General features: G+C 43.4%; 1 protein-coding gene across 2 annotated transcripts; it reads left to right on the plus strand.

The window, feature by feature from the left end:
• The first annotated feature begins 12,747 nt into the window (after positions 1 to 12,747).
• On the plus strand, positions 12,748 to 37,053 carry PABPC1 (poly(A) binding protein cytoplasmic 1). 2 transcript variants are annotated; one of them, XM_084619478.1, is made up of 15 exons: positions 12,748 to 13,376; positions 19,576 to 19,769; positions 19,867 to 19,982; positions 21,836 to 21,966; positions 24,460 to 24,554; positions 26,602 to 26,739; positions 26,831 to 26,926; positions 27,927 to 28,199; positions 28,512 to 28,602; positions 29,027 to 29,137; positions 30,640 to 30,794; positions 32,049 to 32,133; positions 32,876 to 33,006; positions 33,142 to 33,237; positions 36,616 to 37,053. In XM_084619478.1, the coding sequence occupies exons 1-14, from the start codon at positions 13,184 to 13,186 to the stop codon at positions 33,232 to 33,234; spliced, it is 1,902 nt and encodes a 633-aa protein (XP_084475604.1). In that variant the 5' UTR covers positions 12,748 to 13,183; the 3' UTR covers positions 33,235 to 33,237; positions 36,616 to 37,053. The 2 variants fall into 2 exon arrangements, with proteins under 2 accessions (XP_084475604.1, XP_084475603.1); XM_084619477.1 differs by having other exon boundaries at positions 12,749 to 13,376; positions 21,836 to 21,975.
• Positions 37,054 to 60,948: the final 23,895 nt, after the last annotated feature.

Genomic DNA, 60,948 nt, shown 5'->3' on the forward strand with positions numbered 1-60,948 from the left:
TTGGAGGAGTAGAGTTATCCTGGGAACTTGACATCAGAGTGGGGAGGGCACACAGGAAAACAGACATCTCTAAGTCACTCTGCAAAGCAATGTGAGATAACTGTTGGAAGCACAGTTATGCAGATGAAACTACACAGGATCTTTTCAGGGGACAAGACAAGATGTCACGTTTATTATAATAACACGATTTGATTTATGACCAATAACTAATACCTATGTATGTACACACACACACACAATATTCTGCAGCTGACAGATAGTTACCAGTCCTGAATGTACCTTGAGTTTGTGGCTTGGGTTCGTAGCTTGCGGCAGCTAACTGGCCAGAAAAGCCGGGCTCGAGGAAGAGCTGGGTCTCTGTTGGGCATGCACCGATGCCCTTCCATGTTGGCAGCAGAATGTTACCCTCCAAAGTCTTCCATCTCACCAATCCTTTTTGTAGGCTTTAGTTTGAATCCAGAGTCTATAGGTCTTGCTGTGTCAGGCTGTGATTGATCACCCGTCAATTGCAGACATGACTTTCAGCCTAGGACCTGGCTTTGATGTTTCTTCAATTGTACTTTTGTTCTTTTCTTTTTGGGGTGGACTCTTCCTGCTTTGTCAGGGCTGTTGTCTGCATCTTCAGCCGTTGGTATTTACACTTTATTTCAACAGAACAGGCTGGTGCTGAAGGTTGATTCCATCATCCATACATACCTCATTCACACATCTAAACTACACTACATCAGGGTTTTGCAAAATGAAGGTTGCAGCAGGGTTTACAAAATGGACTGAGCATTTTAAAATGGAGTTTGGGACAAGTTAAATTGGAGTTTGAGTTACAATATGGACAAGTATAATGAATGGCAAACAGTGAGCAGAAGTTACGATGTTGAAAGAGTATAAGTTTCAGCGATTTAAGCAGCAACTGGATTGAAAGTGAAACCCAATTAGCCAGTTATTGGGGTAACCGGTTTTAAGAATGAATGTTGTTTCATTCATAGAACTTCGCTAATGAAGTTATATTAATAAAGTGAACAATTAAAAATAATTTCATTGATCAGATCACTACAGCATGCAAAAAGTGATGCGCAGCAGTTATGTCCACACAAACAACAGACCAAACTAATTCAATTCGAAGCAATCCAAGTCCAATTTGTAAGAGTACTCCAGAAAAATACAGTGTTAATGCTCAGTGATGGACTGGGTCATGTCTATACAAGCATTTTCAAACCAGATAAACTCAATTTGATCTGGTTTAAAACCACCATGTAGACAAACAGTTAGTCATCAAAGCAACCTTAATTCTTCACCTGTCAACAGCAACCAGAAACAATACTACAGGAGCCACAGAGTGAAACACAGGGTTACTTTATCAGTGACCACCAAAATTAACACCACAGTTTACTAGGCTCTCTTTTTCATAATCCTACAAGTGACTGAATAGGACCATCTAGCAAAAAATATATTGCATCTCTGTTTTCATGGCAAATCAACATGGCTCCTGGCTTCTGTGACAGATCAACCTTCACCTATCAACAATTTATATTTGATATAGAGAAGAAATAATTCTTCAGAGAAAATTATTAGAAAATAGGAGCACTGTATCTTTGTTGAAGGGTGTGTGAGGGAACAAAACACCATTTTCACCTCCCACCCCTCAGGCATCTCCATCTTTCCTGGCTGAAATCCTTCTGGATACTAATTAGGCTTCCATTGACTTGACTGAGGGCGTTGCATGACCATTTGTTTTAATTAGTTTCAGCTGGAACAAGTACAAATGATCTTTATAGAAAAATGAAACTAAACATTATTTTGCCCAGGCCAAAAGGAACCAGTTTTTTTTCCTCCAAGACAAGTGCACCTGTGAACTACACATCAATATGATAATGTAGTCTCATTCCAAAGTTCTGTCTATAGGGGACATCTGCCTAAGACAAGGGGGCATTGCTGCAGCTTAGCAGAGTGACACTCAAGTGACTGACACAGTACCATAAAGTTGCAAGCAGGTAATTTTCAAATTTATCATTTCTTACCTATACATCAGACCCTGTTTAGATTAACTTTACCAAGTTAAGGCTACATAGACATTCATACCATTGTATTGTTTTGATATGACTTTCTCTACTTCCAGTAAATCATGTTTTAATGAAATCTATGAAGTTAGCCTATATTATGTGGGAAATTCAGTCTGTCTGCAAAGTAGCAAACACAGACAACCACTCCATAATCGAAAAGCACACAGAGGAAAATTGTTCTATGCTGATCACCAAAGGTACATCTTCCTCTGAATCTGAAAGTATTGCTAGACACATAAATTATAACCATCTTGTTTACAGTATTTACAGATACTTAAATACCATGCCCTGAATTACATAAGTTACTTGGTGAGAACAGAAGGTAGTGTAGTGGTGAAAAATCACGTGTAGGATTGAAGACACGTGTATGTATAAAAACACGTGCTTCACATTTATTACAATCTATATGCAAGCTTTACCAAACTAATTATCTTTTCCAGTTTTGAGATAACTGCTGATTTTTGAAAGCTCATTAAACTTTCAAAATGCATTTATTTTTTCTTGTATTTATTTACAAGCATTTATTTGGCACTCAACATGGCAATACCTGAATACCTCACAAATGTGAATGAACTTAGAAGCCTGAGAAGCAAGGAATAATTACTATTTTTCAGACAGAGAAAATGATGAACAGAGGTCAAGTGACTTGACCAAAGCCGCAAAGAAAGCCCTATGACCGTACCAGGAATGGAACTCAGGGCACAAGATTAAGCTGAGCTCTAACCACAAGACCATTCCTTGCCTTCTCCCCCAAAGCGACTGACCTAGACCACATCTTACAAAGTAAGTTTAAAGGTATGCTGAATAGGATCCTTTAATGTGGTACAAGGACACGACTGATGTTGTTTGGGTAACACTAACTGCCTATTTATACACTTCCTAAAGGTTAGTTTTTCCTTTTTAAAGAAGAAGCTAAAAGTTGCTTGTCCAGTTTAATATTTTGTAGTGGTGGTATATGATAAAACAGTGTTAATACAGGTTCCCTCCCCTCTTTTTCTTTATTTTTACATTAGAGCAAAAATGGTTCAGCTCTTTCTGTGCACTAGAAGAAAATAAATTGTTTTGATGAGGATTAAAATTCTTACAACTATTTAATTGAGAAGCTCTAGCATATCCATGCTTTGGAGCAAGGATTTGAAATGTGGAGGAGGATCACCCCGTGGCCAGAGAGGTTCCTTTATATTGCCCCTGTGAAAATCAACTCAAACTTCTGAGTTGAAAACCTATACAAATCACTGTGTGCATATTCTCAGTAGAGGTTTGTTAAAGGCTGGCAGCCAAATGCTGTGAACATTCCATTTCTACTGAGCACTGCTCAGCTCTGGGGTGAAACAGACATTTTTTGCAATTTTTTCTGACTGCCAAGCCATTACTGTGCTCGGTGATGAAACTAAGAATGGGGAAGGTAAGTCTTACATTACAAGCACTGAAGCCGCACAGCTACAGTGACACCACTGTAACATAGACATGTTAGAGTGACAGAAGGAGTTTTTCCCTTTATGACCAAAAGGTCACTGTAGTAAATCTGTAGTAAATTCACCCCCTTGAGAGGTGGTACCTAGGTTGACTCAAAAATTTACTGTCAACCTAGTGGTGCCTTCAGTGTTGCTTAGGTTCGCTTCACTTTTTCATACCTCTGAAGAACGTGGCTAGGTCAACTTCAGTTTTAGGTTTAGACCAGGCCAGAGTGTGTCTCCTGTGTTCCCAGTACTCCCCTGCTGATGCCAAGGCAGCATGGAGGAAGAGAAAGCAAGTTGACTCAGAGACAGAGGGGTAAGAAGCAGGAACTGGCTAGGGGGGATAGAACAGGGTGGGATAGACGCAGGGGAACAGAGAAAAGGAGACACTGGAGAACAGGGAAGAAAGGGGAGGCTAGTGGGGACACAAACAGAAGGGTCTGTAGCACACAATTGAACATACTCATCTTCAAAACTTAGAATGAAACTCAAGATTCTTGAGTTACATTATTTCTCTGCTATCAGTAAATATCTCTGAAAACCACTGGCAAAAACTGGCAGTAAGAAATATGGTTGCCCATGCAACATTAATTTGTATTCCTTGTATATAGGTATTAGGATAGCCCTCAATTACATGACCACATTTTTCCACAGGATGCTTGCCTCATACACAGGATGGGTCGTACTTAGGGTAATCAGGGTTGTGTAGTAAAGAAGGCTGTTGTCTGTAAGATCCTTGCTTCGTTTGTTGCAAAAGCTGGAAGATATGAACTGAATGAGGCAGGGAACTGCAGAAAGAGAGAGGATGGTCTTGTGGTTAAGGCAGTGAATGCTACCAATGAGAATTAGATTTTATCCCTGCCTCTATCCGAGTCCCCAGGCGATGCTGGGTAAGTCACACAAACTGAATTTTCACAGCTGGCAACTGTATTCCTCATTTTCTGGGTATCCTATTTGAGAAAACTTGGGCCAGGTTTGCACAAGTGGTGAACACTTATAGTTACAACTAAAGTCAGTAGGAGCCATGCTTCAGAGTGCTATTAAATGCTAAGTACTCTGAAAAGTCAGGTCATGGCTTCTCAAATTGGGCACCCAAAATTTTTCCTTTCTTATCTCGTTGCCTAAGTTCCACATGTCTAAAATGAGGATAACAACACCACTTCAATTCACTGGTGTGTATAATTAATGTCTTTTATGATTATGAAATGCTCATGCTACAGTGAGCCCCAACAAGACTCCTTGAGGAAATTACTAAGGCCACGTCTACAATTACAAGCTTACAGTGGCACAACTGTACCGATACAGCTTTGATGCTGTAAGAGCACTCATGTAGCCATGTTATGCTGACAGGAGAGAGCTCTCCTGTCAACATAATAACAGCAGCTCAATGAGCGGGAGAATCTATGTTAGCAGGAGAGCGTCTCCCACCGACATAGCACTGTGCACACGAGCGCTTGTGCCAGCAAAACTTATGTCACTCGGGGCGGGAGGTTCACACCCCTTAGCGACAAAAGTTTTGCTGATATAAGTGCTAGTACAGACATGGCCTAATTCTGTACTCAATACAGAGCTTGAATGGTATGTAATAAGTAAGGAATTGGACCACATACAGAATGATGAGGATAAAAAAAATTAAATAGTTACTAGAGCTGGCGAAACTCACAATTTTTGGTTCATAAGAATTTAAATCTGGGTTCATTTTGCACTGGAACAAACCCAAATTTGCCAAAATTTCTCAATGAATCAAGAATTTTGTTTTGGAAACACTGAATTATAATGTTTCCTTCATGAAGGTAAATGAATTAATTTCTGCTGGAACATTTCCAACCAGCAACACATTCAGTGAGAATAGTCTCTCCTCTGCACTTGATGAGGCTAGGGTTCTGTGGAAAAAATAGCATATGATTATGTACCAAGACTTCGTCAAAGTCTACACACAAGGATGGCTAAATTAAGGTTGCATGGGCAACTTTAAAATTTGGCATTTCCTAATTTAAATGCTTGACTTTGCAACTTTAGCATTCTTAGATTTGTATAGTGTATGCATATACATACACTATACTTTCATCACTAGGCCTTTACTTTAGAATGAAAGATTAAAAACAGCAAAAAATTACTATAATGTAAATTAGCATGTAAACATAATTGGATTGTATCTGTTTTAATACATCTGACTATCTTATTTCTTCCAAATACATTTGTAAACAAGATTGTACTTAAGTCTGTTCTGTTGTAAAATAAAACCAGAAATCTTTGTTTATTCTTAAATCTGGATTAAAACAATTTCATTGACAAATTATCACTATTAACATTCAATAAGAGGTTATCACGTTACACTGTTTGAATACCCAGTTCCCTAGATTATAATTTCTCCATTGCAAAATTCAGTGTCTTCACAAGAGGACTAACTCCCTCCTCCCCACCTCCAGATACAATTCTTTTGGTGGGTTAAGGATTCTCACCCTCGCAAAATCACTCTTAACATGTGACAGCAAAGACCACAAATAATCACTCCAGCAGCTCTGTTTAGGGCTCAGGATGACAGATGTTGGTGAAAGGAAATGAAAACAAGATTTCAAATCCTGGGCTCTTTCTCTTTCCCCTGAAACTACGTAAAGAAGCCTCAGAAGGGGGAGGGAATGAAGCAATCTAACAAAGATAAAAAAACAAGTAGTATATCTAACACTACTGTGAAGCAAATGCCTCTTAGCCTATGATATTTTAGGTCTGTGTGCTGTAATGAACACAGAAGCAGCCCATTTAAGCAGTTTTTCTTTACCGAGAATCTGAAATTTTATTTAATTATCTTAACAGAGTACAAAAGACAAGACTATACAATTCTAAACGAATGCTAGATCCTCCACTTCTAAAATGGAGGATGTTTATAAAGAGGAAGTTTGTATTTTTTATGAGGAGTACTGTCACACAGCCTTTCTAAACTGCATCCATAGTGTTTGCACCAGTTATTTCTTCCCATAATTAATTTCTTATGTGTTGAAGATCATGAGGTGGTTTGTGATAGGCTCCTAATTAAAAAGTTAGAGAAAAACGGAGCTGTTTATCATCCAAAAATGCCCAGATATGGAATTAAGTCTTCAGTACCTATTTCAGAAACACAGCAAATTGTGATAATAGAAATTCTGTGGAACAGTCTAACTTAACTAATCAAAATTTGAATTTGTAGGTTACGTAAACTCAATAGACTAATCATATAGAGCAACTGGAGCAGAAACGGATGTCTTGCCTACACTAGAAAGTGTTTGCCAGTACTGCTATGCACACATCTTATTCTGCCAGAGTTCTTTTGCTCGTATAGCTTATACCAATCCACAAAAGGACTTTTTGCCAATATAACTGCATCTACATAGGGCTTTTGCTGGCATAGGTATGTCAGTCAGAAGTGTCATTTCCGCCCCCCTCCCCCCCACACACAGAGTTAACCAACGTAGCTGTGACAGCAAAACTTAAGTGTTAACCAAGCCTTACACCAGAATGATAAAGTCCAGCAGTAAAACTAAAAGCCTCAATAATATGAAAGCCAACCTGCTTGGAACACAAATTCTCAACCAGTAAAACTGATTTCTAGAGACTGAGGCAAAAGCCCATAATTTGAGGATTAAAAACCAATCTATCTTTAAATTTTTAAAACAATAGCTACTAGCACTATTAAAATAGAATCCAAAATAAAATTCAATTTATTTTGAACAGATTTAGTAGGTACCAAGATGAGGGCAAAATAGTTTGGCAAAACCAGCTAATATTTATTCTCCGCTTTTAGACGCGAAGACATTATCAATAATCTGCTAGCATTAGGATATTACATAAAACAACTATCTTGATCTGTAGGCCCATGCAAAAGGAAAAGAACTCCTCCTCCTAAAGCAGGCATTTATGAAGAAAAATCATGAGGTAGGCTGCTGTATCCTGCAAATCTTTGAACATGATGCAGTGGAGAACTGTAAATCCGAAGGACAAAATGCTCCACACTTGGGTCTAGATCCACAGAAGGACTTAGGCACCTAAAATAGCAGTTCAGTGCCTAAGTTCAACATCTTGGCACCACTGAGATCCTCAAAATCCCTACTCAGCTGCCATCTAACTCTGCAGGTGCTAAAGATTCTGCCAGTGAACATGAGTACGGTAACTCCCCACTTAACGTCCTCTCGCTTAACGTTGTTTCAATCTTACGTCCCTGCTCAATTACAGAACATGCTCCATTTAAAGTCGTGCAATGCTTCGCTATAACGTTGTTTGGCTGCCTAATTTGTCCACAGCTGGCAGCCCCACCACAGCACCTTCCGCCCACCGGCAGACCCCGTGGATCAGCATCTTCCCCCTCTTCCCCCTGCCTCCTCCTGTGGCAATCAGCTGGCTTGCGGTGTTCAGGAGGGAGGGGGGAGGAGCAAGGACTCAGTGCGCAGGCTCCCCCTCCCTCCCGAATGCTGCAAACCAGCTGATTGCCACGGGCAGGAGAGGGAGGGGGGAGGCTGCACACACAGTCCTCACTCCTCCCCCGTCCCTCCTGCCCCCTGAAAGCCACAAGCCAGCTGATTGCCGTGGGCAGGAGGGAGGACTCGGCGCACAGCCTCCCCCCTCCCTCCCCTGCCTCCTGCCCGCAGCAATCAGCTGGCTGGCGGTGTTGAGGAGGCAGGGGAGGGGAGCGAAGACACAGTGTGCGGAGTAAAGGGATGGAGTGGGCGGGCCGAGGGTTGAGCCCCTGCCCCTGGTGCTTGCAAAGTAGGGGAAGTTACCACTGCTTCTGCTGCGCAACATGCTTCTCCTAGCCTACAGCACCTTCAGCCTCCTTGCCTACCTCATGGTCTCCAGTGCCAGTGGGCTGTGCCTGTGTGGAGTAGGGCGGGGGCACCTCCCAACTATGGTACTCTATGGCAAAAAAAACATGTCCCTGGAACCTAACCCTCACATTTACATTCATTCTTATGGGGAAACTGGATTCACTTAACATTGTTTCACTTAAAGTCACATTTTTCAGGAACATAACTACAATGTTAAGTGAGGAGTTCCTGTACAGCCACCTTGGTCCAGGTACCAAGCTCAAGCCTAAGCCTCAGTGGAAGTCCTCAAACTGGCCCTTTCCCTGCCTATCTTACCTGTAGAACCCAATCTGGTTGGCACTCAGAATATAACCTAACCCCACACAAAATGGCGAGGGCAGGAGGTGCCACCTCCCCCCACACACTTTTTTTTTAAAATCTAGTAGTTGCAGCACTCACGTGGGATGTAGAAGACTCAGGTTCAATTCCCCCCTATGCCTAATGTGGAGCAGGGATTTGCCCTTGGGTCTCCCGCTTCTCAGAAGTGTGCTCTAACCACTGGGCTATTGGATATTCTGAGGAGGCATCTCTCAATCTCTCCTGTTAAGATATTCCACTGTGTATAAATAATTAAATATGCACTGGAACAGGGAGGAATATAGGCCTCCCAAATTCCAGGTGAGTGCTCTAACCACTGAGCTAAAAGTTATGAGGAGGCATCACAACCTCTTCTAGTATTTCTTGAAAAATAAAAAACAGCTCAGGCACCTAACTCCAGGGGAGGTTTAATGACTATAAATCCAGGTGGAAGTAGGTGTCTAACCCCCTCCGATGGGCAGAGCTTAGGTCCCAACCCTTTCCTCACCATTTCCTATTGGCTGGCTGAAGCAGCTCCCTGCTCAGCTTGCTGACTGTAGTGGAAAACTTTTTTAGAGGCCTCTCTCCCCATGCATTATATCAAGAGCCTGGGTGCTTAATTCAGGCCAGTGGATTTCACTAGGTAGCAAAGTACTACAACGGTGAGTGTTACAATGCCTAAGTCACCAGCTCTAGCCCTGCGTACATGAAGTTAGACACCTAAAGAAGTGGTCTATTTTTTAGTGCTGGGAGCCGCAAATGCCTTTAAAAAAAATCAGACCACCTAGTTAAGGGCCCAACTTGAAGCACTTTAAATTGAAGAAAAATTGCCTAAGGATGTAGCAGTTTCCAATTTTCACATGGTAAATAAGCACCCCAACTTTCACAATAAGCCAAAAATCAATCCCATTTCAAAAAAAGGCCAAAACAAGCCAATCCCTAAGAACCATAACACTCTGTGACTAGATCCATCCGGCGTGAAGTCTGGGACTGTGGTGGGCCCACTGTGCACCCCTGACTCTCTCCCACCCTTTCCCCGGCTTGCCGGGAGCTGATTAAAAAAAAAAAAGCAACAAGCTACAAGCCCAACAAGCCAAAAACTAGCCAACAAGCAACTCACAAGCCAATTAAGCCAAGAACAAGCCCAATTTCTGCATTTTTTTCAGAGGTTTGGCATGTCTGGGCTGTAGATGAACACAGGGTACATATGCGCTACAGCAGCACTGCAACTATGAATTCTTCCATTCACCTATCAGGGTCTACACTGGGGCTTAGATCACCTTAACCACGTCTCAGGGGTGTGAATTTTTTACGCTCCCTCAGTAACGCAGATAGGTGGACCTAAGTTTTAGGTGTAGACCCAACCAAAGGAAAAACTTGAGATGTAGGCCACTCAGACCCTTACAAAAATTTAAGTAACATTAAGGCACGGGTGGCCAACCTGTGGCTCCAGAGCCACATGCGGCTCTTCAGAAGTTAATATGCAGCTCCTTGTGTAGGCACCAACTCTGGGGCTCGAGCTACAGGCGCCAACTTTCCAGCGTGCCAGGGGTGCTCACTGCTAAACCCCTGGCTCTGCCACAGGCCCTGCCCTCACTCCACCCCTTCCCACCGCCTCCCCTGAGCCTGCAGTGCCCTCGCTTCTCTCTTCTCCCCCCCAGAGCCTCCTGCACAAAACAGCTGATCAGAAGGTGCGGGGAAGGAGGAGGAGGTGCTGATCAGCAGGGCTGCTGGTGGTGGGATTCACTAAGAGTGGGGTGGGGGAGCTGATGGGGGGCTGCTGACATATTACTGTGGCTCTTTGGCAATGTACATTGTTAAATTCTGGCTCCTTCTCAGGCTCAGGTTGGCCACCCCTGCATTAAGGTGTCTATTCTCCAACTAATTTAATTAGTCCTAAATAATTCAGCTGACTGTGCTAAGACCTCCTTGCTCCCCTCAACAAAAAGTTGAAGGAACTGGTGGGTTTAGCTTTTTTATGAACCCTTGCATAACTATTGCAGTTAAAGTTACAGAGACTTAGGTCTGTTCTACATTAGGAAACTAGGTTTCAGAGTAGCAGCAGTGTTAGTCTGTATCCGCAAAAAGAAAAGGAGTACTTGTGGCACCTTAGAGACTTAACAAATTTATTAGGAAACTAGGTCAGTGTAACTATGTTGCACAGGGGTGTGAAAAATCCATACACACCTCTGAACTGACCTAACCTCCGCTTTAGACAGCATTAGGTGGACAGGAGAATTCTTCTGTCAACCTAGCTACAGCCTTTCAGGGAGGTAGGTTGCCTATGTCAATGGGAGATGCACACCCATTGGCACAGGTAGGGTCTTCACCAGGAGCGTGCACAATGGGGGACAAGCAGGGGCTGGGGCCCCCCAGTAATCAGTGGAGGCACAGAATTCCTCCAACGGTGGGGCCACAGCGGGGAGAGCAAGGACCTCTGGCCCCCTGAGCCATGGCAGGGTCACAGAGCTCCCCCAGCCCCTTGGGCCATGGCAGAAAGTGACAGCTCCTCCAGCCCAGGCTGGGGCTAGGCACAGAATGTGCCCACCCAAAAGCAGTCAAATTTAGATTATTGTGCACACCCCTGGTCTTCACAGAAGCCTACCAGTGCCCCATTAGCATTTTAAGTGTAGACAAGCCCCAGCCATAGTGTTCATACTGCATATGAGTAGGTCTTATATTAAAGCAAACGATCATCAGCAGACAGCTGGCTGGTCACATAATTCTAAATCTCTTCGCTGTTTCCACCTGTTACTGTGTTTTTAGCTGCTTTTGAATGTAATTTATTTTCCTACTCTGACTTTTCAGGGCCATTTAAGGAACTGAGGCAAAAATTGGGGATTGGTCCTGCTTTGAGCAGGGGGTTGGACTAGATGACCTCCTGGGCTCCCTTCCAACCCTGATATTCTATGAGGAGTCTGAGAACTGCTGCCTGGCATGTTGAATGTGGGCAGAAGCTGGGCATGGCCAAACTCTAGCCCAGGGTGGGTCGGGGAGGGGGCAGTTTACAGATGGAAAGGAGGATACGGATTACCGGTCTCTGCCTGCAATGGGCCAGTTGGATCCCAACGGCCCCGCAAGGCGTTATCTCCCCGGCCTCATGGCGCCATGGGAACATACGCAGGCAGGGCAGCGGCTGCTGCAGGTGAACGTCGCCGGCCAGGCAGCACCTTGTACTGCAGGCGGGGGAGCGGAAGTCGACGGAGCCCCGCCGGTCAGCCCTGTCCTACGGCGCACGGCGATGTAGCGCAGCCCGTTCCCGCGCCCCAGAGCAGGGCGGGGACAGAGAGGCGGCCGAGCAGCAAAGGCCGCGACTAGGTCACCCAAGCGCTGCCCCAGCGGAACCGCCTCAGCCGCGCGTAAAGCCCCCCCCTCCCGCCTCGGCGACTCAGGAAACAACAGCCCCCCTGTGACCCCTCCCCTCACGAAACGGGCTCCCTCGGGGGACGCGCGCGGGAGGCACGCAACGCTGGCGAAGGGCACGAGCCGCAGCGCAGCAGAAGCCTCCTACCCACGCTGAGCGGAGACAGATCCCCGCACACGCGCCCTAGGGCCTTCCGCCTCACACCCCCTGTGACACGAGCGCTCAGTCCTGTCACAGCGCGTGCGCGCTCAGTATCTTCCTGGCCTCCCCTGCTGGGGACGGACAGACGGACACACACAGTTCTTTAGCGTATGCGCGCTCTTGAGATCCTAAGCCATCATCCCTAGCTAGACTGCTTGGCTTTCAGCGGCGCACGCACTTTATGTCTCATCAGAGACGTCACACATCTCTACTGCGCATGCGCTCTCGAGCGAGTTCGTTCTCCTCCCTTTGCACGTGTACAGTCGTCCCCGCTGCTGTCACGTAGCACATGCGCTCTCGTCCACTTCCCCTTTCCCCCCTTTTCTGCTGCGTGTAATCTGTCGTCCGCTCCGTCTTCGGCGCATGCGGCTTTCCCTCGCTCTCCTTGTTGCGCTCAGGCGTTCTGCGCGTCCCCTCAGTCCCCTGGGCTGGCGCCTGCGCGCTGCGTGCGGTCGGTGCGTGGCGTGCAGTGCGGTGGGGGCGGGCGGGGGCGGGGCGGGTATATATAGTGCGCGGCCGGGGCGGCGGCCTCCCCCTTGTCCCCCGGCCGCTGTCGGTGCTGTGTGCGCAGTGCGTGTGCTCCGGCCCCCCGGACACGCCGGCCCGGCCCCGCCGCACCATTTATTACTAAAAATACTAAAAAAAAAAAAATAAAAAAAAATCCAAAAACCCTGAAAAACCCATAAAAATCCCCCCCCCCGAAACCGGCCGGTTTGATATAAAATAACCCGGTGAAGCGAAGCCCCGGACCCGGCACAGCCGAGAGGAGACACCGAGCGACCCCCGCCTAGACCAGGAGCAGCCGAGACCTCCGCCAGGGCCGGCCCTGAGCGAGCCGGGCCCTCCCCGCCGAGAATCCGCCTCCCGGAGCCGTTAAGTTTCGAATCTTCCACTCGCCCCTCACGGAACCCGGGGCCGCCGCGGCCTCCTCGCGCCAGTGTGACCCCTTCCCCTGCTGGAGACGGCGGCAGGATGAACCCCAGCGCCCCCAGCTACCCCATGGCTTCCCTGTACGTGGGGGACCTGCACCCCGACGTCACCGAGGCCATGCTCTACGAGAAGTTCAGCCCCGCCGGGCCCATCCTCTCCATCCGCGTCTGCCGGGACATGATCACCCGCAGGTCTCTGGGCTACGCCTATGTCAACTTCCAGCAACCCGCCGACGGTGAGCACCTGTGGGGGGCAGTGGGGCAGACCCACACCCTGAGACGGGAGGGTCGGAACCGGGGAGAGTGCTCCCTCCCCCCAGCCGCAGCGTTCCTCACCCCTGCGAGGGCTCAGTCTGCCTACCCCACCCCCTTGGGTGGTTGGTGCTCCCTTTGCACAGCTGTGAAGCCCCTCTCCGGTCTCCTCTTTTCCCGGTATTTTCCCAGCTGGAATTTGGGGGGGGGGGCGGGGGGTGTTGGGACACGAGCAAAACTTGGCGCGGTGCTTGCGGAAGTTTGTGCGTTGGAGCCCCTGCTGCTGCTCGGTGACATGCGGCCTGGGGCTGTGTCTGCGCCTCGTGGCGTGGGGGAGGCGCTTGCTCGGGAACCGAAAGCAATTGCGAGCCCATCAAACTCGAGAGACGGGCCTCGCCTCCCAAAGGCCTCCTGGCTCCGGGACGAGCGTTCGGTAGCTCGCCGAGTTGTAACCGCCGGCCCAGCCGGCTCTGCTCAAAGCTAGTTTCAACCTCACTGCAGCGACTCCCTGGTTTCCCTGGGCTCGTGAAAGTATCGGTGGTCACCAGGAAGGGTGTGTCCAGGTAATTCTTCCGAGGTTAACACGCTGCGCACACGGAGGGAATTAAAGCCTGTTCGAAGGAAATGCCACAGTAATTAGCACCTTCGCTGTTGCCCTAGGAATTTCTGGGCGTGTAGGCATGATGTGGTGAAGTGGTAAGAGGTGGAAGTGTCAAGCCATTGTGAAATAACCTAGTAGTCAGATATGAAGTCACATACAGTCCATGGAAATGGATAGGTGTAAAAAAAAAATAGTTAAGCATTATATAGCAGGTTTGTGGAGCAAAATGTAGGGTTTTACTTTTGAAATAATGTGTTGAATATCTACAATCTGTTTGTGTCATCTAACAGGTTTGCTTTTGGTACTTAATTTGTCTACAGTAAATTCCTCAATGTGTACTGTTGAGTTGTAAAAGCTTGCATTACAATGTTGGTACAGCTATAAGTTAGGTTAAAGCAAAGCAAGACAAATTATTTTTATGCAGTTCACAAATGATCTGTGAAGAGAGCTTCAAGGTGAACCTTGGCATACAAGGCCTTCCTTTGGAATTATAGTTTGTAGACTCTATCTGACCAATTTGAAATGGAATGACTCGTCTGATTATGAAATGTCATTATCTCAGATGGCTTTGAGTAAAACACAATTTGACAAATATCAAAATGCGTATTTTTAGAAATGTTAAAAAAACCACTTGGTTTCCCAACTGTTCAGGCATGTGGATTAACTGGTGTTTGAAATTAATTTTCCTATGTACTGGTATATGCTATGGCCAGATTCCTGGGTCAGATTTGCTGGCATCTATATGTATTAACTGTCTATATTTACAGGATGGTAGATATGGTCTCTTCAGCCTATTTAACAATTCTCTCACACTTTAGAGAGCTTTTAATTTTATTTGATGAATACTTCAAAATGAGAGGATTTAAATGCTTATTTTATCAATTAAATTTTTCTGGTTTTAAATTGACAAAGGCCTACAATCATTACCCTTGTGTTGTGATCCAGACATCTCTCACAAGGAAAAAGGGTGGGGTTGGGACTGAACCAGTCAGTACTTTGATGTGGTAACTTCATGGCATGTGTAAATGCTTTAGGAAGTTGTAGGTAATTCAACATATGCCACTCTTCTTTCTGATTTTGTATTGAAACATGCCCTTGTATATTACAAGGGTTAATCTTACCACTTTAGTCACTCAATTGAATAGGTAATTTCATTGTGCTTTATGCCTAAATTTTATCTGCAGTTTCAATTGGATAAGATGAACTTTGAATTATCTGCCTTTTCTCAATCTAGGCTTAATTTTTATCTATACTTTAACATAGCTTTTATTTTTGTTAACTATTAGTAATTAGTTAAGAGGTCTTTGAAATTCTTGTTTCACATATAATCCAGGACTCTCAAAGCTCTTTTCAAACACTAATTATGTCTGATGACATCCTTGTGAGGTATGCAAGTATTTCTACTTCATTCTGTGGTTTATCTGATGAGAATGAGTCAGTGTCAATCAGGGCTAGAACACAGGTATATTGTCTAATCCCTGTATACTAGAGATAATTATGGGCAAATACTCAAACAGCAGCTTTTTTCAGAAGATTTCTAGATTAAATAATGTTCGCAGCATTTTGCTTAGTGTACTAAAATATATTTCTGTATATGTGTAGCAGAACCATTCCTGTTTTTATAGGATATATTCCATGCAGAGTCTATATAAAGTGATAAAGTGCAGTCACTTCTGAAGCGGACTGTCTGGTTCCCAACTAAAATGGGAACTAGTGACTCATTCAATAGACGCTTAAGCAGAATCAGCAAAAGTATAACATGGGTAAACTCAGTAGGTGTGGCCATTTTGTACTAAGTTAATTATTTAATCTATTTGTCTCTTACAAACTAATGCACAGTCCTTTATGGAAAAGAAGCTAAAATATATTAGATGCAGTCAGTTTTATTAGTTATAACTTTACAGGTGTGGGAAAAGGCCAGTGACTGACTCTGATATCTAGTTTGAGGTTAAAGCATATTCAGCTCTCATTTTATGCTAAGTGACTAGAGCTTTACAGATGGAAAAGGAATTTAAACTTTTTCTCTATACAAAGGTTATTGTTTAAGAATTGCTGTGAATTCAATGTTCAGGAAAGGTGCCAAATTGGCAGTCATAGAAGCTGATGACATCATCTGTTTATCCAGACCAGGTATATCATGGGCAACAGCTGTTCAGACTTTTTGCGCTGGCCTTGTCTACATGGGAAGGTTGCGCCAATCTTAAAATATGGTCACTAACTTACTATAGTTAATGTTTGTAAAAGGGTAGTCTGGACTTGCCCTAAAACAAATGTTCAGGGAATGTGTCCTGGAACAACACTAACCTTTACAAACAAAGTGTATGCACAAGTGCATAAGTATTACTGGAAACAAATAATGAACTCATTTTTGGCCCCTCTTCTAAGACTGCCAACAATGATTCTAATGATCTCCAGTTGTGGTACCAGAGAGAATTTTACTGAATCCTCCAATTAATTTCACTTGGCCACCAACTGGTTTGATGGTAACAACTTCTGATTTCTATTAGCCTCAGATGAGACTCCATTTCTCACTACTAATAACCCAAATTGTCCATTCTCCCCAACTCCATGTTCATAATTAAATTTGTGTGTACATTGTATTAGCTTATTCAGTGGAAGAATAAACTTCCATTTTGTACAGTTTTAATTTTTATCCAGTTTAACAATTTTAATGAAGTGTTTTATGCAACCTGATATTTTCTCCAGAGCAAATACTAGTCTCATTTTATTCTTCCACTTTATAACTAATACTGTTATATGTGAATATAGGGATATGTGGTCTGTTTGGCTGAGAGTTTAACTGGAACCAATTTTCCATCAATTTCTTTCAAGTAGTAGACCCCATCAGTAGTATGTACCTACTTACTTTCTGCAGAGAAAATAATCTTTCAACACAAACAGATCTCTAGATTTATGTGAAAATCTGAAAATTAGGTAGAAGTAACAGAGGCATGTGCATTATCAAAAAAAGGCAGTGATCAGGATATAAAGATTTTCTTTGGGCTAGGATATGCACCTGTTTGGATAGCAATGAGATGGCAATTCAAAAATGCATAAAATATTAGTAATTTAGGCAGCATTCATCTTGTTAGAAATAATTTTTAAGTAGATTTTGAAATAGAAATTGGCAATAAATTCTACAACTCATGTTTGACCCTTCCACTTAGAAAAAATGGTTAAATGACATGACTATTTTTAAAAGAACGGCTTACTAATACAGTACAGTATTTTGATTTTCCATTAACATTTTCCTACTATATCACTAAAATTATTCAAAGTTTCCTTTTGTTGTGAAAAGGACAGGCTCTAACCATTTTGCTTATAATTTGTCAATTTTGTTCTTTTCATAGAAGTCATGTTATCTTTTTGGATGACTACAACAGTAAAGAATGCTTTGTAAAAAGAATGGTGCTTAAGGGCTCATAGGCTAAAAGGGATAATTCCATAGAGTTGATATGTTTTTCTTTTGAAAGTGAACAACATTTTAGTCCTGATAATTACAGCTTTTTATTTGTATCAAAGGTTTTTCTGATTTGGTTGCTGCTTACCTACATCGCATCGCTTTCTCTGAATGCAGGTAGCAGTTCAACAGGCTATATAGTACTATTGGTTGAGACTTCACGCATCTACTGGGGCTCTGTTTTAAACTCCCCCTCCAGACTTATATGAAAGAGATTAACTCTGAAAGAAGCTAGTCCAGGAGACCATAAATATGTCCACCATAATTTAGTACCATCACTACTTCTTGCTTAAATAACTTTTCTCACTCTTTTCATATGTGCCTGCGATTTTTAGTCATGTTACTGCTAGGAATTAGCATCCCATGGACACGGAGGATTACTTTTAAAAGATGGAAATGTCAAATACAGTGACATCAGAAATCCTACTCTTCCTTCCAAAGAAATTGGCTGTGGACCTCTACTGGATAAGCTACTCCATGGGAGTGTTTAAAAACTAACTTACATTATTTCATGTTATATGTAGTGTTGTAGCTGTGTTGGTCCCAAGATATTAGACCAGAGGTGGCCAACCTGTGGCACCGGAGCCACATGCAGCTCTTCAGAAGTTAATATGCAGCTCCTTGTATAGGCACCGACTCCAGGGCTGGACCTACAGGCACCAACTTTCTAATGTGCCGGGGGTGCTCACTGCTCAACCCCTGCCTCTGCCCCCACTCCACCCCATCCCTGAGCCTTCTATGCTCTTGCTCCTCTCCTGGAGGCTTGCCAAGAAACAGCTGATCAGGAGGTGCAGGGAGGGATGGGGAGGTGCTGCTGGTGCGTGGGAGGCGCTGCAGGGGGAAGAGCTGATTGGGGGCTGAAGATGTATTATTGTGGCTCTTTGGCAATGTACATTGGTAAATTTTGGCTCCTTCTCAGGCTCAGGTTGGCCACCCCTGTATTAGACAGACAAGGTGGGTGGGTAGTATCTTGTTTGGATCAACTTCTGTTGGTGTGTGAGACAAGCTCTTGCATTTACACAGAGTTGTTCAGGTCTGGGAGATGTAGTACATTTGTGTAAACTATAAGCTTGAAAGCTTGTCTGTCTCCTAGCAGAAGTTGGTCCAGTGAAAGATATTATGTACCCACCTTCTCTTCATTATTTCATATTGCTGTTTTAATATTTAATACTTTATACATCTTGCAGATTTTCTAAAAAAAAATTGCTTTATCTGTAGAAACAGTTTGTATATGAAAAGTACGGCAAAGCGTTTCCTTAAATCCCTTGTTTAGAAGTACAAATAGCATTTCTGTGCTAATGAGTTAAATGCTTGTCACATGCATTGTTCACTCTGTTCACGTCTTTCTTTGAATATTTGAAAACAGTATAAACTTGGTTAAACTAATATGTCCTAGCCTTACTTTTTCATCCTTTTCGCTCTTGGATCCCTCTTCTACGCATCACACCATCTTAGTAAACATGTTGCTCTAAGGGTTGTATTGGACTTATTCAGGAACTAGGCTTAGGTCAGGTCTACACAAAAATTGCTGGTAATGTTAGAGGTACAATTTTTTGCAACTTTTTATACCAATAAGAACCCATATGTAGATGTAGTTGTATCAGCATAAAAGTGCTTTTGCTGTTGTAACTTATTTCATGCAGAACTGATATCAGTTATATTGGCAAAAGCGCTTTTTTGGTGTAAGCTATATCTGCACAAGGAGGGTTTGCTGGTGTAAGTATACCAGCAAACTTTTTCTAGGGTGGAAAGAGTTGCCACCAATTGATACATTGTGATCCTTGCTCTTCCATACTGTATCTTGAGCACAGGGTGTCCACAGTGATCACAGCTCTTGTTAACCCAGGAATAGAGAAAAACCTACCAATTGGCAATCCAATCTATATATTTTTCTTTGGTAGAATGGAGTTAATTATGTCTAATGTTCATTCAATATCCGTACGTAGTGTTTTGTTCAGAGATTTAAGTTATTTTGGTCATTGAGATGGGAGTATGAAAGTCATTATCAAAACACCTCTAATGGCTACAAGTTAACCAAGAATTAATGAACTTCAAGTGGGGTTAGTGTGTTGATAAAGATAAATGGTTTAGTACTTCTCACTAACTTTAGTGTCTCTTTCAGCTGAACGAGCTTTGGATACCATGAACTTTGACGTCATTAAAGGCAAGCCAGTGCGCATCATGTGGTCTCAGCGTGATCCATCTCTGCGCAAAAGTGGTGTCGGAAACATCTTCATCAAGAACTTAGACAAATCAATTGATAATAAAGCTTTGTATGATACATTTTCTGCTTTTGGAAACATCCTCTCCTGTAAGGTAAGTGGAAAGTAATAAATGTGCCCAGTGATTTGATATTAGAAGCTACAAAACTATACTGGGGCTGTTTGACAAGTTGAAATTTTTTCTTTAATAGGTAGTATGTGATGAAAATGGGTCTAAGGGCTATGGATTTGTACATTTTGAGACACAGGAAGCAGCGGAAAGAGCTATTGAAAAAATGAACGGTATGCTGCTTAATGACCGCAAAGTGTAAGTACATAAATATATATTCTGGGGCTCTCAACAGACTGTAATTCAACCTAAAGTAGATTACTTCCTGAATTTTATCTAGAAAAGGCAGATTTTTCTAAATATGTTGCTAATTTTGAAGTCTAGTGCAGTTGCTCCGTAAAAATATTGATTACATATGCTGAAGGTAAGAGGAATGTGAATAAAAATTGACATTTTAAAGTCTTTAAAGCCCAATTTGTGGTGTTAAAATAATGTTGCAGCTAATGTGTTTACAGCTGAATGTCATACAGTTGGAAACTGGGACCTGTTACTGGTCTTCAAGCCAGAATAAAATCCTTTTAATCAGGCTAGAATAAAATTGAATCCATCAAGTATTCAAAACAATACTTATTTCCCACTGCAGGTGTTATCAAAAACTGTGACACGAAAGCTCTTGTTTGACCTTTGGATTCCTGTTTCCTAGTCTAATGGAGGTTTGAATGTGTTACACAAAAGATTTTTAGGACATAGTAATGATCCCTGTTCCAAACCACGGTACTGCTAAAACTTAGCATGTGCGACACAAGCATGGCTTTGTAACAGTCTTTTGGAGGGCAGACTAAGGATGGTAGTGGCTTGGTAAAATGGGAATAATAGAAAATCAGCATTCTTTTTTTCCTGTTATCTTCATTTATACATAGAGAAGTAGTAGTGAGGCAGCAGCCAGGGAGAGTCCATATCTTAGAGGTATGAGGCCCTGCTCTGTAAAAGGTTACTATGGGAGGTTCTTCCAAGTAGTTTTATACCATGATTTTAGCTGAATTGAGGCACTTTATAGGTGGTGGTTGTTTTGTAACTAGCCCAATAGTTCCAGCAAGTTAATCACTGAAAAAGCCTGTAGTTTAAATAACTAAACATGATTTAGTGTACCATGAAAGTTACATTTGCTTCAGGCTTCTATTTAGATCATAGAGTAGTAGGACTGAAAGGGACCTCGAGAAGTCATCTAGCCCAGTCCCCTGAAGAACATTTTAAAGTAGATTAACCATTTTCCTGACTATCAAAATCTGCAGAGTACCAGGCATCATCAACATTAAAGTCCAAATGTAGCTACAAACCAAGTCAAGGCAATGTTAACTTTAGACTGCTGAGCCATATTGATTGGGATGTGGGTTTGCAAGTGGGGTAATTTTAAAATATAATTGGAGAGACGAGAAGACTGGTGCAAAAATTGAGTCGTTCATGTAGGTGTAGCATTTGTGATTGTACTGAAGTGGTTCTGTGGGCCAACAAAGGCTGTGCTAAAAGCACATTCCTCCCCTGGTGATAGGAACTGACCTCACTGTTATCAATCAGCTTTTGGCATTGGCCAATTCAAGAGCAAGCCAGATCCATACCTCCTTACTAGTAAGGAGGAACACTATGATATGAGGCTTCTGTAGGTAAGAGGAAAGTTGGGGGTTTAGTGAGAGTCCCTTGCCTAAAAGTCAGATGGGCAATAGAAACAATATTTGAAGGTTACAAAAAACTTTAGTGTAGCAAAAACCACTATGCTAGAGTTTCTCCGTTGTCTGATTACTGATGCTGAAAAGTAAGCTTTACACTAATGAAAATTAGTCCTATCAAGTCTTTGGTAAGATTGCTATCGCAATTACTATGATAAAAAGTATTTAAATGGTAAATAGTAGTCTAATTGTCTCTTGTAAAGTGGTATCTTAAGTATTTTATCTGTTGGGGATTTCATATCGTTATATTGATCAATACCGCATTTAAGAAATAATCCATGGTTGAATATTTGTCTAGCCATGTGCTGATGTATGTAGTCTAGGAAAGACCTTGGACCTGGATAGATTCATTTTAACCCTATAGTCACCTTGGTTTCCTGTAACTAGATTTGTTGGAAGGTTTAAATCCCGTAAAGAACGAGAAGCAGAACTTGGAGCTAGAGCAAAGGAGTTCACCAATGTTTACATCAAGAATTTTGGAGAAGACATGGATGATGAAAGACTTAAGGAACTCTTTGGCAAGTTTGGTAATGTCTTAATTTTCCACATTGTTATATAACAACAAATAGACAAGCTTCAGTTTGCTTGTTAAAACCTTTTTAACATTAGGGTTCAGGCCATTGTGTAGAGACAATTAAAATGCATGCATGCTGAACAGTTAGTTGTCAGTTCAGCATTCAGATCGAAAGAAGTGATTGACTAATACCCACTAAAGAACTTTAATTGTCCAGAGTAGCACACACGAAAACCTGGCCATCAGAAATGTCCTCATCTAGTTAAAAACAGGGGGGCATTACATTTGAATAATACATATAAATTGTTCTGAGGATCTTGGAGTTACAAATGAAATGAGGAAGTGAGTGTTTTAGGTTTGGTATGGCCATTGAGTAGTGGATCTTTGAAAGACGTGTAAATGAATGATGCCTTTGTTACATCTCCATTGCCATGCGGGTACACCTGTGCATTCTTCCCTCTGTTGAAGGTCTTCTGCTGTTTCACGCAGTTGTTTGCTTGGTTTCTGAATTAAGGATGGAAATATAGAAAATTAAGCTATTGACAATATCCGTGTCAAGAGGTTTAAATTTAATCTTGCATAACAATTTTGTTTAATGCCTGAAGTCTCTATTGGTGTGGTCATTCATGGCCTAAAGAAAAGGAGTACTTGTGGCACCTTAGAGACTAACCAATTTATTTGAGCATAAGCTTTCGTGAGTTACAGCTCACTTCATCGGATGTAGCTGTAGCTCACGAAAGCTTATGCTCAAATAAATTGGTTAGTCTCTAAGGTGCCACAAGTACTCCTTTTCTTTTTGCGAATACAGACTAACACGGCTGTTGTTCTGAAACCTGTCATTCATGGCCTAGTAATTCATACTATGACACATCACTATTGAACTTAGTGACGTTAAAATCTTTGTAAATGGTTTTTTCAAACATGTTAATACCACCTGCCAAGCCATCTTCTAGTTACTGACATGGGTGGTGATATAGGACATTTAGCAAATTATATGGAGGAAATAGTTTAGTGTACAAAACTTGAAATTCTCGTTCTGATTTATTTGGGTCATTATGTACTGTTTTAATTCCAGATGTGTCATGATCTTGCTTGTGTTTAAAAAAGGATTTCATAATTCATATGCATGCTTGATGACTAATGTCCTTTTAAAGTTAGTATATGGTGCCCACTGTGTCATTTGTGAAAGGGTGGAGTGAAGTAAATTCCAGGCTCTGGAAATGCTCTAGTGGGCATAGACTCTCTTGCTTGCAAAAATGGGCAGATGTCTTTTGACCTATCCCCTCCAACCTGTTTTTGTAAGGCTTATAAATTGGCTAAATTTGGCTGGATTTTCATGGGGTTAGCAAAAGGCATGTTGTTGGCCGGCCACTCCTATGCCAAATTCAAGTCCTGCTTCAAAGCATGGGGGGGGGGGGGGCACTACCACTTTTCAATGAAAAGTTCACCGTAAATTTTTAGTATGGGCTAAACAATGTATTTTTCCCCTAACCTTGTTCTCTGAAATGACTGGACTGTTTCAGCTGGAATTTTCTGGAAAAATTGTGCCTGAGGCAGACACCAAGGGTGGAAACTTTCAGCCCAAATTGTTGATTTGGCAAAATTATAAGGAAATTAAAACAGTTTTATAATGAGAAGTATTGAGCGAACTTAATAGGTGGGGCTACCAGCCCTGCCTGTGCATTTGTACAAAGGAAATAAACCCTATTGAAATTTGTCATAAAATTTCAGGGTAATGTCAGTTAAGGTAAACTCATCAAGGAAAGCCCATTTGTTTATGCAGAATCTTGCTGTCAACTTCAGTGAAAAACACCAAGTGCCTAATGTTAAGCTCCTAAATACAAGTGACTTATTTCTCAAAGGTGCTGAGCATCAGTAGGCATATGTAGGATTTGTGGATGCTCAGTATTTGTGAAAATCAGTTATTTTCTGTTTAAATACCAAAATGTAGATTTAGGAGCCTAACTTGAGGCAACTGTGACAGAACGTTTGGCCAAAGGTCTTAAGTAAACATGGCTCTTATAGAAAGTGCTTCTAGGGGCTGAGGATGGCAGCACGCTTGGGGCATTCTTCAGGAAAGGAATCTACTGTTCACTTAGCAACTGGAAAATGTCGGGACCAATAGACATTCTGTATGGCATTAGTGATAACACACGCCTTAGTTAGACACTGACTAATATAAACTAGATTGTAATCTCTTCAAAACAGGGAGCGTGTCCTTTTGTACTATAAAGCAGCTAGAAAACTTGTGAACGTTGTAAAACTTTATTTAAAAAAGGGGTGGGGGGTGTTTGGAAAATGGATTTTTCTGGAAAACCCACATCTTCAAGTGGTATGTAAGATCTCATAACATCATATGGTATTGTGAATGGAACAGATTAGTAATTCTGTAGTTTTCTTAAGATGTAACATCTTGCAGGTAATACTGAGATTTAACCACCAAACAGATGAGTATATAGAATGTACATGTAATACAAATATTGCATACTTTTTTCAGGCCCTGCCTTAAGTGTGAAAGTTATGACCGATGAGAGTGGAAAATCCAAAGGCTTTGGCTTTGTTAGCTTTGAAAGACATGAAGATGCCCAGAAAGTAAGTTTACACAGGATTTTTTTTTTAGATGCATCATTCTGGGAGACTAGTAATTTTGAGTCTTGAATACAAACTTCTTTTTTTGCATCCTGTAGATCCTTCCAAATTTTTTATTTGATTTTTATAAAATGATGTGAGGAAACAGGAGAGAAATCTATTTTGGATGATATAGTGGGTTTTTTTATTTGATTCACATTGAGCAGGCTAAGTTTGCTGCCTCCCCAGAAATATTCCTGTCTAGAAATGATATAATGGCCTTTAAATTATTTAACATTTATATTGTAATAGTGCCTTCAGATCTCAGTGGGGTTTGGGTCTCGTTGTGCTAGGCACTGTGAAAACAGTAAGTAACCCCTGCTCCAAAGAGCTTATGATCTGAAAGACAGGATACAACAGGTGGCTATGAGAAGTGGGCAGGGAGAGTGCATTGTTTTTCAAAAATTACTAAGACTAGAAACTTTACACAACAACTGTTGCCTGTACGTATTCAGCCATATCTACTTGCTTTAGTAACAGCATATGGTTTGCGCTGCTTTTTATTTCTTTTTGCATTGCAGAGCCAACACAGCTATGACAACTGACCTGAGGACTTTATTCCATCTTGTATACATGGACAGTCCTTTAAGCTATAGTTACTTACACCTTTGCAAAACATACTGGAAAAAATAGGACATAATTTGGCCTATATAATCTTTATTACTATTGATTTGCACGACCGAAAGAATGCTGTTTTGAGCGTAGGCTAATGTTACAGGGCTGGGAGTTAGAAAGAGCATCTTAGTTTCCCTCAATTGTCACCAGCACAAATGTGCACACAACAGATTAGAATAAATCCCACCTTATAAATATATAAGTAACATTTAGGTTTGCACATTTTCTTAGTCTGAGTGTAGTTAAGCTCTCTTGTGTTGTATATATGTATTACATCCTTATGGAAAATGGTTCACTTTAGTAACTGTAATGCATTTGCACAATGGTAGAGAAGTGATTCTGGTATATGGGTAAATACACATTAAAAAATAGCTTTAAAATTAATAGACATAGACCTGTACTAAAGCTTTCACAGTGAAGGAGATATACTGTAAATTCAAAATCTTAGTATTTTGTCCAGTATTGCCTCTGCTAGAGTGCCCTTACCAATTTAGAATTGACATTCAATATTGTCCTATTTTGAAAATGTGTGAAAGATGCAGGAGGAAAAAAAGAGAAATTGAGTATATGGATGGCACTGTCAAATGCACAAAGTGAACAAAATTTGGGAAAATTTTTTCTTAAATCTTTAAGTGACGGTAATTTTACATGTTCAACAATTGTGGGTAAAATTCAGGTGTATGATTTTTGAGCTGATGGCCCTTTAACCCTCTTCTCTTTGCATATGATTCAGAGTATGCCTATACTAGAAATGGTATAGGGGCACAAGTGCACCGCTGTAGTTGTAGATACTTGACCCACCTCTCTGAGAGGTTGTGGCTAGGTTGACTGAAGAATTCTTCCATCAGCCTAATGGTGTCTACACCATGGGGGTGGGTTGGCTTAACTATGTCACACAGGGCGTGAAATTTTTCGCAGCCCAGAGTGGTGTAGTTAGGTCGACTTAACTTTAATGTAGACTAGCCCTGAGTTAAACGTGGCTATGAACATGGTGTGGGTTTTTGATATGTATTCTCTATGGGACTTGGTTTTCAGAAAAAAAATCTTAGAGGATATCTTTAATATTCTTTTCAGTGCATTTAACTGTACAATTGATGAATGTTTACTTCTGTCTCCTTCTAATTTTTCTTTTGTCCATATACTGGACAGAAAATATACTTGTACATATCATCTTACACTTAAATGCAGTATGATCCAAGAGGTTCTAGAGATGGCTTTGTTTCAATTAACCATATTTTACATCTGTTTGTTGGGGCAGTAGCTGGGGAAAATATTTAGTTTTTATTGTCGGAAATTTTATATAACTTGTGCACTTAAACTGCATTAGTCAGTGGCTGAAAAAAATGTTAGGTTTAATATACCATGAGCATTGGTAACCCTTTGTTTATTTATGAAGGCTGTGGATGAGATGAATGGAAAGGAGCTCAATGGAAAGCAAATTTATGTTGGCCGGGCTCAGAAAAAAGTGGAAAGACAAACAGAGCTCAAGCGCAAATTCGAACAAATGAAGCAGGATAGGATCACCAGATACCAGGTTACACTTTTAAATTGAATGAACAAGTTTATTTTATTACTAATCGTTAGCAATTCTGTCTTTTCTAAAGAGGGTCGTTTTATTTTTTTAGGGTGTAAACCTTTACGTGAAAAATCTTGATGATGGGATTGATGATGAGCGTCTACGAAAAGAATTCTCCCCATTTGGTACAATCACTAGTGCAAAGGTAAAGTTAGCATTTTAGACTTCATTTGTGTTTTGCAGTGTCTTGTGTGAAAGGAGGAATGTGATGGTTTGTCACCGAAGAAGTGAGTGGCATTCAACTTTTTCTCAACTCCTTTCAACTGGCAAAAATAAGATGTGGAGATATGATATAACCACCCCTACATCCAACCATCATTAAATTTGAGTACTGATTCTTACTAAAAACTTAACTCATACAGTTTTTAAAGGTGTATTCGTGTTGTATTTTTGGATGCAGTGATACGTAACAGTTTTTAAAATGCATGCATTATAGACTGTCTGTGGTACCTTATTACTCCTTTTTGTGCATCACATTCATTGTCATGAACCACTGCATGAGTATTTATTTCTCTCATTTTTTCACAGATCTTTAACAATAAAAACTCAGACCAATCAACCATAGAAAAACTCCAGAAATCTCAATCCATATCTGGGATGGGTGGATGCTGACATTATTAACAAAAAATCAAACATTTTTTCAATGCAATGGTTCGTTCATACTGTTCCTCACTAATAGGCCTGAAGGTGACTAGTGTTGCTAGAGGATAGACTTGTATCTGATAAACCAGCTGTGAAAGAAAACAATAAAAATCATCATGTGCCATTCACGGTCCTGGCACAGGAGCTGTTGCAGGTCCATTGTATACAGAGCAACTGATCAAAAGGGATTTTTAAATACATATATTCCTCTGTTCAAAACTGGAACAGATTATTTGATTTTTAGACAACTGTAGGTTAGATCAAAAATTTGAGATGTGGCTTGTTGAATCCAATCCAGTTGTCTGGGAATTTTTTCCCTACCAGAAGGCAGCATTGACAGTGGGTATATTATGTCTCAAAACTAAGCAGTATACGTCATATACTGTCCACTTGCAGAAAGTGTAAAATATAATTCAGAAACCTGGAATTCAATTCTTACCTGTACCAAATCGTACATCCTGCTTCAGGCTGGTTTTAAAAAACTACCTCGTTTTTATTGGCAGGTCATGATGGAAGGTGGCCGCAGCAAAGGATTTGGGTTTGTATGCTTTTCTTCACCAGAAGAAGCAACCAAAGCTGTCACAGAAATGAATGGTAGAATTGTGGCCACTAAACCATTATATGTAGCTCTAGCCCAACGCAAAGAAGAGCGCCAGGCTCACCTCACCAACCAATATATGCAAAGAATGGCAAGTGTGAGAGCAGTACCTAATCCTGTAATCAACCCCTACCAACCAGCACCTCCTTCAGGTTACTTCATGGCAGCTCTCCCACCGGTATGTATAGAAATAATTAATTTCATATTCTATACCATTGATAGAATCAGTTTAGATTTAGCAGTAAATTATGACTTAATAAAACATCTGTAATGTTAACCAAAATCACTAGCTTTATGAATTTAAGTACTGAAGAACCTATGAAAATGTCTAAACTTCTGGATGGAATAATACATTATATTCTATAAATCAGGATTTTTTTAGATATTTGAAATAGGAAAGTTTATAGAAGAAGGTACTTAGAAATGGCTGTGTGGTGGGTGGAACAGGTACATCAAGATTAATAAACACGTCATTTTATTTCTTTGACAGACTCAGAACCGTGCTGCATATTATCCAACTAGCCAACTTGCTCAACTCAGACCAAGTCCTCGCTGGACTGCTCAGGGTGCTAGACCTCATCGTAAGTAGTCTCCTTAACTTTCTAAATAAAGGGGCATTCATGGAACACTTACTGTCTAGCGAAGGTTAAGTATGTGGCACTAAAATACAAATGTTTGATGGTCATTACATGTAATTGGTAGAAAGGTAATATGCCAGTTCTGGCTCCTGTTTGCAGATGTTTGCCAGGAAACCTAATTTAAGGTTAACTTTTTAAAATAGTTTTTATAATAAACCACCTAGGTTTTATTTAGCAGCTGTATCACAAATTGTCACTGGGTTGAATTCCAGCCCCCCCAAAAACTAGACTGCTGACTTTTCCCTTTCTACACTTGTCTGTAATATTGTTATGCCATGTGAGGATGGCAAAGGAAAAAAAATTAGTCTTCGTCACCATTCAGTATTGTTACATGATGCAACTTAAACACTCATTGTTTTAAATGCAGCATTCCAGAACATGCCTGGTGCTATCCGCCCAGCAGCTCCCAGACCACCATTTAGTACCATGAGACCAGCTTCTTCACAGGTTCCACGAGTCATGTCAACACAACGTGTTGGTGAGTTTCAGGTTTAAAAGTTGCATGTTCCTACATCAGGCTGCACCAATATCCACCTTTCTTTAGGTATGTAACTCATTTGTGGCCACACTACAGAGATTCTGTTAATGCTGAATAATATTTCATATACCTTTTTGAAGCTCAATAGTGCAGAGGAGGCACCACTTCGCTCTGTTATTTTACCTGCCCTAGCTGACTTTGGGTTTCTGACCTCCTCCTAATGGCCAGCTAACATGTTAGCCCCGTGTGTATAAGGGAGGTTGAGGAGGCTCCTACTCCCCAACGCATCATCCATTTCTCTTCTGCTTATGGCTATATAGCTATTTCATACTTCTCAGTATTTCCCTTGCATGTTAGATTGCTGTCGTCCTACTCCCTCGCTGTGATTTCTCTACCACCTACCCCTCTCCCAGTATCAAACCCTCTTCCTGCTTACGAATGTGCCCTGTCAAGACTGCATATTTGAGGCTGACCTAGTGTCTCTAGGAGAGGCTGCTTGTTTAATCCTTCTCACTCTTAACCTGCATTTTCCAGTTCTTTTGCAACTATGAGAAAATGTTGCTCAATATATAGATCAACGTAACCCACTAGATTAATAGTATTAACTAGGAGTTCTCAACTTTTTCATACTGTGGGCCACATGTTAATGATATTGCGTAGGTGGCTTCCCCCTCCCATTTGTATCTGTACCATTCCTGTGGTAACTACAGCAGTGGATTATGTGGAAGAATAATATTGAGATAGTATTTATTTTTAGCTCTTAACATTGTTGCAGATGGGAACAAGGAGTGCCAGTATCACATGACAGTACTGGGGGGAGGGATAGTTTAGTGGTTTGAGGATTGGCCTGCTAAACCCAGGGTTGTGAGTTCAATCCTTGAGGGGGCCATTTATGGATCTGGGGCAAACATTGGGGACTGGTCCTGCTTTGAGCAGGGGTTTGGACTAGATGACCTCCTGAGATCCCTTCCAACTCTGATATCCTATGATTCTGCTGTCTAGAGATCAGCAGTAAGTGGTACAGACCAGGTTCTGGGGACCACTGTTACATAAAGAAAAGCACATTCAGAATGTATTAATCTGCTATATCTCAGTAACTCATCTAATCGTTTAAAGTAATTTTTAGGGTAATTTAATTGGCAAAATGTTTTAAATTTTTAAGAGACTCGCCCTTAATTATGACTGGGGTAGAATGAAATTCAAGTAAACCTGTTTAATCAAAAGCAGATGTTCTCTCCATGGTGCTTTTTTTATAGTGTTTAAAAAAAAAAAAAAGCAAGTAATTAGCAAAATAATGAGAAACGAAACATGCTTTTGGTTCTGAGCCCACAGGTTGACCATTGGTGTTTTTATTTAGTAACATTGCTGTAATCAAATATAATACAATACTAAAATTAGATACTCATTATAGTCCTAACACTGTGTCCATTCATTGACTTGTACAAAATGTAAGCTTAATGAAAGCTGAATTATTAACACATAAATCATGTTAATCTTCACAGCTAATACATCAACACAGACAATGGGTCCGCGTCCTGCAGCAGCTGCTGCTGCGGCCACTCCTGCTGTACGCACAGTTCCACAGTACAAGTATGCTGCAGGTGTTCGTAATCCTCAACAACATCTTAACACACAGCCACAGGTTGCTATGCAGCAGGTATGTAGTCTTGGTTTTGGTAGCCAACTGATGTCTTTGCTGAGGAAACTTTCCTTTTGCCTAATCTGTATCATAACTGCAAAGCGTCTGCCTTCACCACTGAGATCATTGAAGCCACAGAGTCTGATGTTTAAGCAGGGGCAGGCAAACTTTTTGGCCTGAGGGCCACACCGGGTTTCTGAAATTGTATGGAGGGCCAGTTAGGGGAGGCTATGCCTCCCCAAACAGCCAGGCAAGGCATGGCCTGGCCCTTGCCCCCTATCCAACCCCCCTGCTTCTTGCCCCCTGAGACTCCTGCCCCATCCGCCCCGGGATCCCTGACTACACCCACCCACCCGAACTCCCCTACCCCCTTACCTTGATGCCTGGAGCACGGGTGGTTGGTGGTGCGGCTACGCCATGACGGGCAGCCACGCAGCACAGAGCACCGGGTCAGGCCGCACTCTGCAGCTGCGCTGCCCCAGGAGCTCACTGCTCCGTCACCCAGAGCATTGCGCAGGCAGTGCAGTGAGCTGAGGCTGCATGTGGAGGGGGAACAGCAGGGTAGGGGCCGGGAGCTAGCCTCCCAGGCCAGGAGTTCAGGGGTCGGACTGGATGTTCCCGTGGGCTGTAGTTTGTCACCTCTGTGTTAATGGCTTTATTTTTCACAAATCTAAAATATATTGGGAACAAAGCTTATTTTCTATTGTTATATTATATATTTTTGAGTTTTCTCATTTATGTGGTTGACATTTTGTGTGTGTTTCTGCATTAGTTTTCCCCCCATTGCACCAAAATTCAAATACCAAATTGTGGCACCAAGTTTGTAAGCCTGGAGTTTAAAATAAATCTGAAGCATTCTTAAGGAGGACATGACCCTGTTCTACTTGTTTTGTACTACCGAAGTGCTCGATGATACATTCTGCGCTTGAGCTTTGCTTAATATATAAATTATACTCAGCAAGGGATTGCGTCAGCATTAGTGTGCCTTGCAGTATCAGTCATCTTTTACCAGCCTCTTGATGAAAATTACTCAATCATAATTTTTTCTAATATTTGACAAATATGCAGGCATGGTTGTTACATTGAAGATTCCCTGTTCTGTTCATTCCCTCTGAAGCACCTGGCATTGGCCACTGTCAGAAGACAGGATACCGAGCTAGATGGACCATTGGTCTCACTCAGTATGGCCATTCTTATGTTCTGAGTTGTGGAGGTATAAAATGTTTCAATGTTCCAGAATTTAACTTTAAAATACGTTTTATTAACTTGCAGCCAGCTGTCCATGTGCAAGGTCAGGAACCCTTGACTGCTTCCATGTTGGCTTCTGCCCCTCCACAAGAACAAAAGCAGATGTTAGGTATGTACATTTGATCCTACTAGCCAATTGTAATAGAGATTAAATAGTTTTCAGTCTTTTTAAAATATGTGCTTCTAATCAGTTGTAAAGGAGTATTTTGAATGTTACTGTTGTAGGATACATGGTTGAGTTTTTAAGATGAAAGTACTTGCCCCTTTTCACATTGTAGGATTTGACATCTGACTAACACTGCTCAGTCTGTCCTCAGCAGATGTAGAATGGAGAGATCTGCTCCCTGGAGAAATTTTAGTATGTCATTTAACATGAATGAAATATCAGACCACTTTAGGTTAGGATTAGGCAGTTGATATATTTTCTATTCCAATAAACCAGTATTTTGTTTACCTAATGCAAAAGCCTTAACTAGGTGAGAGCATGGAATGCATATTAGTGGGGTCGATACTGCTATAATTTAGGCTTTTAATGGATACTACTTTTGTGCAACAGTTAACCTCTGAGTCTGATTGCTTTGCATAGTCTCCATTGCTGATTACTTTAAAGGCTCCTTTAATCTTGGTTTTTTGACTGATACTTTAGTTTTATACAGTCATATTCAGGAGTTTATTTTTAGCATTCAAATGAGTAGGACATAATACTTATCCTTTTAATAATTTTGAGGAATTTAGGTACAAGTCCATAGATTGCTTAACAGATTTTAGTGCCTATGTTTAGCGTTGTTAAAGGCTAAATTAATTTTTAATCGATCACTGTAGCTGACTGTAGTGTCTTAATGTTTTTCTAGGTGAACGGCTGTTTCCCCTTATTCAAGCTATGCACCCTACTCTGGCGGGTAAAATCACCGGTATGTTGTTGGAGATTGACAACTCTGAACTCCTTCATATGCTTGAGTCTCCTGAGTCTCTTCGTTCGAAGGTAGATAGACTATTAGCATCTAAGCCCTCCTTTTGATGTTACATGTGTATTTTGTGTAATTTAGCTGCTTCACTATCTTAAATGTACTGAAATTAAGTAAAGCATTATTTTGTAACAATTGTTTTATCCTATTAGGTTGATGAAGCTGTAGCTGTACTACAAGCCCACCAAGCTAAAGAGGCTGCTCAGAAAGCAGTTAACAATCCCACTGGGGTTCCAAGTGTTTAATATGTAAGCTTTCCTACAGAATACATTCTTAATTTTTCTCAACTGATCAGGGTGTTCTGCTGGCATTTTATTGTATGTATAGTTAGTCAGGAATGTTTTAATATGACCTGCAGTAGCTAAAGTTTCTGTACTCCTAGAAATAAGTTTCTAGTTATAAGCCACTGTTAAATAGACTATCATTAGACAGATCTGGCCATAATAATTTGGAAAGAAGGGAATAAACTAAAGCTACATTTTTAAATAAAGTTGACCTATTTACTAGAGCTATTAGGATACAGGACTTCACTAAAGCTTGTCCCTAATCTGGTACCTTATAAACGTGAGACTGCTTAGAGATGGCCTTTTTATTCCTCAAACAAGAGGTATGTGCAGCTATGTGAAGGTTAAATTTTATCAACTACTCATATACTTTATAAATCAAACTTTCAGAATAAAAAAAATCATAGAATATCAGGGTTGGAATGGACCTCAGGAGGTCTAGTCCAACCCCCATATTAATACCTGAACATAAATGCAGCTGCAAGATTCTATTGTAAAGTCTTCAATAAGGGGACGGGGGGTGGGGACAGAAGGGGGACTAGAATTGGAACTGTAAAAGGAATATGCATAATTAGCAATACAGAAGATACTGTTCATAATTGAAATGTAAATGTCCTCAGAAATACAGTTCATTGAGGAATGCATCATAAATTAGAAATTCGGAGGAAGTCACAACCTCTGACCAATATAAATTGCCATCCATATAATTCAAGCAGCAGCTTGAGAATTTTGGGGGAGGTTTGATGAGAATTATCTTTAGGATACACAAACTTGATGGATTTGTTTTACAAATCCATTTGTGGGATTTATTTGTCGGTGTTCTTTCCTACACGTCCCTTTTTTCAGTAGATATGGAGCTCAGCTATTTATGCTATAGTTTGTGCATAATTGAACACTTCACCTGACCCCACCCCACAGAACGCCTGGGAATGCCTGCCGGGGGGGAGGGTAATGGGCATGGGGGAGCACACGGGGTTACCTGCCACTGGGTTTCCCCCCTCCACTCTCCTCCCCCCCCCCCCCCTTTCTGCAAGCGCAGAGCTGCCCAGCTGAAGGAGGGTTGTGTCTCGGATCAGCTGACTCTTTAGCTGAACACAGCCTCCTGGGTCTAGTGCCAGCCTTCCTGTTTTCTGTTCAACAGTGAGTGCCCATGGTGGGGCTGGGGAGAAGAGACAGTGGGGAAGGAAGAGGAGGTGGAAGAGGACAGGGGGAGGGGAATGTGGGAGTGAGAGGATGGGGAGGGGAATGAGATGAGGAAGAAAAAAGGGGTAGGGGAATCGGGAGCCCAGCATGCAGCATCCCCTTGGCAACAGCTAATGCTTCCCTGTTAAGCAGGTCCATCGAACCCTCATCCTGACAAGCCCTACCCCCCTACATCTGGAACCTCCCACTGAGCCCCAACCAGCTGCACCTGGACCCCCACCCCATCAAGCCCCAGCACCCAGACACCTCCCCCTCCAAGCCTCATCTCCCCACACTTGGACACAACACACCTAGAACACCTCCTGCTGAGCCCCAACCACCTTCACCTGGATCTCCTGCAGAGTTCCTATTGCCCCTGCACCTGGAATCCCCCAATGAGACTCTGTGCATCCAGATCTCCCACTGAGCTGCCGACACACAGATTGCCCCACACAGAAACCTCTCACCTCACACTTGGATTGTGCTGGAATAGTTTTTATAGTGGGGATTCTAAGAGCTATTGAACCAAACTGTAAACTCTATATATAATGGAAATCATTTCAAGCCTGGAGCACCCTTAGTTCCAGTACCTATGCATCTGGTGCAGAGAGGCAGGGCCCTGGGGTGTCCCTGTACTGGGGGAAGTGGGGGCTTCAGAGTGATCTCCTACCTCAGTGTAGCCAGTGGCCTGTGCTCCACATTGCCATGCTGGAACCACATCTATTTATTGACAATTTTCAGAATTTTAAAATATTGTGCACATAACTTTTTGGTGCAGAATTCCCTCAGCAGTGACCATTGTCCAACTAGCTGTGTATATAGAATTCACTCTACAGGGTTTTCTTTACATGCTGGTTAATTTAATTTTTATATTGCCATTAAAAATTGTCCTCCCCATGGGGTTGCTAAGTTTTATGTCTCTATTTTACAGATGAGAAACTGGGGCAGAAATGTTAAATAACTTGGTCAAGTCCAGAAAAGGAACAGAATTGCAGAGTCATGATTACAATGTATGAGGTCCATCGTTCAGTCCAGTGTTTAGTCCAGTTAAACCACATTACCTGTCTTTATATATATTGGGATAGTCCATAGCAGACCGCAGGCCAAATCTGGACCGCTAACGCTTTTTATTTACATATAATTATTATTGCTTTTTATTATTTTCTGTGGTGTCTGGACCTTGACTACACCTTGACCAAGAAATTTAGACCTTGACAAAAAAAATAGACTACCCCTGATATAAGTTAACATTTTTGAACGATCTTCACCAGAAATGGCTAGGGACATGCTTTTAAAAAATGAAAGTTTAAATTCTACATCTAGGTCCCTAAAATGGGGGTTAGATTGATTCTCTCTCTCCTCACTTCCCCATCTAAATGGCCAATTGTTGTCGTCATTAGTTTGTGCCTAGATGAACAGGGGAAAATGTGTGCACACTACTTGAGAAGAAAATATGCTTTCAATTCTAATTTTGGCCCAAACTCATTATGTAGCATCTGAAGAAAATGGATTATTTTGGTAGTGTTCTCCAGGAAATGTGCTCATATTTAACGTAGGTTGTCTTGGAGCTCTACTTGGGTACCTGGTGCCTCTTCTCCACTATTAAAGGGGAATCAGATTTGATGTCCAGCAAATTACCATCCATTAAACATTAGTATTACTTTCAAAGATCATTCACTACTACTATCGCAATACTACTTACCAGCATATGTGCTTGCCCATACTGTGATATTGTTTTTTGGGCTCCATGACATATTACTACTTGGCATTGGAAATAGTTACTAAATTAAGTGTTATCCAGTGCTGTAATTAAGTGTCTGGTAATAGTTGTCCCAGAATGAGGCAGTATAGTCCAGTGCTTAGAGTGGGGAGGACTTTAATTAAAACTATTTATTTGTACTATAACCCCCTGGACCATGGCCCCATTGTGCTAAGCGCTGTACAAGGATAGGAGATCTAGTTTCAGTTCTCATTAACTAGTTGTGACCTTTGGAAGAGGCACAACTTCTCTGTTCCTGTTTCCACATCTGTACACAAAGTTGTAATGTTTGTGAAGGTCTTTTTAGATCATTATATAGAAGATACTATGAAAGTACAGAATATTGATGCGAGTTACTAATTTTTCACATTAACAACTGCTAATATTATTCTTATTTACAGAAAGATCCGGGACTTCAAACTAGAACTTCGCTTCACCGAAGAAAAAAATCTAAACATGGAAAAATGATTAAATATTGAGAAAAACATTGCAAAATATAAAATAAATAAAAAAAGGAAAGGAAACTTTGAAGCTTATGTACAGAGCAAATGCCAGGGCTAGCAAAACTAATGCTGGTCCTAGATTTACCTATTGATTTAAAACAAAAAAAAAATAGTAAAATAAAAAATACAAATTAATGTTTTATAAACCCGGGGGAAAAGAATTTTCAGCACAGTACAGAAATTTAAAGCATTCCTTTCTTTAATTTTGTAATTCTTTACTGTGGAAAAGCTCAGAATATCACCACTGTTTTAGTTAACAGTGAGAATTGATAGCTGAGCAAAGAAACGTAATTTGGATTATAAAATTCTTGCTTTAATAAAAATTCCTTAAACATGGTTTTATTAATACTCTTTCCTTTCTCCTGTCATGTTGGTATGCCTCAAACTACATTGGTGTCATTCTAGAGTCGGAGTTGGAATCCCACTCACTATAATACCTGTATGCAGATTCCAGATCAGATTAACCTACATTTAGCCACCTGTTGCTAATATTATAAACTCAAGTACTAAAACAAGTGAACTGAACAGCTGGGTCCACCCGTTTTAGTTTTCAGTTCTTAGTATCATGCATTTTCTATGTCTTCCTGAACATATTTAACTATTTATAAATAAGATTTTGAATTGTTCATGTTTTAGGGTGGTCTAAAGGACGTAATTCAATGTATAGGACTGTTGAAATTGGATCTCACTCCCTTGTGCAGTAAGGAGAACTGTACCAACTCTTCCCATTTTGTGGAAGGAAACATGATCTCCATGCACCCTTTTGGCTGGTTTTAAGAAGGCTGATTTACTCTGAAGGAGTTTCATCCACCATAGCTGAAGCAAGAATTTGAGTGTGGGCTGGTCTAAAGGGAGATTCTCACAAAAAGATACCCCCAGGGATGTGGAAGAATTAATGGGGATTCTGTAATTGACACCTGCAAGTTTCCTCTGCCAATAAAGGATATTATGTAACTTACACTTAGATTACCTTAAAGTAATGCAGGTTTTTTTAATGCGTTTAATTCAGTCAGTGGACCTGGTGATGTAAGAAGCTGAAGTGGTCCGAGCCTAATTGTCCCCAATTACTGAACAATTTATTCACAAGCATATTTCTAGGGTAGTTCACAGCATTGGCACTAATACTTTATATGCAGGAGCAATGGAAATTTGCAGTGAAACAGAATAATCTATTCATAACTTCCCCATTCATAAGATGTGATTTCTAGCTTTTTTTGTGTGAGATGTGTGCAGGGGTGGTGGTTTTGGCAGGTAGATGATGGATGGCCTGAACTCCTACTTCCCCTCTCAGAAACACTTGGTAGAAACCAGCAATCCCACTGCCCCAAGATGAAATTATAAAGCACAGTTCTCTGGCAGAGTGGGGATCCTGTGGCAAATTTTAAAAAAGTTGTCCATAATCTGTTTGAACCTGTTTCTCCATGTAAAGTTAGCTTCTTGGTTCTTTCCCGCTGTTTAGAAGATGACCTAAAACTAGGCATTTCACAGTACCTGTTCCCTCTATTTGGTCTCTAAAATAAGTTTCTCAATTTAAAATTGAGATCTAGGGAAAATAATGTGGAATGACACAAAAATCAGCCTGCAAGTATTCACTGAGGGTAGAACAGGAACCTCTGCTCATCTTCCTTGTAAGACGAGAGGGATGTTGAATGAAGTTGAAAAAGGTGGCAAATTCAAAAGTGAAGAAAGAAGGAGATGCTTTAAAACAATGCACAAGCAGCTCCTGGAACTCATTGCCAAAGAACACCCTTGTGGCCAGTAGCTTAATAAGGTCAAAAAAGTTCAATGTAAAACAGGAATATCTGGAATTGCAATAAATATTAAAACAGGAAATTTGAAAGGATAAAAACCCTCTGAAAGTAAGCTATCTAATTGCTGGTGTTAAGAAACTCCTTAGAGACAGGTTATCCCAGAGCTGCCTATTAGGAAGTTTCTTACTCTCCTCTGAAGAACACTCACAAAGGCCCTGCTGAGTAGGGACTTGTGGGCTATGTCTACACTTTGAACTTAAGATGGTGTTCCCCCCTCATAGGATTTCAAGGGACCTTGAGAGGTCATCGTGTCCAGGCCCCTGCACTCAAGGCAACATAGAATCATAGAATATAAGGGTTGGAAGGGACCTCAGGAGGTCATCCAGTCCAACCCCCTGCTCAAAAGCAGGACCAATCCCCAATTAAATTATCTCAGCCAGGGCTTTGTCAAGCCTGACCTTAAATACTTCTAAGGAAGGAGATTCTACCACCTCCCTAGGCAACGCATTCCAGTGTTTCACCACCCTCCTAGTGAAAAAGTTTTTCCTAATATCCAACCTAAACCTCCCCCACTTTCACTTTCTTAAACATTACTGTGTGCAAGAACATCAGTCCCATGAATGTTCACAGAAAACAAATGATTTTCAATACAAAAGCAAATTAATGGGTTTTATTTGGACAAATGCTTTTGAACGCTTTATTTGCAGTAGTCACCCAGCTTTGCCAACAACCCCTACATAGGCGAAAGTTTCTCATGACAACCATTTAAGGCTATAGGCAGTACTTTCCTCTTCAATGGGCAAGAGATAGGGTTTGGTCCTGCACAGTGCTGATGCAGGGAATGTTGTGTATGTGAAAAGTCAAAAATGATCAGCAGAGCTGAGTGCAGAGGAACCCCATCCTGCATTAATGAGAGCGCTGCTATGCACTGCTAGGGCCAAGTGACTCCTGCCTAGCAGCGGGCTACACTGGAATATGTAGTGAAACAGTGCAGTGTGAGGATGTCTCCTCAGACTCTCATTTTCCACACACCCCTTTTTCACTCTGCATATTTACAAGCCAGAAGGGACATGGTGGGAGGGGGACTTGAGACTGTCTGTTGCTCAATGCAAAAGTTAATGCCTAGCAATATCCACTTGTACTGGTATTACATGTACTCAGTAGCTCTCATCGAGCTAGCAAGAGTACAAATAGCAGTCTAGCTACACTAGCACAGGTAGCAGTAGTGGAGGTAGAGGTTCGCTGGGCTGAGTAAGTACACCCTGAATTTACAAAAAGCTTCCCTTTGTTATAAAGGGAGCATTAGGTTAATTACTATAATCTCTTTAAAGGTGTTGTGGCCTTTTTCTTTGTCTGAATTTTTTCAATTCATACTATCCTAAAATGGTAGACTTTGCCATATTCTGAAATGATTTAAAGTTCTCTTAAATATGGACGTTATAGAAGATCTAAACAAAACTGCCTGGAAATGTGGACTTCTAGCATATACCAGACCCCCTCCAAACCAATTGAGTGCAAGAACGTATAGTCTTCTACAAAACAGCAGGAGTATGGATCTCTGATTTATTCACAACAGGGTTTGGAATCTTTTTTTCCACAGTCCCTTAAACATTCTCTAGTCATATTTACTTGATTTTAAAACAAGCTATACAACATGCTGACCAATAGACACAAGATTAGCTGGGCCGGGCCTGGCCTGGCTCTCTGTCTCTTCACATTCTCCCCTGAAGATAACCATACTTGGGCTCTGAGAAACAGGAAGTGAATTCCAGAATTAAGGGTATGTCTACACTACAAAATTAGGTCAAATTTATAGAAGTTGGTTTTTATAGAAGCGATTTTGTACAGTCGATTGTGTGTGTCCCCACTAAGCGCATTAAGTCGGTGGAGTGCATCCACAATACTGTGGCTAGCGTCGACTTTTGGAGCATTGCACTGTGGGAAGCTATCCCACAGTTCCTGCAGTCTCCACCACCCATTGAAATTCTGTGTTAAGCTCCCAATGTCTGATGGGGCAAAAACATTGTCGTGGGTGGTTTTGGGTACATGTTGTCAGTTGCCCCTACCTCCATGAAAGCAACGGCAGACAATCATTTCACACCTTTTTTCCGTGCAGACACCATACTGCTTTCAGCAGACGGTGCAGTAGGACTGCAAACTGTCGTCATCCACCGCTTCCACTGCAACTCTGCTCTCCTGCAGACGCCATACCACGGCAAGTGTGGAGCCTGCTCATATCACCGCAGCAGTTATGAGCATTGTAAACACCTCACGCGTTACCCTGCAGTATGTGCAGAACCAGAACCTGCAAAAGCAGGTGAGGAGGCAATGGCAGCACGGTGACAAGAGTGATGAGGACATGGACACAGACTTCTCTCAAAGTATAATCATTAAATAAGCTTGCTTTTAAACCATGTATTATATTTACAAAGTTACACTCACTAGAGGTGCCTTCTCCAGCTTCAAGGTCCGGGAGCCTGGGTTGGGAGGGTATTGGCTCCAGAGCGATAAACAGTTCCTGGCTATTGGGGAGAACGGTTTCATCCTCCGCCTCCTCATCTTCCTTGTCCCCAAAATCCTCATCCCTGTTGCATGAGGCTCCCTGCTTCAGGAGTCCACGTACAGGTGTGGGGTAGTGGTAGGGCCCCCCTCTAGAATTGCATGCAGCTCATTATAGAAGCGGCATGTCAGGGGTCTGACCCGGAGCAGCCATTTGCCTCTTTGGTTTTTTGGTAGGCTTGCCTGAGCGCCTTAATTTTCACACGGCACCGCTGCCGGTCCCTGTTGTAGCCTCTGTCCATCATGCCCTTGGAGATGTTTTTCAAATATTTTGGCATTTCGTCTTTTGGAACGGAGTTCTGAGAGCACGGATTCGTCTCCCCATACAGCAATCAGATCCAGTAGCTCCCATTCGGTCCATGCTGGAGCTCTTTTGCAATTCTGGGACTGCATGGTCACCTGTGCTGATGAGCTCGCCATGCTGGCCAAACAGGAAATTAAATTCAAAAGTTCCCAGGGCTTTTCCTGTGTACCTGGCCAGTGCATCTGAGTTGAAAGTGCTGTCCAGAGCGGTCACAATGGAGCACTCTGGGATAGCTCCCAGAGGCCAATACCATCGAACTGCTTCCACACTATCCCAAATTCAACCTGGCGATGTCAATTTCAGTGCTATTCCCCACCTCTGGGAGGAGTACAAAAATTGATTTTAAGAACCCCTTAAGTCGACAAAAATGGCTTTGTCGTGTGGACGGGTGCAGGGTTAAATCGACCTAACACCGCTAAATTCGACCTAAACTTGCAGTGTAGACCAGGGCTCAGAGTCCTCTCCTGAGCTTGCAGCATGCAGATTTGCAGCAATTTGGCTTGGCAAAAAGGAAATCTCTATTAAACTTCTCCCTTTTCTAGTTATAAAATTGATAAGATGTCTGGGCTGATCCTTAACTTTTATTGAGTGGCAGCAGTGATCAGTGCTGAAGAGAACAGAAGACATTGAGTGGGAGTTTTGTCACTGACTTCACTGGAAGTAGGACTAGGCTGTATGGGACCTCTTCTCAAAACTTGTAGTCCCACTGAAGTCAATAAGAAATGCTTTGCGGGACTGGGCCCTAAATCGGATGCAGTCAGTATAGATCAAACAATGTCATACAATGTACAGAAGGTACACACATTAAATGAAAGGCTGAAGGTCAAACCTTGTCTGGCCCACAAATTAATTATATGCAGTTAATATTTGGTGGCTTATCATTGAAAAGCCTTGTGGAAGGAATGTTTTGTGCCCCATTCTGTCCTATCTTAAAACCTTTTTTCTGTTTGAGACTCAGGATTATTAAGACGGAACAAGAGGATTTCTTTATAACCTACGCTGTTTGGCAGGCCCGCTACTCATTCCGATGCTTGGGTAACAAGCTGCTAGGTGCTATGGTAATGCAAATAATGAAAATTAAGTACAATAGACTTAATTATTAATTATACTTACTTACTTATACAAGGCTCTTTGACCTTATCAAAACAGTACATGATAATTTTTCACAAATTCAGATTAACTCATTGAGTTTCCATGAAACTGATTTTAAATCAAGATTTTTTTTTATGGAAAACTGTTAAGTTCTACGTGAGCACTACAGACCAAAATTGACTGCTATCCCTGAGAAGATTATAGAGCTTATTGGTGGGAATGACATATTCTGGGCTGTATCATGGTTTCCAGTATTCCCCACAGATTAGAGAAAGTAGTGGAAAACTCATTATATGCAGGACTCCTTATACTTCATAGCACAATGGTGCCAAATTCTGTGGTGGTAACCCCTAAATTCCACAACCATGTTGGTTTATCCGGTCATGATGAAGCCTCCTTTGTTCCCAGCCCCCAAAACACACAGCGAGACTCTGGCAAGGCACTAATTGATATAAACATTGTTGATTTTTCTACCATTATTATTGTTTTCAAGGATGGGTTTTTCATCGCACTCTCTATCTGCTACAGATCCCCATCTCAGCTCCCATGACGTTGTCCAGGAGACCCAGCTCAAAACCGCTTTCACCCAACATGCCAGGGAAGCGGGGAGCTTGGAGTCAGCTTCTATAGTTTATCTCCCCAGCTCTCCAGGTCTTAGGCTATGTCTACTCTGCGCATCTTACAGTGCACAGTTGTGCTGCTACAACAGTGCCACAGTAAGGGCTTGGCTACCCTTGCAACTTAGAGCGCATTAAAGCAGGCCCAGACGCCCTAACTCACGACGCGTCCATGCTGGCACAGCACGTAGAGCCCCTGACTCCACGGCTGGAGCGCTCCTGGTAATCCACCTTGAGAAGAGGCATAATGCTTGCTGCGCCCCAGCTGGAGTGCCGTGGCACCAGTGCGGACGCCTTGGTCTGTTAATGCGCTCTGATTGGCCCCCAGAAGTGTCCAACAATGCCTGTTCTAACCAATCTGTTAGATGGTTATCTGGTCATCACTTTGAACTCTACTGCCCTGCCCTGCCCTGCCCTCAGGTGACCAACCATCAGACCCGCCCTTTAAATTCTCTGGGAATTTTGAAAATCCCCTTCCTGTTTGCTCAGCAAGGCGTGGAGTGCTCTCAGCAAATCTTTCCAGGTGACTATGCTACCACGTGCCAGGAAATCCCCAGCACGGAGCAATGGCAAGGTGCTGGACCTCATCAGTGTCTGGGGGCAGGAAGCTGTCCAGTCCCAGCTGTGCTCCAGCCATAGGAATTACGATACCTTCGGGCAGATATCAAGGGACATGATGGAAAGGGGCCATGATCGGGACGCACAGCAGTGCAGGGTTAAAGTGAAGGAACTGTGGAATGCCTACCACAAAGCCTGCAAGGCAAACAGCTGCTCCGGTGCTGCCTCTGCGACCTGCTGTTTCTACAAAGATCTGGACGCAATACTTGGGGGTGACCCCACCTCCACTCCAAGTACCACCATGGACACTTCAGAGCCCAGATCAACAAGGCAGGAGGAGGAGGAGGAAAGCGGGAGCAAGGGTGCTGAGGGGGAGGGAGACATCCCAGCATCCCTAGATGCGTGCAACCAGGAGCTGTTCTCAAGCCAGGAGGAAGGTAGCCAGTCACAGCAGCTGGTGCTTGGGGAAGGACAAACACCAGAGGAGGTGCCTGGTAAGCAGCTTTTATTTTGGGAAGAAAGTTGTTCAGTGCTGACTCTTGGGGAGAGGATGGTTAGGGCTGGATGCATATCTAGATGTGGAATAGGGCGTTGATGTGCTCTCTCACATCGCGGAAATCGGCCTCAGTGATCTCTTCAAAGGTCTCATGCAGAAGCTGGGCAATGCATGTGCGTAGGTTCCTTGGGACAGCTACTATACTACTTGTCCCAGTCAGGCTAACATGTCTGCGCCACTGTGCCATGGGGGGTGGGGGGACCATTGCTGCACACAGGCAAGCTGCATATGGGTCAGGGCGGAAGCCGCATTTTAGTAGAAAACCCTCCCTTGCTTCCCAGGTCACCCTCAGCAGCAAGATATCTTCCAGGACGAACTCCTGTGGAAAATGTGGGGACAGTGTTCAGTATAGGGGCCCGCTGCAGCTGTTAGCTCTCCCCAAAGCACAGAAACCCAGAGGACAGTACGGCTTTGAAACAATCAGTACTCCTTGCCCCTGTGCTTATTCACCATTTGGGGGCTCTTGTGGGTTATGTGCACTCCCGTTGGGACGGGCAAATTCTGCTATTGTGTGGACTGTGCTTGTCTTTAAGTACGGGGGAATCATTGCTCTGTCTGGTGTGAATAATGCTGCCTCTGTTAAGTGTTGCATTTTGCCTTTACAGATGCAACCTTGAGATCTCAGCCGTCTTTGTTATCACCGGCCGAAAGACTCCAAAGAATTAGGAAGAGGCCACGTAGAAGCAAAGAGGACATGCTGCACGAAGTAATGCAGCAGTCCCTTAATGAAAATCAAAAAGTGCAGGAGTGGCAGGAGAGTGAAAGGTGGTCCGCCAGCAGAATGCGAATCGCCGGCACCAAAGCACGGAGTGGCTCAGAAGCATTATGGAGCACCAAGGGGACTCGATCCAGGCACTCGTAGCAATGCAGGTGGAGTAGTACCGCATCCGCACCCCGTCCCTTGCAGCCGTTGTCCCAAAACTCTTTCCCTTGTGCCCCCATGTCCACCTCCAACCCACTTTCCCCCACATCTGGGTTCTTCTCACCACCAGCTGCCTCCAACACCTGTAGCTTCACCACCCAGCCCTGCAAACTACGACCCTTACCCACTGCACTCAACCCACATCACCATGCATATTAGCCAGCCTGAAGTGCAGCACTCATTGCACAGCACTCCAGACAGGACATAAGCAAATCTGTGATTGAACTGTTCCCCACCCTACCCCCTTGACCTTTCTGTTTCCCAAGCAGTTGTGTTTCTTTTCAGTAAATGAATTTTCTTTTCAATAAATGGATTTTCTGGCTTTGAAAACATTCTTATTATTGCATTAAGTAAAAGATACCGTAGCCCAGGAAAGCAACAGGCACTGCAAGTCAGTGTAGCAAACACAGATTCCTACTAACTTTGGAACCACCACTCCTCACTCCTGTGCAGGGCATCAAACATTACTGGTGGCTTTCAGCCTCAAATTGCTCCCTCAAGGCATCCCTAATCCTTGCAGCCCCGTGCTGGGCCCCTCTAATAGCCCTGCTCTCTGGCTGTTCAAATTCAGCCTCCAGGTGTTGAACCTCCGAGTTCCATGCCTGAGTGAATCTGTCACCCTTCCCTTCACAAATGTTATGGAGGCTACAGCACGCGGATATAACTGCGGGGATGTGGTCATCAGCCAAGTCCAGCTTCCTGTACAGACAGTACAGACAGGCCCTTTAAACGGCCAAAAGCACACTCCACAGTCATTCTGCACCGACTCAGCCTGTTGTTGCTCCTTGCTGCTGTCAAGGCTCCCTGTGTAGGGTTTCATGAGCCATGGCATTAACGGGTAAGCGGGGTCTCCAAGGATCACAGTGGGCATTTTGACTTCCCCTACAGTGATCTTCTAGTCCGGGAAGAAAATCCCACCTTGCAGCTTCCTGAACAGGCCAGTGTTCCGAAAGATGCGTGCATCATGCACCTTTCTGAGCCAGCCTGCGTTAACGTCAATGAAACAACCAGAGTGATGCACAAGCACCCGGAGAACCATAGAGAAATACCCCCTCCGATTAATGGACTTGGAGGCTAGGTGGGCTGGTGCCAGAATTGGAATATGCGTCCCATCTATCTCCCCTCTGCAGTTAGGGAAACCCGTTTGTACAAAGACAGCCACAGTGTCATGCATGTTAGCCAGAGTTACAGTTCTTGTGAGCAGGATGTGATTAATGGCCCTGCAAACTTGCATCAAGACGATTCCAACGGTCGACTTTTCCACTCCAAACTGGTTAGCAACTGATCGGTAGCTGTTAGGAGTTGCTAGCTTCCAGATTGCAATAGCCATCCGCTTCTCCACTGGCAGGGCAGCTCTCAATCTCGTGTCCTTGTGGCGCAGCGTGGGGGCGAGCTCCTCACACAGTCCCATGAAAGTGGCTTTTCTCATCCGAAAGTTCCGCAGCCACTGCTCATCATCCCAGACTTGCATGACGATGTGATCCCACCACTCAGTGCTTGTTTCCTGAGCCCGAAAGTGGCATTCCATGGTGGTGAGCATGTCTGTGAATGCCACAAGCAATCTCGTGTGATATGCGTTACGTGAGTTGACATTATCGTTGGACTCCTCACTGTCAGTTTGTAGCTTAAGAAGTAACTCGACTGCCAAACGTGACGTGCAGGCGAGACTTGTCAGCATACTCCTCAGCAGTTCGGGCTCCATTCCTGCAGACCGAAAGGGAAGACAGAGCGCACGGTACAAAAAAGTTGAAAGATGGCACCAAATGTAGACGGAAGCACAGGGATCACTGGGATGCGAAGCGATGCATCACGGGGCATTGGGACAGGACCCAGAATGCCCTCCCCGCCCCCTTCCCACAAGCCACAGCGCCAGAATGGGAAGAGGTGCTCTGTGGGATAGCTGCCCATAATGCACCGCTCCCAATGCCACTGCAAGTGCTGCAAATGTGGCCACACCAGTGCGCTTGCAGCTGTCAGTGTGGACAGACTGCAGTGCTTTCCTTACTGCGCTCTCCGAAGGCAGGTTTAACTCACAGCGCTCTACATCTGCAAGTGTAGTCATGCCCTAAGGTACGCAGTGTAGCTGCTCTTTGTTGGCAGGAGAGCTCTTTCTCCTGCTGACAAAATAAAACCACCCCCAATTAGGGGCAGTAGCTTTGTCTCCTGCCGACAAAGCTATGTCCACACCTACTCTTTTCGTCTGTAACACTTTTGTCAGTTGGGGTGTGTTTTTTCAAAAGTTTTACTGACAAAAGTTTTACCACCAAAAGTGCAGTGTAGACATAGCCATAGCTGCTGCACTGTTCTCCAGAAAAACTAGTTTGCCAGACTACACTTCTGCTTCCTCTGGCTGGGAGCTGGATTCTACTTCTCACTCCCCTGCTGCCTGGCTCCAAGGAACAATGCAAGGAGCACATGCTGTAATCCAATTAACTCCCCCAATTAACTCAGGGTGACAGAGAAAACAAAACATTGGCTTCAGCAAAATGGTAAATACTGTGGCAGGGATGCTGAATTCCATGGCATCTTGGGAAAATTTCAAGTTATCCAGCCACCGAATTGTGGAGTCTATCAGGCTGTAAGTGAGATAAGTGGGGCAGGTCACTCCTCTCAGAGCTATTGGTTCTTGTTCTGATCAGATGTAGGCAAATGGACACTGCACTGATTTATGCTTGGTTCGTATACTTGAAGTTTTTTTTCTGTAACCATAAGGGCTGCTAACATACTGTTTTAAAATGAAAGCTGAGACTCTGGAGCACATTTCTGCAACAAATCCCACAGCCATGGAATCACAGAATACACAGCGGGCCCTGCCTATAAGTTAATTGCCACAAATCTGTCAAAGGGAGAGGAGCTGAGACCAAGCAGCAGCTGCCCCTTTGTCTCATTACCAAGCTTGTGGAAGGCCTGCATGGAAGGAGCTCCAGAAGTTTAGGTGATTGCAGATCCAGGACAGTAGCCTGTATCTGCAGGAGTTAATGCAATATTATTCCTGTGGGTTTCTAATCAGCACTGTCAATACCCTTTGTGGGGGTATAGCACAAGCCAGGCATGGATGGAGAGTCCAAGGTAGGATGGCAGCAGAGACTAGTGGAGAGGGGATTTCTACAGAGGTTCATACAACTGTCAAATTTTCTTATGAAAATAAGAATATGAGTGAGTGGTGCTTGACAGCCTCATCCTCCACCCCCAATTCCATGCCATTGGACTGCAATCCCCCCATTAAACCTGCATGATCTGCAGAAACTCCACAAGAAGATATATGCAGAGTTTTCTAGGACATCCCTATTTCCTGTTGGGTTTTCCACACTGAAGGTGTACCCAGGCCCTTTTTATCAGGAGCCATTTGTGTGATGTTAATGAGGAATTTGACTGACTGGGGTAACAACAATATCCTAAAGCTTTTTTCTTCCTGGACAATGAAGGGGATTATGCTGGTTCAGGTTGGGTCGCCCTGTATTCACACCCTATGCGCTATTGTAATAATCTTGTACAAAATATGCATTGTAAGGTATCATTGGAAAACTAAATTACTGGTCACTAATATGGTGATTTGTGTGTAGCAACAACATGTGTAAAGTTATGAAATCCCCCCTGTATGATGGTAAAGGCACATGTTCAAACTCATGTATCCCTGATTAGGTAGAACTGGTCTGTCTTGAACAAAAGGATGTGTGTTTACCTCATTTTGCATATAAGCTGTATACAGAGGCCTCAGACAGTGAGAAGACATGGATGGAAGAAGACAAAATCTGCATTTCAGCAAACATGGGGAGAAGGAATAGCCTGGCACCTCTTCCCCACCAGACTCCATGTCTCCTTGCTCTCAGCTAGAAAGAACCTTATCTAGGAGTCACTCTCAGGAATTTCAAAGGGTGACTGAACTATAAAAGTGAGGGGCAAAAACACCCCATGTTATCTCTCCTTGTCCATCTCTCTTTTTTCACCTTAGAAGACAAAAGAAACAGACCACTGGATCTTCTGAGCAGTTCCTGACCTGAAACTTGGTCAGCAAGACCACTGAAAACCTGTGGTAAGAAGTTCACCTTGAACCAACTTTAGTTTAAGTTTAGAAAGTGTTTTTACCTTTATTTTTCATTTCTGACTTTAGTGCCCTGTTGCTTGTACTCATTTAAAATCTACCTCTTAGTAGTTAAATAAACTTGTTTCACTCTTTAATCAAAACTAATCTAGTGTTGTGAACTGTGGTTAACTCAATTTAAGGTGGTAAGTTGCTGTATATTGTTCTCCTACAGTGACAATGAACCTGAAGTATCTGAACTGTCCAGGAGAGGGTTGCACAGTACAGAACACACATTTCTGGGGGAGGAAGATTCAGGACTGGGAGTGTGTTGGGGTCACCCTGCAAGTAATGACCCAGGCTGGTTGAAGCCGGAGTGTGGCTGGTGTTTGCTGACAGGCTGCTGGGATCAGAGTTGCTGAACCAGCACTGTGACCATACACAGACACTTTGTATGTGACCTGTACACTGACAGGTTATTTGTGAGTTACCCAGGTGAGAACTACAGTAGCAAGGCATTGTGGGCATCTGAGGTTGCCGGGCAGGGGTGATGCAGCCCCCTCACTCATCTGTATTGCACCCGGGAATGTCATAGGGCTTAATTCTGATGAGCTCACTGATGCTTACACACAAACATAAAAAAATATTTGAGAGAACACAGGGTCGTTGTCAGGAATATCCCCTGATTCCAGTAAGTCCACATCCCCTTTATACACTTGTTGAGGTGGAGTGGTTGCAACCTCAGCTGGGAAGGCCTGGCTAGTGCCTTCTTGTCAACAGATCCTATCAAAAAGATTTATGCTGGCTTCATCAGGAACAGTGCTGGATTAAGGCGTAAGTTAACTAAGCTACATCTTAGGGCCTCACACTATGAGAGGCCTCTAAAAAAGAGGAAACTGACTCCATTTCATATTTTATCAAAATCGGTTGATAAATAAAGGAGATATGGGGAAAAGAAGATTATTTCTAAATGTAGACATTTTCATTCAAATATGACAAAAATATAACCATCTGGCTACACAAATACCCTTCCCCTACCCTTACCCTTCACTAATTGTTCATTATTGACAGGCGGGAGCAGGGCTGAGAAAAAAACAATAATTGCACTTGTAAAATTAGTATTTCTACGAGTAAGTCTGTTATCAATCTCCTACAGCAGCATTTTGTTGGCCAGCTGGTATTGGTAAAATTCTGACCGTGCCTTCATAACTTATTTAAATAAATAAATAAACAATCTCATTGCCGATAAAATTGGGAAAAATGTGAGGTCGGAGACGGCACTGCCATGAAGCCATCCTGCCAAGCTCATACTCATATGTTAGTGTGTTCTTTCTTCTTTTGATCTGTACATATGCACAATTGTGTATTTTAGGGCATACACTGCTTTCTGCTTCATATGCTATCCATGCTTCACATGATTGAGGTTGAAGGTGATCGTCTTATGGACTTGGGTCAAGTGGATCTTGAGGAGGATAAATTTGTGTTGGCTTCCCTCCGTCAGCTTCGGGAACCTTCATGGTAAATGTCAGAAAGTGCTGATGAAAGGATAAATAGAGGGTTTTGAGAGAAGTGAAGAAAGATATACATATACAGTAACTCCACACTTAACGTCGATCTTCCATCCCTGCTCAATTACAGAACATGCTCCATTTAAAGCTGTGCGATGCTTCACTATAACATCGTTTGGCTGTCTGCTTTGTCCACAGATGGCAGCCCCCCCATCAGCTCCCCTATGCCCCCCCACACAGTGCTTCCCGCCCGCTGGCAGACCTGACGGATCAGTGCCTTCCCCCTCCTCCTCCCACCTCCTGCTTGCGACAATTAGCTGGCTTGCAGTGTTCAGGAGGGAGTGGGGAGGAGCGAGGACTGGGCACACAGGCTCCCCCTCCCTCCCCTGCCTCCCGAATGCCACAAACCAGCTGATTGCTACAGGCAGGAGGCAGGGGAGGGAGGGGGGAGGAGCGAGGACACGATGTGCGGAGTAAAGGGGGGGTGCTTCGGGGAAGGGGTGGAGAGGGTGGGCCAAGGGTTGAGCCCCCCACCCCTGGTGCTTGCAGAGTAGGGTAAGCTGCTGCTGCTGCTGCTGCTGTGCAAGGTGCTTCTCCTAGCCTACAGCACCTTCAGCCTCCTTGCCTGCCTCATTGTCTCCAGTGCCAGTGGGCTGTGCCTGTGTGGGGTAAGGCAGGGGCACCTCTCAACTATAGTACTGTACTGTACTGTATGGCAAAAAAAAATTCCCTGGACCCTACGCCCACATTTATATTCATTCTTGTGGGGAAATTGGATTCGCTTAACATCATCATTTCACTTAAAGTCGCATTTTTCAGGAACATAACTACAACGTTAAATGAGGAGTTACTGTATATCCAACTATTCTGAGTACTTGGTGAGCAAGTTTTTCATAAACATACAGCTAAGGGTATCATAAAATCCCTCCTTACCTGTAAAGGGTTAAGAAACTCAGGTAACTTGGTTGGCACCTGACCAAAAGGACCAATAAGGGGAGAAGATACTTTCAAATCTGTGGGGAAACGTTTTTGCTTTATTCTCTCTGTTGGTTCTCTCTGGGTCAGCGAGGAATCAGGACAGGGAAAATACATCTCCCAAAGCCCTACTTGAACTAAGCATCTAGATTACAAAAATTGTAAGTAAAGCAAGGAAATACATTAATCTATTGTTTTAGCTTGTGAATTTTCCCTGTGCTAGAGGGAGGTTTATCCCTGTTTTTTTGTAATTTTTAAGTTTTGCCTAGAGGGAAATCCTGTGTTTTGAATCTGATTGTCCTGTAAAATTACCTTCCATCCTGATTTAACAGAGGTGCTTCTTTTACTTTTTTTTTCTTTATAATAACCTGTTTTTTAAGAATCTGATTGGGTTTTTAGTGTCCTACAAACCCACGGGTCTGGTTTGTGCTCACCTTGTTTATTTTTCAAGCCTCCCCAGGAAAGGGGATGTAGGCCTGGGGGGATATTTTGTGGGAACAGGAACTCCAAGTGGTCCTTTCCCTGACACTTTGTCTAAATCACTTGGTGGTGGCAGCATACCTCAGTCCAAGGACAAATAGAGATTTGTGCCTTGGGGAAGTTTTAACCTAAGCTGGTAGAAATAAGCTTAGGGGGTCTTTCATGTGGGTCCCCACATCTGTACCCTAGAGTTCACAGTGGGGAGGGAACCCTGACAAAGTTATTTCAAACTATGTGCATATAAGATTTATAGGCTATTAAAACCGACAATATTCATGATATTTGCTTGAATATAGGCTAGTTTTTCTCACTTTCTCAATGCCTGTCAAGAGATTACCAGTCTTTTTTCTGGTAAATTCTTTCTCTTTCATGCATATAGCTTGTTATCACTCTGTGTATTAGAGGTGTTTACTCGAGATTAATTCGTGGTCCTGGGGGAGAGAGAGGATAGAGACGCAAACGTGAAAAGAGATGTCTGCCTAGAAAAAAGACTGGGATTTTCCGCTCGTTGGGTTTGGAGTGCCCAAGATAATATTTTATTACAGGTAGTATGCTGTGTAAAAATTCTTATACAGACTTATAAATCACATATCATATGCATAATGCATTGTAGCATTTTTATAGTATGGCAAAACAAAAATTCCAACAATTCATTTTTTCATAGTAACAATTCAATCAGAATAAACATTTGTAAATATATTTCATATATTATCTGGATAAACTTTGTATTTCCCAAACAAAATCTATCAAATGTTTTTTTCATTTATTCATATGAAAAGAAGGATAATTTTCCTTATTCATGGTGTAAAAAAAATTATATATCCTCTCTTGTTTTCCTGTGTGAACACATATGAAATAGCACTAACTTCCACAGAAATATCCTGGTAAAACATCACAGGTTCTTCTTCGAGTACTTGTTCACGTCAATTCCAATCAAGTGCGTGAACGCCGTGTACACAGTCATCAGAAAGTTTTCCCTTAGCACCTCCTGTCGGGTCAGCTGTGGAGTCCCCTGGAGTAGTGCCTTGATGGCGCTCAATATATGACCCTGCCAACCTGGGCCCGCCTCAGTTCCTTCTTACTGCCAGTGATGGTCATTGGAACTGCAGCCGCTTGCTTAGCAAGTCCTTCCCTTAGTGTTCTTTCATATAGTTAGCTTAGCCTAGTTTAGTTGTAGTTAGTTGTTAGTGTATATATAGTGAGGTTTGGGAGCAGGGTTTCCCTATCCCAACCTGCCCCCACTTGGGCTCCGGGCCATGCCGTGAGCCCAAGACTTTAAACCCTGCAGAACCTGCAGCAAGCCTATGCCAACGAGCAACCCCCATGACTTGTGTCTGAAGTGTCTGGGGTAGGCACACCAGACAGAAAGGTGCAAGATCTGCAGGACTTTCCACCCCAGAACTAAAAAGGAGCAAGATTTCTGATTGAAACAGTTGCTCATGGAATCCGCCCTTCGTCCCCAGTCTGCTGTGGACTGCCAGGACCCTGTATCCAGCACGTCCATACGGAGTGCTGTGGCATTGGTATGTGACACGATGCCGAGGAAGGACTCTAGTCTAAGAGACCCTCGGCACGAGCGCTCTCCGGCACCGCAGGATGCACAGACTATCCAGCACTGCTCGCATTCGCCGGTGCCGTACAAGCGGCATAGAAGAGCTGACAGGGGGCACTCCTTGGTGCAGAAAACAGTGGGACCTGCAGGCGCGGTACTGGGGCATCCCATGAAGGAGCCCTCGGTGTCCAGGCAACAAGAGTCAGTGCCGTCGACTTCGGTTCCCACAGGGAGACCGTTGAGTCCAGCACATAGCAGCTCCCAGGATGGGCAGTGCCAGGTGGAGACGTTGGCGTTACCTTCCACCCCAGACACTTTTGAAGCCACCAGAGACTTAACAGCAATGACTGCTCCTCAGCCCCCGGTGATCAGAGATAAGCCTCTGTGCTGCCACGACCAGTGCTGTCAAGGTTGATTTCCCACTCTGTCACTTTAAGTGCAGAAGGTGGGGGCCCACAAGGATTCTAAAAATTAATACTGGCCACTCCAGGCTGGTATTAAACTCCCAAGGTCACAGCTTCTCTCTGACCTTGGATGGGTAGATGCTGCCATCACCCAAGTGCAAACTCCTCCCCCGCCTGTTGAGACACCAGTCCCCGGCCTGGGCATCTCGACACCAGTACCCTGCGCATCATAAACTCAGCACAGGTACCTGGCACAGTATCATGTGGTGCCACCGTGGTCATCTCAGTTGAGATCCGTGTCTTCAGACTCAGACGTTGACTTGTACTATTCCTGTCGCAGCAGGCATAGATCTGACAAGCGACGGAGGGAGGCACCAACTGCATAGCAACCCCAGTGGCAGCCTCTGGCACAATGGCCCTTTTGGACTCCCTGGGCTTACCATCAGGCCAAGGGCTCCTTTTCCAGGGGCTCCCTTTTGGTGACCTTGGAGCACCGACCACCCCACACAGCCAAGAACCAGCCTACACCCCGTGGTTCTGAGGCAACCTTGGCGCAAGCCTCACAGCCAGCCCAGGTCGCTGCCAAGGCAACTCTGAGGCATGATGCATTGCAAGGCCAGGCTACTATCACCTTGGCTATGGTCACCACAGAGGCCCCAGATGCTGAACAGGAGGAGGTCAGGGAGCTGGAGGGTCAGGAGGACCCCGTACCACCTCTGGCCTCCTTATCTTCAACCCTGGGTGAAGCAGTGTTGGGAGCTTCAACTCAGGCCTTCCCCAAATTGACCACAGGGCCCACCATAACCTTCTATGAAGGATTGCCCATAACATGGTGTTACAAACAGAGGAGATGGTCGAACCCGAAGACCCCATGGTCGACATCCTTGTGCCAGAGGGACTGTCCAGGGTAGCTCTGCTACTAATAAAACTATCCAGAGCAATATTAAGACTCTGTGGCAGACCCCTGCCTCAATCCCACCCACTGCCAGGGGTGTAGAGCGCAAGTACTTTCTTCCCTCCAAGGGATACGAGTACCTGTTCTTTCACCTGCAACCATGCTCCCTCGTAGTATCGGCGGTGAATGAGAAAGAGAGACGAGGCAGCAAGGGCCAGCCCCTAAATCCAAGGAGTCATAAAGGATGGACCTTTTTGGCAGGAAAATCTATGCAACTGGGGGCCTGCAGCTGAGGCTAGCTAACCAGCAAGCTATCCTCAGCAGGTACAACTTCAACTTGTGGGCCTCCATGTTGAAGTTTAAGGAGCTGATTCCACCAGACTCCAGAGCCGAGTTCTTAACTATCATTGATGAAGGGAAGGCAGTGGCACGAACCTCCCTCCAGGCTTCATTGGACTTGGCGGACTCGGCCACCCACACCCTTTGCTTAGGAGTAGCCATGAGGATGCGCTCATGGCTACAGGCATCTGGGTTGTCCCCAGAGCTATAGCAAACCCTGCAGGACCTACCATTCAAAGGTGCAGGGTTATTTTCAGAGCAAACAGACTCCAAGCTGCACAGTCTCAAAGACTCCTGGGCGACTATGAAGTTGTTGAGCATATAGCAACCCAAAGACAATATTTCAAGCCCCAATCACAACAATACTGCCTCTATCATAGAATCATAGCATATCAGGGTTGGAAGGGACCCCAGAAGGTCATCTAGTCCAACCCCCTGCTCGAAGAAGGACCAATTCCCAGTTAAATCATCCCAGCCAGGGCTTTGTCAAGCCCGACCTTAAAAACCTCCTCGGCCAAGGCAGAATTTTTATAGGCATAGGAGCAGGAACAGCAGGTGCAAACCTTCCAGTCCCCATTCTGAGCAGGGCCAAGGCCCAACCAAACCTTCATTGGGCTCTAAAAAGGCCTTTTGAACGGACGCCTGAGGACGGTGCACCCTCCATGACACCAGTTCCTTCCCCCTATTTTATGAATTGCCTATCCCACTTCTACCGTGCTTGGTCCCAAATAACATTGGATCACTGGGTTCTCCGCATGGTAGAAATGGGATATTCGCTCCAATTCTGCTCCTTCCCTCCCTCCCACCTCCCTTCCCCATCCCTCTTCAGGCACCCTTCTTACAAGCAACTTATCCAGGAGGTGTAGGCGCTCCTTGCAGCTGGGGCAGTGGAGGAGATTCCTCAGGAGCCAAGAGGCTAGGAATTCTATTCCCATTATTTCCTAATCCCCAAAGCCGGGGGGGAGGGGCCAGGGGGAGGGGTCTCAGACCCATTCTAGACCTGTTAGGACTCAACAAATTCATGATAAAGTCGAAGTTCCATGTGTTCTCCCTAAGTACAATTATCCCTTCTCTAGATCCGGGGGGCTGGTACGCCGCCCTCAACATGAAAGATGCATATTTTCACATAGCCATTTGATCAGCACAAATCTCCGGTTTGTGGTCAACCAAAAATATTATCAGTTCATGGTTCTCCCCTTCGGCCTGTCAACAGTCCCCCGAGTGTTAACAAGTGCATGTTGGTTGTAGCAGCCTTCCTCCGAAGGAGGCAGGTGCAGGTATACCCATACCTTGATGACTGGCTTCTCAGGGGCCGCACCAGGAAGCAGGTGGAATCTCAAGTCCGATTAGTCACTTTCGATAGACTGGGTCTCCTCCTCAACCTGAACAAGTCAACCTTATCACCGATCCAAAGAATAGAGTTCATCGGGGCGTTACTGGACTTGGTATGGGCAAGAGCGTTTTTGCCAGACACCCGATTCCAGGCGATGACAGACATTATTCAAGGCCTCAGGTGATTCCTGACCACCACAGCAAGGGGATACCTGAGTCTCCTCGGCCACGTGGCAGACTCCAGGCGTGACTCACTTCAGCCTACTGCCTGGGACGCGACAGCCTGGACATAGTGGTCACGGTGCCAGGCCAAGTACTCGAGTCCCTCCAATGGAGGCTCGACCCTTGGGCAGTCTGTGAGGGAGTTCCATTCAACAGCCCCCAGCCCTCCTTGCCCCTTGTAACAGATGTGTCATCTCTGGGATGGGGCACACATTTGGGAGACCTCCAAACACAGGGCCTATGGTCACTTGAGGAGTTTCCCCTTCATATCAACATCAAGGAGCTCAGGGCAGTATGGTTAGCATGCCAAACCTTTCAGGCCTGGCTACAAGCTCAGTGTGTGCAGTGATGATGGACAACACCACTGCCATGTTTTACATCAACAAGCAGGGTGGAGCCCATTCCTTCCTGCTATGTCGAGAAGCCCTCCAGCTATGGGAGTTCTGCATAGCCCACTCCATTCACCTGGAGGTGTCCTATCTCTCAGGAGTGCAGAACGAACTAGCAGACCACCTCAGCAGATTGTTCCGAAATCACGAGTGGTCCATCCATTTGAATGTCTTACACGCCATTTTCCAAGGGTGGGGGTTTCCCCAGGTCGATCTGTTCGCCACCAGGAAGAGTCCAATGTTCTGCTTCTTCCAGAATCACAGTCCAGGCTCAATCATGGATGCGTTTCTGCTTCCCTAGGGGGGCCCTTTCCCCCGATCCCTCTCATGTACAAGGTACTTCTCAAGGTCCGCAGGGACAGAGAGGAGGTAATTCTGGTGGCCCCCACTTGGCCACTGGACACTCTCATCGAGTTACCACTGCATTCCGATCTAATCACTCAGGACCACCATTGCCTTCACCACCTGGACCTCCAGTCCCTCCATCTCATGGCCTGGAAGCTTCATCGTTAAACCCCATGGAGCTTCTGTGCTCAGAACCAGTAAAGGAGGTCCTGCTTGGCAGTAGGAAACCATCTACTAGGGCCACATATCTAGCTCAGTGGAAAAGGTTCACTTGCTGGTGTGCCAAGCAGCGTATGCCTCCACTACAGGCGTCTATACCACTCATTCTAGAGCACCTTCTGTCCCTGAAACAGCAAGGACTGGCAGAGTCATCCATCAAAGTACATCTCGCTGCTGTCTCAGCCTTCCACCCGGAAGCATCTGGCCGATCAGTATTTGCTAACCTCATGGGTCGGCAGGGTCATATATTGAGCACCATGAAAGCACCACTCCAGGGGGCTCCACAGCTGACCCGATGGGAGCTGCTAAGGGAAAACTTTCCGACAACTGTGCACATGGTGCGCACACACCTGATTGGAGTGGACATGAACAACACATCTCGAAGAACAACAGTTACAAGAAGGTGCGTAACTGTTTTTATGGCATATAGATATAGATATATGTTGTATAGATATATAAACCTCAATATTTATAATATACAATTAATTTTTTTACTGGTTTCAATAAAAACTTTCTGCTACTAATTTTAGTACCAATATTAGGTAATTCAGCATAACCTCTAAAAACAAAAATCAATTTTTTTGAAAAATACAACCCGCATACAATTTTTTGATGGTTTGCTTATTACCTGGGTATAATTCATATCAATATAACAAATAGTTGAACTTTAAGATTGTGGGTTATCTGCATCCTGTATCCTCTATTGCCATCTTATCTCCTTTAAGAGTGTCACTGTGTATTCAGGCAAGGAATTCCACAATTTAGATGCCCCAACAGAGAAGAAAACTTTCCTGAGAATTCTCCTGGTAAATTGTATTATTTACTGTATTTTTTTATTTTTTATTTTTTATATTTTATTCTTTACTTCTACTTTACTTACATATGCAATTAGTTCAAAGAATTTGTCTAAAATATTTCTGTCATGATGTCATCGTTACAGAGAGGGCTGCTGAAAATTAAGATTATTATTCTATTTTTACAACTTTGCCTTTTTATATATGCAAATATAAAGCTTTCGTGTTTATATTCTTTTTTTATGGTATGGGGCCTCTCGACACGACATACCTCAGAATGTCATAATCCAGCCCTGATCAGGACTGAACTAGTTGCAACTACTGGTTGTAAAGAGATAAGAGTCTTTTTTTGTCACGGCAGCCTGACCATCTTGTGCCTAGATACTCTGGTGACCGGCACTTTTCAGGTTTAGTAAGTTTGAAGACTAGCCTGAATTTTCATTTCAACAAAAGCTTTAGGTATGATTCTGGGAGACCAGGAAAAAAAGAGTGAGACGTTGTGTGCTTTGTCTCCAGGAGGCCAAACGTGGCCTAAAGCCATCTCCCATTTCTGAGCCAGTCAGGGGCCAAAATAGTCCTTGGTGTCACAAGTAGCCCAAGGAGCTGCTGTAAGTTATAGTGGGACTTACAGGGTTTGTCAGGGTTCCTTCTCCACTCTGAACTCTGGGGTACAGATGTAGGGACCTGCATGAAAGACCCCCTAAGCTTATTCTTACCAGTTTAGGTTTAAAACTTCCCCAAGGCACAGATTCCTTGTCTTGGGATCACTGCCACCATCAAGTGATTTAACAAACCATCAGGGAAAGGACACTTGGAGTCCTATTCCCCCAAAATATTTCCCCAAGCCTACACCCCCTTTCCTGGGGAAGGCTTGAGCATATATCCTCACCAGTTGGTTACAAAGGGACTACAGACCCAAACCCCTGGGTCTTAGAACAATGGAAAAATCAGTCAGGTTCTTAAAAAGAAGGATTTTATTTAAAGAGAAAAAGGTAAAAGAATCACCTCTGTAAACTTAGTCTGATACTTAACCTTACAGAGTAGCAGAAAATTCAAAAAGCACAGAGGAACCCCCCCAGCCTTTGTTTCAAAGTTACAGCAAAACAGGGATAAACCTCCCTCTAGCAAACGGAAAATTCACAAGTTGAGAAAACAAAGATAAACTAATATGCCTTGCCTGGCTGTTACTTACAAGTTTGAAATATGAGAGACTTATTTTGAAAGATCTGGAGAACATGGATTGATGTCTGGTCCCTCTTAGTCCCAAGAACGAACGGCCACAGAAACAAAGAACCCAAAACAAAACCTCTTCTCGCCCACCAGATTTGAAAGTATCTTTTGTCCCCATTTTGTCCCCAAATTTGTTAGTCTCTAAGGAGCCACAAGTACTCCTTTTCTTTTTGTTCCCATTGGTTCCTTTGGTCAGGTGCCAACTAGGTTACTTGAGCTTCTTAACCCCTTACAGGTAAGGAGGAATTTAGGCTACCCCTATGGTTATGACAGGGTTGTACTCCACACAACCCAGAGCTGTCCCACACTCTCCAGTTCACTGTCTTATGTCCTTACCCCCTCCAGCCTCAGAGATGGCCCCAGCCATGCTTGCTAAGCTGGTGCTTGCAGCCTACAATGTCTGTGCTGGAGGAGTTCCCCCATGACTGGCTAATGAGTTTTTACAGCACTTGCACATTACTGCAGTAGGGTATGGGGGGGCCATAGTAGGAGAATCCCTCCCAATGTCAGGGGAACAACCCTACTGGAAAGTTTAATTGTAGAAATGGGAGAATTTCTTACCTCATCTGAAGTATTCTGAGCTGCAGAGGCAGGTTTGTCAGAACTGCTGGAGATGGAAGACCCTGGCAGAACAAGTGTTTCTTATAAGTCCTAATCACATGAAACAATGGAACATGAGACTCTGGCAATGTGTGTCAGAATTATAGATCATAACTTGGATTATCTCTAAAGATAAATAAAACCCTTGTTTTGAAGATTTTCTTAATATTTCATGAAAAATCTTAGTTATTAGAGCAGAAGGTAAAAAGCCTATTTGCCACGGTTCTTAGTCTAGGAAAATGATAGTGGCTCTCTTCCAATATTCAGTTATCCATGACAGTCACTGACAAAGTTGCTGATTCCCTGTAGGGGAACATAATTAGCCTGAAGGGCATTGTTTACTTTTTGAAATGCAGATTGTGTTTTGATGTGGTAGGCACAGAGCCTATCTGAGGTAAGAGAGGGCATCTGTGATTATGCTGCGTGAACCAGGGATACTGATCAGATTTTCCCCTCCAAAATCTAATCCAGATCTCCAGGCCCTCTGCAGAAACCCAAAGAGAACGCTTGTCAACCCAAGCAATTTCTGTATAATCGTTTGTGTGTGACTACACTAAAGTATTCTCT

This window comes from Lepidochelys olivacea (assembly GCF_965140295.1).
Source record: "Lepidochelys olivacea isolate rLepOli2 genome assembly, chromosome: 2".
NCBI lineage: Eukaryota > Metazoa > Chordata > Testudines > Cheloniidae > Lepidochelys > Lepidochelys olivacea.

What these genes read in the sequence shown, in the direction of transcription:
- PABPC1 (XM_084619477.1), top strand. Translation starts at nt 13,184, where the DNA reads ATGAACCCCAGCGCCCCCAGCTACCCCATGGCTTCCCTGTACGTGGGG. An exon ending in CTTCCAGCAACCCGCCGACG is followed by an intron (nt 13,377 to 19,575) that starts GTGAGCACCTGT and finishes TGTCTCTTTCAG; the next exon opens with CTGAACGAGCTTTGGATACC. An exon ending in CTGAGTCTCTTCGTTCGAAG is followed by an intron (nt 33,007 to 33,141) that starts GTAGATAGACTA and finishes TTATCCTATTAG; the next exon opens with GTTGATGAAGCTGTAGCTGT.